The 72,089-nt window shown below is 37.4% G+C and overlaps 4 long non-coding RNA genes across 6 annotated transcripts; all 4 read right to left on the minus strand.

Moving 5' to 3' along the window:
* Positions 1 to 4,349: 4,349 nt before the first annotated feature.
* On the minus strand, positions 4,350 to 11,393 carry LOC148118182 (uncharacterized). The gene is made up of 3 exons (XR_015736400.1): positions 10,908 to 11,393; positions 7,426 to 7,556; positions 4,350 to 4,432 (listed from the first exon to the last, which is right to left on the minus strand). It is a non-coding gene; the product is annotated as an uncharacterized LOC148118182 (long non-coding RNA).
* A 704-nt stretch (positions 11,394 to 12,097) lies between these two features.
* LOC125397751 (uncharacterized) lies at positions 12,098 to 37,115 on the minus strand. Its single transcript, XR_015736343.1, has 11 exons — positions 35,394 to 37,115; positions 33,389 to 33,454; positions 32,924 to 33,060; positions 32,343 to 32,428; positions 31,151 to 31,260; positions 29,580 to 30,317; positions 25,448 to 27,165; positions 20,661 to 20,739; positions 20,377 to 20,492; positions 14,848 to 14,964; positions 12,098 to 12,352 (listed from the first exon to the last, which is right to left on the minus strand). It is a non-coding gene; the product is annotated as an uncharacterized LOC125397751 (long non-coding RNA).
* Positions 37,116 to 38,591: 1,476 nt separating this feature from the next.
* Positions 38,592 to 41,143, minus strand: LOC148118183 (uncharacterized). 2 transcript variants are annotated; one of them, XR_015736350.1, is made up of 4 exons: positions 41,015 to 41,143; positions 40,440 to 40,567; positions 39,824 to 39,950; positions 38,592 to 39,401 (listed from the first exon to the last, which is right to left on the minus strand). It is a non-coding gene; the product is annotated as an uncharacterized LOC148118183 (long non-coding RNA). The 2 variants fall into 2 exon arrangements; XR_015736349.1 differs by having other exon boundaries at positions 38,592 to 39,950.
* A 3,341-nt stretch (positions 41,144 to 44,484) lies between these two features.
* On the minus strand, positions 44,485 to 58,314 carry LOC125397739 (uncharacterized). 2 transcript variants are annotated; one of them, XR_015736352.1, is made up of 14 exons: positions 58,201 to 58,314; positions 56,306 to 56,400; positions 55,543 to 55,610; positions 54,659 to 54,751; positions 53,495 to 53,576; positions 52,775 to 52,851; positions 52,571 to 52,700; positions 52,131 to 52,156; positions 49,352 to 49,650; positions 49,095 to 49,182; positions 45,952 to 46,067; positions 45,701 to 45,775; positions 45,379 to 45,532; positions 44,485 to 44,642 (listed from the first exon to the last, which is right to left on the minus strand). It is a non-coding gene; the product is annotated as an uncharacterized LOC125397739 (long non-coding RNA). The 2 variants fall into 2 exon arrangements; XR_015736351.1 differs by having other exon boundaries at positions 52,131 to 52,700.
* Positions 58,315 to 72,089: the final 13,775 nt, after the last annotated feature.

Below are 72,089 nucleotides of genomic sequence, written 5' to 3' on the forward strand. Positions count from 1 at the left end.
TACTTAAAATGTCCTACTTCAGGAAAAAGTTTGCTGGATACCAAGAGTCAGCAGGCTGAAGATGTGTGCCCCCAACACTACAGAAGAAGTTTGAGTGACTGTCCAGGCAGCAAAGATGTCTCTGTCAATTCTCGAGTTACAGTGCACTTCCAGTTTACGTTGGTAACACTTTATCCTTCTGGAGTCTTTGATATAATTAAAAATAAATACAGTTATAGTTTTCCTTAGGTTTGGTTAAAAAAATAAAGTAAATATAAATATTGTAACTATAATTCTTGCTTGATACCTGTTTTGTTATATGTAATATATTATGTCAAAGTTAAATACTTCCTTTTCATTTAGACAAAAAAGGGAAATGGTGTAAGAAGTCCTTTTGTATATGTACTGCTTTAATTAGTTAATGAATAAAGTTGTTTTGGTCAGTGGCTTAGCAGAATAGAACGAGGCATAAAAACTAAAATTAATTCTGGGAGAAGGAAGGCATAGTCAGTGAGAAGTCATGTAGCCACTGGGGGAGATAGACACGTCCTCTGGAGCCTGTAGAAAATTTGACAGTAGGCCACGACCTCTTTGTGATGCACAGATTAAAGGAAATTGGTTAGTTTAGGATAGAACAGCAAGCTAAAAATAAGCTAAAGCTATTGACTAAACAATATTACAAATAATATAGTTTCTGTGTGATTATTCTGAGTCAGGGTGGTCAGAAAATGAACTAGTAACCTCTCCCAACAGTATCCCAGCATATAAATGAGCATGTCTAGGAATGTTGTATGATCCTAATTGTGCATTACTAGTTAAGGATAATTAGTGCCATGATCTAAGATTCAAAGAGAAAACAAATATTTCAGTATTGTTTATTTCTGAGTGTCATTTATTTCAGTTGATCAAACAATCCTGACCTCACGTTATTTCTTTGCCAGAGATCTCCTAAGAAATGAAAACAGCAAGACAACAAAACAGAAGAGCAAATACAGGGAACAAACGATAATTGTGTAAAAAATATGTAATCTTGAAATTTGTGGGCAAATCAATGGATCTAGAAAACATCATACTGAGTGAGGTAGCCCAGACCCAGAGAGACAAACATAGTATTTACTCACTCATAAGTGGCTTTTAGACATAAAGCAAAAAATAAAGCCTACAATACACAATCCAGACAATATAGACAACAAAGAAGACTCTAAGAGAGACATATATGGATCTAATCTACATGGGAAGTAGAAAAAGACAAAATCTCCTGAGTAAATTGGGAGCATGGGGGATCATGGGAGAGGGGAGGAGGGAAGAAGGACAGGAAAGGCAGGGAATGAAAAAATATAGTTCACAGTTCAATTATGTTAAGGTGGAACTCAGTTTCCCAGGAATCCTCAGAAATTATGTTAACAGTCTCTCAGACCCTTTGCAAAACCTCTCCTTCTCAAGACCAAACACTAAAAATGATAGGATTTCCAATGTGCAGTGCTCCAGGCAGTGATTTACACTGGTAGTAGAATGGTATGTACTGTCTCATTATAGGATACCAGGTAAACATGGTTGAGAGTACTCCGAAATATAGAAAGATTATAGCACAGATATTTCATGGGAGGGAAATTTATATTACCTAAACAAGTTGTGAATTAAAATCCTCCCAGATAAAATGATAAGGACCCAGCAATTCCACTCTTGGGAATATACCCATGAGATGCCCTATTATACTACAAAAGCATTTGTTCAACTATGTTCATAGCAGCACTATTTGTAATAGCCAGAACCTGGAAACAACCTAGGTGCCCCTCAACAGAAGAATGGTTAAAGAAGGTGTGGAACATATATACATTACAGTTTTACTCAGCGGTAAAAAACAATGACATCTTGAATTTTGCATGCAAATGGATGGAAATAGAAAACGCTTTACTGAGTGAGGTAACCCAAACCCAAAAAGAGGAATATGGTATGTACTCACTCATAAGTGGACTCTAACCATAATTAAAGGTCTTTGAGCCTATAATTCGTGATCCTAGAGAAGCTAAATAAGAAGGTGAACCTAAAGAAAATCATGTAGTTATCTTCCTGGATATTGGAAGTAGACAAGATTGCCAGGCAAAACTTGGGTGCACGGGGTGGGAGTGGGGGGTGGATGTAAGGGGAGATGGGTAGAGAGAAGGGAGAAGGGGAGGATTCGGGAAAGCTTGGGGGAATGGGATGGGTGGGATGGAAGAAGAGTGGATATGGGAGCAAGGACGTAAATATCTTAATTAAGGGGGCCATTTTAGGGTTTGCAAGAGACTTGATTCTAGAGGGGTTCCTAGGTTCAAGGAGAGGTCCCCAGATTGTTCTTTGGGCAGCAGAGGAAAGAGTACCTGAACTGGCCCTGTCCCATAGCCACACTGATGAATATCTTGCATATCACCATAGAACCTTCATCTGACGATGATTGGAGATAGAGACAGAGACCCACATTAGAGCACTGGACATAGCTCCCAAGGTCCAAATGAGGAGCAGAAGGAGGGAGAACATGAGCAAGGAAGTCAGGACCACGAAGGGTGCATCTATCCCCTGAGACACGGGGACTGATCTAATGGGAGCTCACCAAGGCCAGCTGAACTGGGACTGATTGAGCATGTGATCAAAATGGACACTCTGAATGTGGCTAGCAACGAAGGCTGACTGAAAGGCTGGGGACAATGGCACTGGGTTTTGATTCTACTGCATGTACTGACTTTGTGGGAGCCTGGTTTGTTTGGATGGTCACCTTTATAGTCCTGGATGGAGGGGGGAAGACCTTGGACGTCCCACTGGGCAGGGAACCCTGATTGCTCTTAGGACTAGAAAGGGAGGGGGAGGTGGGGAGGGGGAGAGAAAAGGGAGGCGGGGAGGAGGTGGAAATTTTTTATAAATAAATAAATAAATTTAAAAAAAGAAAAATAAATAAATAAAATGATAAGGATTTGAGCTCAGTCACAGAATATTATTAGATATAAAAGGAAAAATTTAAAAGACTTAGCTGCAAAACTGTGAAAAATTCTAAATAAGGTCCAACCGAGAAGCAGAAGGAAGAACTTGAGCAGGGAGGGCAAGATCGGAGGGAACCTTCATCCGACAATGGATGGCGATGCAGACGGAGACCCACATTGGAGCACCGGACTGAGCCCTCCAAGGTCCAAAGGAGGAGCAGAAGGAGGAAGAACACGAAAAAGCAAATCAGAAAGGCAAGGGGAGCGATAACCCACTGATACAAGGCGACTGATCTAATGAGAGTTCACCAAGGCCAGTTGACTGGGACTGAAGGAGCGCTTGATCCAACCAGATTCTCTGGAGGAGGCTGGATTCTCTGAATGTGGCTGGCCCGAAGTCTTTCTAAAAAGTCATTGACAATGACTCTGGGACTTGTTTCCTCTGCATATTCTGGATTTTTGGGGATCCAGTCTGATTGGATACTCACCTTCCTGGTCCTGGAGGGAGCAGGGAAGAACTTGAACTACCCACAGGGCAGGAAACCCTGACTGCTCTTAGGGATGGAGAGGGAGGAGGAGAGGGAGTGGGGGGAGTGGGAGGGTGTTGGGAGGAGGGGTGAAAATGGAAACTTTTATATTTTAATAAACTTTGAAAAAAAAGAAAAAGGATTTACAGGAGAAATAGCTCAGGTAGCATAACACTTACACAGGTTTTGTTTGGGTTTGTTGGCAAGATTTCATTGCATATCTCATTGTAAAATTTTTCTCTATCATTCCTCTAGGAAAGAAAGATGGATAGAATATATTCATGGATGTGTGCATAAAACATTCCATTTCATTTTTAAACTTTAAGCTGTTTTTTTTTTTCAACACATCTCAAGAATCATTCATCTGAGATACTTTTAGTCAGGGACTTTTGGCAGATATTTGCATTGTTAATGATATGGCTAGCGTGGTGGTTACAGATTCAAGTTCTGTGGAGTCAGCTAGAAATCCCAGAGGACTTGAAATTAACTGTGTGGTATATTTTAATATATGAATGCTTCTAAATAAGTTTTCAAAGTTTTTCATCTTGACGAATTTCTTAATGTGATTCATTGATGGAACGTAGAAAGTCTCGATTTTGGGTTTACCAGGAATCTTTTAAACTCCTGTATTGACATTTGATGAATATCTGACCCATAACTTTTAACCTCTTTCATCCTGAATCAGTCTCATCTTCATAATGATAATATTAATGTCTCTATTAACTATGGAATGATTCATGAAATGTGGCCAAGACGAGCTGACCATGTAAGAGGGGCTCTTAGCGTGCATTTTATAATGACTTTTATAATGAACATCTAGAAAATAAAGATAGAATATGGAGATGGAAAATGAACTGAGAACTATAAGATCATGACACAAATTTGTTACCTATTTGGCTTGAAAAGGAGCTGTCATGAATGGAGGCATCAGACAGCATGGAGTTATTTCTTCCCAATCAGAAACTTTCCTTCCTGGACAGAGTGAGAAAACATGTAGAGATAGAGATTCATCAGACTTAGGAAACTCATAAAATTACAAGATGTAGGGAGTAATGCTGCTTTCATTGGTATTCACCCATGATTGGTTGGAACTTTTGGTGATGCAGGATGCCTTAATGGATCCATGCTCATGTGAGTAACCTCAATACACACCCTGGATCACCATACTAGAGTTTGGTAGCATTGTTATTGTGGTTTATCATTTGTACTTTATGTCTGGCTTGAAAATATCTTTGTTCACATCTGACCAGGAAACATAATGAAATTCAGAAGCACATTCAAATATAAAACTATCATTAACCAATGTATTCTATTACATATTCATTATCATAATTGGTATCCTAGTCATCGAAGGCTTCTCTACCTCTAAATATGAACTGTAGCAAATAAAACAGTTTCTTAACTGTTTAGATTTTATTGAACTATATATATATATATATATATAAACAATTTTTAAAAAAGGAAAAAAAATGAGCCTCCTGTAAGATAACCCTCTTTAAAATGATATGCAGGTAGGAGTAAAATGGTCTACTAGCAAAAAGCATGTACACTAAGAAATGAATAAATATTCTCCATCTCCTTTCGTAATGAATCATAAGATTAGCGATTGAAATAATTTTAAAAAAACCTACTCAAGCCTAATGCTAATGAATGCTTCTATCCTTTGAAAGTATGCAGTGTACCTTCTGGCAACATAAAGTATATTTAATAAGAAAGAACTATCTACTTGCACAAAAACCTAATTTCTCCATGTTTTTTGAAAAAAGTATTTGGCATTTTAGCCATTCCAACATGTAATAAAGTATAAATAATAAATTTACCATTATTAATTAATGTTTTAGGTGGGAGTATATGTGAACTCAAGATGGGTCATTGAACTAATTCCTGGAGGATTAATTGGTGGCATGCCTAAATGGGGAGCTTTTTTCTTCATGTATTGATTGCTTTTAAATTACTATCATATATGAACATATTTTAGGATGCTTCTACAGTGATAGGCATGAACAAAACTTTGAAATGTTCAGACCACTTACAACGGCAAAATTGATAAAATATTTGGACACAAAGTCCTATTCCTATAAGAAACATTTATGAAATTTACATCTGTTGAAAAATGGAAAATCAGATTTTTCAAATGGAGTCACTGAGAATATTAACCACCATCTAGGCCTGGCTCCACACCCAGGAGTAGTGGGCAAACATAGAATTAAATTCATGTTTATGATTTTTTTATAGTTTTTGTGTATGTGTTGTCATGACAGTTATTTTTTGTTAAGTTTTCTGTGTTTTTTTTTCATTTTTTTCTTTGAGAGAAAGAGGGAGAGAGAGAGAGAGAGAGAGAGAGAGAGAGAGAGAGAGCAGAAATGTACAGTATACATGAACAAGTAGGATTCCATACATGGAATAGCTACTGAGAAGGAAGAGAGAAAATCAGCAGTAGCTGAGGATGCATGCTGGAGTGCAAACCTTGTAAGGAACTGGACAAAAGGAAACAAATTCTGCTCTACACTGGAAATATGAAACAGTACTGTAAATTTAATTATTTCTAAAGTTGCCTTGTTCACTCTGTTTTGTGAAGTCTAAGGAATGAAGATCTAATAGACCACCTTGTCTTCTGTCATAAAAGAAGGCAATGCATCCTGTCTTGGAAACATAAATAACTCTGGTGGTTATAGATAAAAACAGTGAGCAAAAATCTTCTCTAAGATTTAGAATGCTGAGTAAAATAGAATGCATTACCGTTCCTTCAAAAGCTGATGAAAACACAAATCTACTTTTTTATGGTTTGGATCAATGATTTGCTGGATTCTAATGTCTATGTAAGATGTTCAGAGCTTGTTCTCAGTCAAAATTACTGTAGTGACATATTTATAACAATGATACATCTGAAAACCCTCTGTCAGTGTCTCTGGGGAGGGCTTCTCTAGAGTTGTGGCAGTTCACACATCCCATGCTATCAATCAGATTTAAATGTGATCTAACTAGGAGCTTAATCTCAAGCAAGATGAATGTAAACACACATCCCTTACAATATGGTGTCTGAAAACCATCTGTAAATGGGTCTCCTAGTGGGTCTCCTAGAGCTATAGTAGTTCATGCATTTCATTCTTATCAATGAGCTCTAACTACCATATAATTGGGAGCTTAATACTGTATAAGTAGACAGGTTTGTATATACAGTAACAAGGGATGTTCTGAAGAGTATGGAATGTGAACAAGATCTGTGGAATGATCAGACAGTCCATTCTATTGTGTGACTTCTTGATTCTCCTTTTCGTTTTCTCAAATGCAGAATCTTTATCCTTCTTTGTGCATCCTGGTCCTTGAATTGTCATGACTTCTGTCTTTCAGATACCCCAGGATTTTCCAAATGTTTGAAACAAGCTCTAAATAGTTAATTGTTTAAATCTGATAAAATGGTGGTGTCTTCCTGCTCATGCACTTTATTTGTAAGCATTTGTAAAATTAAGTGTGATGTGGAAGGAGAAAAGAGAAAAGGAGTTCTAATGGAGGGAATTGTGTTCCTGATCAGGAAAATCACTGAGCTGGATTTGGTGTGGTGAATAAACATGAAGGCCAAACTATCAAAATATCCAATTAGCCTCTCAGGTAGAATGATATTTTAATGTTCATCTGAAAAGAGATTCCACTAAATAAAATCTTCTTTAAACAATACTGAGATGTTATCTGGCAATATTAAGGTGGGAGATAGAAAGAGTTTCACAGATATTTAGTTCCCCATTGTTGAATTCCATTTAAACATGATATGTTGGTTTAAACTCCATTGCTGACAGTCCTAGGAATCTACATGGTAAATCTATGATTTTCAGTAATTTTATCAGTTTTCCTCAAGTGTCAACATCTTCCCCATTTTATTCATTACCAGAATATCTCATTGCACTGAATGCCAGATATGAAACATTTTTTCACAAAGAAGCAAGTGTCTTGATGGTTCAGACCCTCACATGTATTATCCATCATCCCGCCTGTGACTGTGTGACTGGCTTCTTGGTCCAGTAAGAGATGCGGACTTCCCTGCTTCCTTCCCCTCTTTGTGCTAGTGTGACCACATAAATGCTTCTACGGAGCATATAGCCTGTGATTGACATTACATAACTGTTTTTAATCTGAGCATATCTTTTAGCTATAATCAGATTCATATGAACCATACAACCACAAGTGTGCCATGACACCTACAGGCAGGTAACAGTTATTGCACCTGCTCCAGTTCAAACACCAACCACAGGTAAGATTTATAATTTTAAAATATAAATTATAAGTTTATAATTTAAAAGGGCAAGATGATGGACAAATTATGAATGCAAGAGTTCAATATCAGTTTTACTTATATCATGTATGTTGTTATGTAAGATTTATATGATTCCCTCCTACATCTCTCTATTAAATCTGAAGATTAGCTTTATCCTTCCTTTTTTTCTCCTTAAAAGCTTGATTTGATAATAGGGCCAAGAATGAGGCATTTTTAGAAAGGATACAGTCTTCATAGACTGATAACGACAAACTAAAAGAGAAAATCAGCTCTTTGGAAAAGGATACAACCAAGTTGACAAACAAAACCCAGTCAAATGAGGCACTTTTAGAAATTACACACTCCTTATCTATAAATCTATATTTAGTTGATAATGATAAAATAAAAGAGAAATTCAGCATTTGGGAGAAGAATACCACCAATTTGAAAATCTAAACCCAGACAATGAAAGAGGGTGCTGAGATATTGTCTGAGAGAATTTATATTGTTGAAGGTATTAACTGGATTCTGTCAAAGAGTTATAATTGATTGACTGATAGTATGTCTCTCCAGGAAGGCAATATGCATGCTATAAAAAATTATGTCCAAAGATGAGACATTATTTTTACTGGACAGACTTCTAACCTGGGAATCCTCAATGAGGGCATTAGAACAGAACACTGGACAGGACATCCAGACTCTACAAAAGACAGCGGTAAAAAAAAAAAAATTGAAAAGATTGACAAATTTATCAAATTTGATGAGCAAAGACTAAAGGTATAAAGACAAAATTTAGCCTCATCAGTATGTACTAAACTCCAGGATAGTTTACCCAGAGTTTTACCTGCTTTTCTGATGATATCATCAGAAAGAACATCTGGCACCAAATACCCTAAGGTAGTCAAAGAATATACATGAGAGTCCATACGTATGACTGATCTAAGGGATATTAAACAAACAATTGTATCTTATGGAATACATTCATACTTCATTGGGGAAATGGTCAAAATATGGGCTTCATGCAACAAAGCACTGCCATAATAAAGGATTCAGTTAATCTTAGCAGTCCTAGAAAATGGATCTCAGTTACTTTGGAAGTGTTAGTATAGAGAAGAAGCAAAAATTTTCAAGCCACAAGAAAAAGCATAAGGACCTGAGACTTCCAAAAATCAAATTCTGGGCGAGAGACTTACTCTGATCTTCAGGATCAGGCTCTTTACAATGAACACATGCCCCTATGTACCACAGGAGCTTTAAATGCTTGGAAATGGATTCAGGAACTAAAAATAGAATTGAATCATAAATATGTATACCCTGAAGTGGGTGATATGCTCTATAAGTACCAGTGTCATTTTGTGAAGCAATCTTTGTGGGTAGGAAACCCACCTTGAGGGAGGTTTAAAGGGGGAAGGGGAGAAGCAGGGAGCGGAGCAGAGAAAAATGTACAGCTTAATAAAAATCAATAAAAATATGCATATCTAATCACATATAACTTTGGTAACTTTATTAAATAAACAATTTGGAGAAAATATTTCATTATCTATCCCAATTAGGTGAGAAGAATAGGTAGTACCTAACTCACTTTCTATTCTAACTTGCATTACCAAAACTATCTCTTAATGTATCTGAACCATATATATATATATATTATATATATATTATATATATTATATATATAATTTACAACTTTTTAGTAAATGTCTTTTCTGAATCTTGTGAGAAGGGAAAAAATAACTATAACTATCTCAACCTCATTTACCTCATAGAACAAAGAAGGAAGGAATATTAACTGAGTAAGCAGGAAGTGCAAATTTTCTTACCTGTTTTCTTCCTCCAATAAAGAGAAAGCTACCCTAATTATTTTCTTAGTTATACCCTTATGAAAATTTATCACAGTAATAACAACTTCACTTTCATATGTTAAAAATGTCACCTCTGCACATAGCATGTATGAATAGTATCAGCAAAAAGCTGTCTTGTGTTATGGACATTTGTCATTTCCTAACTTTTTTTGTGGTCTCTTGGATAGACACACCTCTGGGACACTCTCTTTTCTGCCTTTCAATATCGCTCATTTTGTGATCAATAAAAATGTAATGCTCCTTTCTTTTCCTTGTATTATTTTTTAATGTGTCCATATAACTGGATCTGACAGATAAGCAAATAAATTAATATAGAAAAGGTTGTATAGTTGAATTTCAATTTATTTTAATAAATATGGGTTGCTTTACGATTAGAGACTAAAACAGCCCCATGGGTCAGCCTTACAGACCAGGCAGTGGTTACACACACCATTAATCAAGTAACCACACTAGTTGCCATAAAAGGGGGAAAGGGGGAAGTGTACCTTTAATCACAGTGGTCTTTAATACCAGCCCCAGAAAGGATTATAAAATGGGACCAGACAGCTCTCTGACACAGTTTCATTCTGAGATTCATGGAGGCAGGATCCCCATTTCAAACAGAAGTCAATGTAAAAGTCAATGGCTGGTTATTTTGCATCTCAGATCCTTAGATTAAACCCCAGTTTCTTTCTCTGAGCTCTTCTTAATCATTCTTTAAGGATGCAAAGTTTGAAAAGAGGTTTTTCTGAGTAATGGTTAATGTGATAAAGAACTGTTGAGTAAATATATGAAAATTTCAAAAATTAAATCAGATAAAATTTACAAAATAATAAAAGGTCACATGTCAATTTTTGATTGATTGTGCTTGAAAACTGTAATCCCTGTGATGTGTGTGTGTCTGTAGGAGCTGATATGATTTAAGGGTGCATGTCTTTGAGTACCTAAAGATGATCACACTCAGACTACTCTATGGCTACTGTCCAAACTCTCTCAAAAATTCCATTATCATTAGTGAAAGCAGGTATTTCTTAGGACGCCACGTTTCATAGGAAAATTATAAAAGCTCAGCAACATACAATCCTAAGACAAAATATTAATGTGAGTTTATATATAAATTAAAAATTAAGCTTAAAATAATTTAATTATATTCAAAAATTGAAATATTAGGAATTTCAGAATACAGAAACAATTATTAGAATAATGTAGTGAATATATAGAGAATTATTTCAAACTTACCATACATCAGCATCCATTTAACTATAGCTTAACTTTTTATAAAACAAGAGTGTAAGTATCCCTGACTCTATACTGGATAGAAAAGTTCTTCCCATGGGAATATAGACAAACCCCTTACCTTGCTTCATCTCAAATACTGGAGTTTCCAGACCGGCTAGAATAAACAAGTGTATTAGACACACATTAGAAATATGTACCTGAAAAGAGAATTAGATTAGAACATACAGTATGCGTGGTTCTTGATGAAAGCAGAATGGAAACAATGGGGATGCTACATTTATAGCTCTCTGCTCTCAGACAGTCATTTGGTACAAGAAAAGAGAAACTTTTCAGAGTCCCATTAATACCTGAAAGCAAATGAATGATGTGCTTCATGCAGATTGGAGTCTCGCTGCACATACAAACCACTCTTAAGAAAGGATTCAATGCCCAGCAGTAGGTGGCACACATACAGGGCACTAAATGGCAATTTTGGAAATTCGTTGTCTTGTAATGATTGTCAGCAATTTATTATCCTCATATGTCCTTTGCCTATATGTAAAGGTTTATGGTTATGGGTGTTGTAAAGAGACGCTTGTTTGTTTCCTGGTTGCCCAGCCCCAAAATAATCACACAGAAACTTTATTATTTAAATCACTGCTTGGACCATTAGTTTCTTATTGGCTAACTCTTACATATTAATTTAACCCATCTCCATTAATCTGTGAAACACCACAAGGTCATAGTCTAACAGCAAAGTTTCAGTGTGTCTGTTTCCAACAGTAGCTCCATGGTTCTAACTCAGCCTCCATTCTCTCAGCATTCAGTTTAGTTTTCCCCTGCCTACCTCTGTTCCATCCTATCAGGCCAAGCCAGTTTCTTTATTAACCAATGGTATTCACAGCATACAGAGGGGAAAGCCACATCATTTATGTATTTGTGGCATTTATATTTGCATGAACATATGTGTATTTCCATTTATGTGCTTTTCCTGCTTTCTTTGGTTATATTTCTTATATTTGTTTCTTTTGTCCTCTTCTGGTATTTTCATTTTTTATTATTATTGTATTATACTATTATTATCATTACTATTATTATTACATGCCTGGGTATATTCAATTAAGAGGAAGAAAGAAATGAAGAGCACGTGTGCGAGAGAGAAATAGAGAGCAAGAGACAGAGAGATGGATAGACAGAAAGTGTATAGATTTGGGCAGGTGACAATGTGGGAAATATCTTAAAGGTGTTGGAGGACAGGGAACCATAGTCATTATCTATTGTATGAAACAAAATCTATCTTTAATGAAAAGACCATATGCAAATAAAACAGTGTCAGCAAATATTTCAGCATTCAGCTATGAGCTCTCAGAGTTTCATATTGTCATATAAGAGACTTACTTAAAGAAAATTATCTACACAGTAGACCCATGAAGGGTGTGTAAAGAGCAGCAGGTCTCCTTCTTGGTTAGATACTGATGGCTGAGATGAATCACATGCATTGCAGATAAAGCCAAAATCCAAAGCTGAATGACGATGATGTATCTTAAAGGGGATACAGCGGCTTAGGAAGCAGGAAGACATTTCCTGCACAGAAAAAAGGAGCAGGTGACTCAGTCAGCATGTGGGAAATCTTAGCAAGTACCTGGCTATGCTGGATGTCAATTGGCTCTGCCTCCCTGCAGGTTTCAGGAGCAATCCGCCTTCATTGACTAGTAGGTTATAGTCAGGTCCTGGCTAGAACCAGGATCCAGCTGAGAGCTGGACTCTAGCCAGGAGCCTGACTGACAAAACCCCTCTGTGAAGGGACTGATATTATCTCCATTTGCCTCGGATTGGCTAAGAGAATGGATTTGAGCCAATCACAAGGCAGATCTCAAAGCTACCAATGGAAATCAAGGGCCTGCTGTAACTATGGAGATTTCATCTGAGCTGCTGTTTCATGTATCTCTCCCCCTCCCTGTTGTTACCACAGAAACAGGGAAACTGAAACTAGAAAGACAGAAAAAATGTAATTTAACATGAAATGTGGTTGCAATTGATAACAGAGGAAATCAATCAGAGTTGTCTGGAGCATGAGCATGTACCTAGATCCGTGGTAATAGATCCTGGCTTCCTATAAGAAAGCCTGCATTTCTGTGTGAGCCCCTCTGAATGTGACTCTGAAGAGGCAAGGGTAGTTTGCTACTGAATATTTGTTATCTGCGTGTGTCAATATTTATTACTGTTATGAATGTACACATGAGCCATCACATGATATTGGAACTATTAGAGTGACCTAGAAAAGGTGATTAGATTAAAGAAAAAAATGGTGAGTTCTACTCCTGGTCAAGCAATGTACCCTATCAGTATGAAAGATCTTGAAGTGTCAGAATAGTAAAGAAATAATTTAAGATGTATTATGAAAAAAAACTTCAAAATATCTCTGCATGTATATGTGTATATGTGTGCTTGTCCCCAAGTTTGTGTGTCCAAAATACACCCCATTCAAGATATCTCTTTCTTTATTGTCTCCATTCATCCCATCCAAAACTCACTAAACCTGTATCCTCATATTCCCATACCTCCATTCCCCACCAATCCCAGTTTACTCAAGAGATCTCTTCTATTTCACCTTTCCATGGAATGTCCCTGTATCTCTTTGGCCCCTCGTTATTTAGCTTCTCTGAGTCTATGGATACCCTGGTTATCCTTTAATTACACCTAATATCCACTTACGAGTGAGAACTTATTGTGAGGTAGGAAGTTGCCTTGAATGCATTGGCAAAGGAGACAATGTCCAAATATGACCAGAGTAGCATACAAACTGAGATTAACAATTAATAGGTGTGTCCTCCTGAAAATGAAAATCTTCTGTAAGGCAAAGAATACTATCAGTGTGCTTACTAGGGTCCCTGATGGAATTCAGGCACACGCATGATAAAGTTCAACCTTCCAAGCTCTTCTCTGCCATGACATTTAGCATCTCCACTGAAGAGGCCAAACTACCACAATAATCATTTGCTATGTTTCTAAATAGACAATTTTAGAAGCCTTTTCAAACATTTAAATTCAGGAGATTCTTTGGCGAATAAGTGAATGAAACACACTTGGTCCAGGAAACATCCTCCAAGAAGCAAATGCTTAATTAACATAATAATTGCTTCAAATCAGAGAAAATGCTGTGTTCCAATACATAGGAAAGACCATGGCAAAAGAATGAGCAATGCAAGGTTCATCTCTTCATTTATTACTTAAGTCATCTATAGTTGAAAATGAAGTAAGGAAGTCGTAATATATCCTGATTCTTGATATAACTTGAGGTCTGACTAAAGTGAGCATTCCAGTAACTGGTCACAGGTACAGACAGACTACTAGAGCTATTTTCTAATGTTAAATCTTCTGTCACAAATATATGATTCCATCATCAGCTAGCAACTTTTCTTAACAATGAATAACAGTTATTAATAAAATATGAAATAATGAATTCATCACTTGTTTTGATTATATTTTTTTTGGATGGGAAAATTGCCAGACAAGATTTTGTTGTGTAGCCTTGGCTGTTCTGGAACTCATTCTGTACATAAGACTGGCCTTCAAATCATAGATCTGCATACCTCTGTCTCCCAAGTGCTGGAATTAAAGGTATGAGACTTCACAGCCCAGCCATAATAAATTTTTAGCCTTTCATTTACTATATAATTATATAATCTATCAGTAAGTATAATACCTTGATTAAATGATAGAAAATACAGTAAAGTATATGTTCTCTAATATAAACCCCTCTCCGTGAAAAGTTTTCCATCACCATGTCTTCCTCCTCCCCACAGTGCATACTTTGTACTGACCTCATGGTTTGATGGTTTGAAGTTCTTTAGAACTTATACATGATCCACAGCATATACCTATCTGAGCCCGAAAAGTCTGACTGCAGGTTGTCACAATAATGGAGTCTCTGAAAGGACTTGCTGGAATGTTTATAAGCAAGCCCAAGTATGAATTCATAAAATTCAAACTGAGTCTGTCCTCTCCCAAACAGATCATCACATGGAAAAAACAAACAAAACACCAGAACAAGTGGTATAAACCCTTTTTAGAATTACCTGATTTATCAGAGATCCCATGCATTTCCATTGTAGTAGAAGCTGTTGCCCCTCCATTCAGCATACCTGACTATTTTGTAAGTCCAGGTTCTGCACATCAACCTCTTCCCAGGATTCCTTTTCACAGAAGAGAGGAATAACATATTACTATGGTAGCATAATTATTCACAACAAAGATAATTGTAAACAGAGATTGCATATCAGTTCCCGGCTGCCCAGAACTGAAATTATTACACAAAACTACATCAATTGCAATAGTGCTTGGCCAATGATTTTAGCATATTCTTTTTTAATTAATTAATTTATTTATTTATTAAAAATTTCCACCTCCTCCCCGCCTCCCTTTTCCTTACCCTCCCCGCCTCCCTTTTCCCTACCCTCCCCTCCTCCCTTTTACCTACCCCTCTCCACCTCCCCCTCCCTCAATAGTCCTAAGAGCAGTCAGAGTTCCCTGTCCCATGGGAAGTCCAGGGTCCTCCCTCCTCCATCCAGGTATATTAGGTGAGCATCTAAACAAACCAGGCTCCCACAAAGTCAGTCCATGCAGTAGAATCAAAACTCAGTGCCATTGTCCTTGGCTTCTCAGTCAGCCCTTATTGACAGCCACATTCAGAGGGTCCATTTGATCACATGCTCCATCACTATCAGTCCAGCTGGCCTTGATGAGCTCCCATTAGATCAGCTCCACCGTCTCAGTGGGTGGATGCACCCCTCGTGGTCCTGACTTCCTAGCTCATGTTCTCCCTCCTTCTGCTCATCATTTGGACTTTGGGAGCTCAGTCCAGTGCTCCAATGTGGGTCTCTGTCTCTATCTCCATCCATTACCAGATGAAGGTTCTATGGGATTTTAGCATATTCTTAGATGTAGCTCTTACATCTTAAATTAACCCGCTCATTTCTATTATTTTGTATTTTCCCACAAGGCTCATGGTTACCATTAAGGTTCCAGGCCATTTGTCTCCTTTGGGAGCTACATAACATCTCTCTGAATCCCCCTTCTCTCTCTCTCTCTCTCTCTCTCTCTCTCTCTCTCTCTCTCTCTCTCTCTCTCTCCCCTCACACACACACACACACTCTTCTATCTATCTATCTATCTATCTATCTATCTATCTATCTATCTATCTATCTATCTATCTATATCAGAATCACTGCCTCGCTATATTGTGTCCTGATATTGACCCAAAGCAGCTTCTTTATTAACCAATGATAATAAAACTTATTCACAGTATAGAGAGGGGAATCCCACATTACCTCCCTTTTTCTGTCTAAATAAAAAGGAATGTTTTAAGTTTAACATAGTAAAATTACTTATAAGAAAACAGGTATCATAAAAGAATTATACTTACAATATTTATAATTACTTTTTCTTTAATTATAATTAAGGAAAACTATAACAATCTTTTCTTCAACTTCATCAAAGACTCCAGAAGGATATAATACTATCTAAGTAAACAGGAAGTATATTGCAAACAACTACCAAATGTCTAGAAATGGCATAGAGACATCTCAATGCCTCGGCAGTCACTCAAAGTTTTTCTGTAACATTGGCACACCCAGCTTCAGCCTACAGCCCCTTAGCATCTTACAGACTTTTCCATGAAGTAGTAAATTTAGGGCAGTCCCACCTATATTGACAGTTTGTCAGTTGTTTCCTTCTGTGTCCAGCAGATTGTCTGGCAGACTATTTCATGAAGCAAAAACCCTGAAAGACTGTCTCATCTTCTTTAGGAAATTTCAGAACTCATTTTTCTGTGGGTTCTGCATTGCAGTGCATACAGCATAACATCAAACAGTCCAGACAAGAGCGCGCTCTTGCCCAAATGGCTAACAAACTCTATAAGGAACCTCTAAAATGCCCGTAAACCTCTTTTAGTAGATTGAAGCTGCCAAGAGCAGATGTGTCTCATTGTCATAAAAAGTCATAAAATTTTAAAATATATTAAATTCCATATTCTCTATATCTTTGAAAGAGTTGAAAATATTTATCCATCTGAAATATGTCTCTGCACATCTCCAAAATCTAACTAAAATGACTACAAGCTTGACTATTATAAGTGACTGTCTATTAACCTGTATTTCTTAATCACACAGTACATTTTTAAATTTTTAAATGAGTAGCACAAACACAACACCTTAATCAAGAGTAGAGATATACATATAACAAAATTGACCTTATATTTGTATTAATTGACCAAAATCCATGCTAACATAAACTATTCATGTCTGTAGCATACCCGCACTTAAATGAAAAAAAATATAAACAAGGTTTGGGAATTTGGGCATTGTGCTCTCGATTACTTCCTACTGATGAGGAGCACTGTAAATCAGGTGTTTCATGTCTTATTCTATATGTTTAATCTATCTCAGCCTTCAGTCTTGAAGCTGTTGTGATTGTTGGAATAGATAGGCCATTATTTAAGGGGAACTTGTTTGATCAAACTATATTATCCAGTAAGATATCTACAGCTTTTCATCCTCTGTAAATCAAAAGCAGAACCTTTTCTTTTTCCAAAGCAGCATATCCTTAGACCCAAATTCTAAAGTCAAGATACCTTTATGGTATATATGTTGCTTTAGCTTAGCAACCCATACAATGAAATATCTCTTTTACTTCGCTAATTCACAGTCAAAAAATTCAAAGAAAACACAATAGTATACATAATCCAGACTCTCTGTGTATTTTCTCTATTCCCTTAATCTATGACTGTCTGTACTGCCTCTTTAAATACTTTGTTTAATTTTTTTAAATGATTTACTTCTATTTACAACTCTCTTTCTTCTCTCTCCTATGACTATGTTCAGTTTTAATCACACTGTGTCTCATTTAGAATCCTTTATGGCTAAATCTGTCCTATTGTGTATCTGAAATCCTTTTCTGAGAAAGAACATCTTAAAATGGTAAATTGCCACAGCCGTGGATACTGGCCCTGACTCTAGGCCTTTTAACATGGCAGAGGTAATTCATAGCTGGCTCTGGAACCACCTGGAGGGGACTGCACTTACCACCTCAACTCAGGTAACCATTTGGCTCATGCTGTCAGCAAGTAACTGACAGCAAGCTGTCTTCAAACCACATACAAGTAATCGACTTCCTGAAAGAGCCAGAGTTCTTAAAATTCACTTAAAATTGATTAAAATTAAATTAAATTCGTTAAAATGTCATCCTCGTGGAAAGTGAGATCAACATTTGAGCTTATGCAGTGAGTTTCACAGCTTATGCAGGTCATGTGGAGGAGAACAGAAACCCCTGTTTAGTTAACGTAAGACCCCAGGAAACTTGTTACTTCCTCTGAACCGATAATGAAAGGTTTCAAAAATGGCATGATAAAAAGATGTGACCCTGCTATGCTCACCTCCTCTTCTGCACCTATTTACCTAATTGTCAGCTACATGTGTATTTTCATCTAGTTATGACTCAATGATTCCTGGTGTGTTATCAATCTGTCAATCCATTATCTTTGAGGCTTGTGAGTTTCCTCCTCTGAGGTCTGTAAATGATGAAATATGCTCATTGTTGTTTGTGCTCTGTTAAATTGTTCCTAATGTGTGTCACCTGACAATTATCCTGACCTTGAAATCTTACCCTCTTAAAATACTCCATAAGAAAGAAAACACGAAGAAAATAAAATTTACATAAGACCATGGTCTCAATCCTTTGGTCTCAACCCTTTTAGAATACAAACCATTCTTTCACTAGGGTCACCTAAGACCACAGGGGAAACACAGAGATTGACATTATAATAACTGTACTTATAAGAATTACAGTTATGTCGTGGTAACACAAATAGTTTTATGACTGGGGATCACCACAGCATAAGGAACTGTATTAAGGTGTTGCTGCATTAGGAAAGTGGAGAACTTACATAATGTGTATATATTCACAGGATGATTTGTAAGAAATGATTCATGATTTCAAGGAGGAACTCAAAATAATTTAACTTCATTAAATTACATGACTTGATTCACTTAAGTGGCAGGTGAATATAGGTGTTCATTGGTACATGTTAGATGCAGATGAAGATTACAAGTCAGCCCTAAAAAAAATACAAGCAATATTATATGAACTAAATTTCTTATATGTACTATATTTATATACACGTGTGTGTGTGTGTGTGTGTGTGTGTGTGTGTGTGTGTGTGTGTGTGTGTGTGTGAATGTAGGCATATGTATGCAATAAAACTAGTGAAGAATAGATCAGGAATTTGAAAGAGAGTGTGAATTTATAATTAGAAGGGTATGCCATCATTTCTTTAAAATAACTTATTCAACTCAAAGATAAAATATTGTGTGTTTGTAAAAATCCATCCTCCATAATATAATATAAAATACCAATGCCTATAATCACTGCCTATGCTAATGTTTTCAACTCTCTTTTTTGTGTGTATGCATATGTGCATACATGTATTGTGCTGTGTGTCTGTGCCTGTGTGTTTATGAACATGCAGTTTGGTATGAGATTTGAACCAACGTGTACATGTATATAACAAACAGAATACAAACACTATTACTGTTTCCTTGGTACCTTCCTTTCTTAAAAATATTTTACTCAATATAAACATAAATATTGTATTAAAAAAGACACCTTCCATACCTCAAGGTAAAAATCTTCCCTCTTTCCTAATCACACTATTCTGTGCTAATTTGATAACTCTGTCGTATCTTTTTCTGTTTTCCTCTGTGTGGTGGGGCATTCACATGTTTGTGCACAAACATGTGTGCATATGTGTTCATGTGTGTATGTGTGATTGTGTTTCTGCATGTGTGTACATGTAGTATATTATTTTGTTTCTTTTTATTTTTGAGAGTATAAATTAACTAAAACATTTCTCCCTTCTCCTTGCTCTTTCAAACCCTCTCATATACCTCAATATATTCTCCTTCATATTTATGAACTCATATTTTACCGATTCTTGCTGGATGCATATATTTATACAAATACATATTTATTCTTAAATATAACCTGATAAATCTGTTAACAATACCTGCACATATGTTTTCAAAGCAGGCCTTTTGGTACTAGATAAAAAAAAATGTGTGCTCTTCCATGAGAATGGCATATAACTTTCCCACATTCCCGCAGAAGAATATAGTGCTTTGTGTAAGATTGAGTTCTTCTGGGCTTTCCTTTGTTCATTGTGTATGTTCATCTGTGTTATCAGTATTCAGGTGACTGTGTATTCTATGTAAACCTCCAGTCACCTTCTACCACATCTCTGAAACTTTATGAGGTAGAAAGTAAAAGAAACAAGTGACTGACACTTCCCTGAACATTTGCTGACCATTATCCTCAGGGAAAATAGTGGAGCAAATGAGCAGTGGGTGTTTCTATAGCATGAAATATTAACTACTTCTAGGTGGAAATAACATAGTGTGCTTTCTACAGAATTAATAAGATATGCAAAAAAATGTTTGGATTAAAAACATGGTCAGAAAACATGCCAGTACACAGAAATATAAAAATTTGATTGAGTTTTGCAAACAAGAAATGAATAATAAATAAATGGCAGAAAGCCCCTCAAATTACAGTACCATCAGCTAGGTATGTGGTCTTGTCTTCAACAAAAGCTTCTCAGGAGAAGGCAGAGAAGGACCTCCTCAGTGCCTTAGACTAAAATCATCTTGAACAGGATGATGTGATCATGTATCTGCATTATAGAAGGAAAAATAAAATGTTTAAGAACAACTTGTGAGCCATTGTACAACATGTATACTTAAGCCGCAAATAATTTTTATATGACTATTAACGTCAAAATAATAATTAAAAAGTACCAAATTCCTAGAATAGATGTATGAATAATAAATCCAATGTTTACCAGTGATGTACAGTTTGGATGAAGTAGGCATCCAGTTCCCCTTGTGTGTCATTCCTTTGTCACAATGATCAAAATGACTCTAAAATTTGTACAGAACCAAAATACATCAAGTATCGATTAAATTATCCTCAAAATAAAACAAAATCAGAAACTTCCAAACATATTTCCTATTTTAAAAACCTAGTGCATTGTGACAACAGTCACACACAGACATACCCTCACATAAACATAATATTATTTGAGATAAAGTAATTCTCAAAATTATCATTTACTAGTTATTACTGAGCTCATCCTAGAAACGCCAAAGGCATATTAGGCAAAATTTTTCTCAAAATTTCTATGATAAGTGGATAACACCTGAGAATTGGATTTTCATTCACTTAATATTGTTCATAAGTGTGTGTATTTCATATATATGTGTGTGTGTGTGCGTGCGTGTGTATGTGTGTGTGCATGCATGTGCGTGTGTTTGTGTGAATGGACAATGAAAACAAAGCCATGAACTTCAAATTGAACAAGGATCAATATATGATAGAATTATGAGAGAAGACATGAAATGGGAGAAATCATGCCATTATATTAGAACTTCCAGAATTTAAAAAATACACAAGTCAAGAATGAACATACCAAAACTGAAATGTAGCTATAATTTAAAAAATAATCAAAGATTGTATAGCCTACAAATTAATCGTTGAAGTACTATTTAAAACAATTATTTCTAAGATGTGCAGCCACAGAAGTCCCAGAAGGAAGATATAAATGTTCTCTAAGTTCACTCTGGTGCACGGGGCTACCTTGGTGTGTTTCCAAATGCTCCTCCTATCCTGACACATTTTTCCTATGGATACAGGAAATAGAGGAGGTATAAGACTAGAACTGATATTGAATAATTAACTGATAAATGCGCGTGAGAAAATCAAGAGCATAATAATGGCAGCTTGAGTTTCATGGTATCTTTATACATGCAAGTGTCCATAGCAAAGCTCAAAAGACTGAAATCTTTCTATTGTTTGAAGTAAAACAACAAATACAGGAGATGGCACAAGTATTTCAAAAGATTTAAAAAAAATAAGAAATTTGGTTTTAACAATAAAATCACAAACAACAATTTCAATACAAGACGGTCATTCCCAAAAGAATAAAAACAAATTTATACAGATGTATTAGAATATATTTGCATATATATACACACCCATATATATATATTATATATATAAACATATATCCATACATACATGCATGTAACAACAATATAAAAGGAGACCATAAAGAGTAAAGAGAACGAGAAGGGATATATAGGATTTTTTTTTGTGGGGGGGAAATGAAAGGAATAATCTTTTAAAATATGTTTAAAAATTTTAAATTGGGCTTAGGAATACTTTTCTGCAGGTTGTCTTTACTTAGAGAGACATAAAGGAAGGTCCAATCATGTGGGACATGGCATCCATAAAATTAAAAATAAATATACTTAATTTATACTTGGTGAACAAATGAGTGTTGAGGGGTTACAGATGGAATTCAGACACTTGCATCACCCAAAAACTCAGCACAACATGGTTATGACATGGAACGGGGCAGAGCTGGAATTTCCCTCCATGACTCCACTTCATAGCCCCTGATACTGTAATCATTACTTACTATTTCTATACATGAGGCAAAATGAAGAAGTCTTTCCAAACTAATAAGTTCATGAGCGTCGTTAACATTTGAGTGAATGGAGTGGCCCACATCCAGCAAATATCCGACCAAAAGAGGAATTGTTTGTATTAAGATGAAATTGATTGATGACAGAGGAAATGCACTAATCTGGGTCATATGAGGAAAGAACTTGGGACTAAATAAACACATTCAAGTTTCATCTCCTCACTCTTGCTTAACTTCATCTCACTTAGAGAATCAAGGAATGAGTAAAACAGAGTGTCTGGTACTTGATGTCACGTGAAGACGGGATGAAGTCACAATGCACAATAAAGTAAATAGGAAATAGGCTGAAAAAACCTACTGGTATTATTTTCTAATATAAAGGTTATGCCAAAAATATAGGATTCAACAATCAACTCCTCATTTTTGAGTAACAATGAAATACAGCTACTAAATTATAGAATTATAATTTCTTACAACTTTATTTCTTACATTTATAAATATTTAATCGACAGGTATAACACCATGATTAAACGATGAAAAATGAGAAAAAGTTCAATAAAATACATATTCTCCCATTCTAATCCAACTCAGTGAATTTTTTTTCACTTTCCTATCACTCTGTTCACCGTTCCCCACATCCTCTGAGCAGATACCATGTTTTGAAACCAAAATGGTTTCTTAGATGTCCACAGCGTCCTCTAGCCCTTCTAAGCTATAACAGTTCCCCCAGAGTTTGTTATAGAGATGGGATCAATTCCTGGAGGGTTAATTGGCAGCATGCCTAGCTGGGGATTTTTCCTTCACATATCGATTGCTTTTAAATTACTATTATATATGAACATATTTTAGGATGGTTCTACAGCAATAGGCATGAACAAAACCTCCAAATGTTCAAACCACTTACAACCAATATTGATAAAATGTTTGGACACAAAGTCCTATTCCTATCAGAAACATTTATGAAATTTACATCTGTTGAGAAGTGAAAAATCAGATTTTTAAAATAGAGTCACTGAGAATATTAACCACCATCTAGGCCTGGCTCCATGCTCAGGAGTAGTGGGCAAACATAGAATGGAATTCATGTTTATGACTGTTTTGTTGTTCGTTTTGTGTGTGTTTTATTGTATCTTTTATTGTTTTGTAAGGTTTTCTATTTGTTTTCATTTTCATTTTTTTTTTCTTGAGAGAGAGACAGAGAGATGGAGAGAGAGACAAAGAGAGAGAGAGAAAGCAAAAATGTACAGTATACATGAACAAGTAGGATTTCATACGTGGAATAGCAACTGAGAAGGAAAAGAAAATCAGCAGTAGCTGATGATGCATGCTGGAGTGCAAACCTTGTAAGGAACTGGACAAAAGGAAACAAATTCTGCTCTACACTGGAAATATGAAACAGCACTGTAAATTTAATTGTTTCTAAAGTTGCCTTATTCACTCTGCTTTGTGAAGTCTAAGGAATGAAGATCTAATAAACCACCTTGTCTTCTGTCATAAAAGAAGGCAATGCATCCTGTTGGAAACATAAATAACTATGGTGGTTATAGATAAAAACAGTGAACAAAAATCTTTTCCTCAAGATTTAAAATGCTGAGGTATAATAGGGTGCATTACTGTTCCTCCAAAAGCTAATGAAGACACAAATCTTTTTATGGTTTGGATCAATGATCTGTTGGATTCTCATGTCTATGTAAGATGTTCATAGCTTGTTCTAAGATAGTATTACTGTAGTGACATATTTATAACAATGTTACATCTGAAAACTCTATTGTCTCCTGGGTGGGCTTCTCTAGAGTTGTGGCAGTTCACACATCCCATGCTGTTAATCATATTTAAGTCTGATCTTACTAGGAGCATATTCTCAAGAAGGATGGATGCAAACACACATATCTTACAATATGGTGTCTGAAAACCATCTGTAAATGGGATTCCAAGTGGGTTGCTATAGGGTTGTAGAAGTTCATGCATTTCATTCTTATCAATGAGCTCTAACTTCCATATAATTTGGAGCTTGTCACTGCATGCTCTGTGCAGTAGGGCAGGTTTGTGTGTACAGTAACAAGGGATGTTCTGCAGAGGAAGGAGTGTGAACAAGGTGTGTGGCATGATCAGACTGTCCATTCTACTGTGTGATACTACTTTTTCCTGCTCAAATGCAAAATCTTTATCCTTCTTTGTCCATCCTGGGTCATGAATAGGTATGGCTTCTATGTTTCACATACTCCAGGATTTTCCAAATGTATGAAACAAGCTCTAACTTGTTAATTCCCTAAATCTGTTAAAATGCTGGTGTTTTCCTGCTCATGCACTTTATTTGTAAGCAGTCGTAAAATGAAGGTGTGATGTGGACGGAGAAAAGAGAAAAGGAATTCTAAAGAGATGTGAGATTTCCCTCTGTATGTGTTGAATACCATTGGTTAATAAAGAAACTGTCCAGGACCTGCTCAGGGGATAGGCAGGGAAATGCTGGGAGGAAGAAGGCTGAGTAAGAGAGAAGCCATGTAGCCTGCCTTAGACTCTGGGAATTTTACATGGTAAGCCACAGCCACATGGCACAGATTAAAGGAGATGGGTTAAATTAATATGTAAGAGTTAGCCATTAAGAAGCTAGAGCTAATAGGCTAAGCAGTGATTTAATTAGTATAGGTTCTGTGTGATTATTAAAGTTCTGGGTGTCCAGAAAGAACAAGTGGCCTGCTGCTACACTAAAGAGGTGAGTTATGTTTCTGATCAAGAAAATCAGTGAGGTAGATTTGGTATGATGAATAATCATGAAGGCAACACTATCAAAATATCCAATTAGCATCTCAATAGAATGTTATTTTATGTTCCACTAAATAAAATCCACTTTAAACAATACTGAGATGTTATCTTAGTTCCTGGCAATATCAAGGTGGGAGAGAGAGAGAGAGAGCCTTTCACAGATATTTAGTTCCCCATTGTTGAATGCCATTTAAACATTGGTTTAAACACCACTGCTGACAGTGCTAGGAATCTACATAATAAATCTATAATTTTCAGTAATTATCAGTTTTCCTCAAGTGTCAACATCTTCTCCATTTTAATCATTACCAGAATCTCACTGCACTGAATGCTAGATATGAAACATTTTTCCACAAAAAAGGTATCTTGATGATTCATACCTTCACCTGTATTATCCATCATCCCACAAAAAAAAGAAAAAACTTGCTTCACGGTCCAGCTGAGGAGAGTAATGAAGGCTCAGCGACTCTGTATCCCGTTCCAAGTCATCCTGTTGTTTATTTCCTTTCCTGGCTGCTCAGGAAAAATTAACATGTGAATATCTGCAGTTATAAAAAAAATAGGTTATTATTTAACTTACAAAATCATTCCTTTGGGTCTATTTGATAATAAAATATATAAAATATAAAAGGGAAGAAAAATACAAATCTGTACACCTGTTGACAATGAACTGGACAGAATATGAGATAATAAACAATTAAAATATCCAGCATGTAGAGAATACAACATATTGTGTAAGGAAGCAGCACCTGTGCAGAGCCTTAAAGGACAACACTTCTGCATGTTAAATAGAAACCAGGAATATTTACCCTTCCCACCTCCATCTCACATTGTCCTGGAAGGTTTCCTCAAAGCAGTTTGTGGGGAAAATAAATACTACACAGATCTTATTCTTAGATGTCTGGTGCCAATGACTGTCCTGCGCTACTGTCTCGCCAGCAAGAACAACGCAGGGCATGTAGGATCCTTCTGCAGAATAGCTTTTTAATGCATCTTGAGAGCAAGAGCATAAGCCAACATGGTGGAGACCCAGAGCGAGGTGAACCCAGCCCTTATATAGGAAACAGTCCCCGCCTCGGACGTGTCACTCTCAGATTGGTCAGCTACCCATCATCCCAGATGACGCCTCGGGAGAGGCAGGGACTACAGCGTTGGAAATTTACCAACACATGTGCGTTATCCTGTTCACCGGGTGGTGGAACCGGATGTCAGTGCCATCTTGCAATGGCGAATGTGGTTGCGGTCCTCTACATCTCCCCCCCCCCTTTTTTTTTTACTTCATTGCAGAAAGGCAATTCCCTCAGAAGGCAAAGATAGAGGTCGCACTTCCCAAAGTGGAAACATTATAATGGGCTTGCACGGAATCTGCCCCTAGGTTCATGACACCTGGAACTTATCCGGCCTGCCCTCTGCCATCTTTCTGGGAAAGGGAATATACGGCAGGAAACCCTTATGCAGGGCGACATATCTCTCAGAGAGGGCCATTCTCTGTGCGATGCTCTTTAGCTCGACAACCTTCAGGGCTAGCTAAGTCAAGCACTCCACCCTGTGCAATGGACAGAGGTGTCCTAGGGGTGCAGGAGCTGGTTGGCATAAACCTTACTGCTTCACCATAGATAACCACACATCAGTAGAGGTTCCCTGTTCCAGGGCAGCCAGCGCTTGTGCAATAACCACACTTTGTCCCTATAACTTTGGGATTTGAGTCAGCAGACCATCCAGAGGAGAAACACTGATCCACAGCATAGGGCTGTTCCAAACATTCCCGCCCCCACCCAATCTTAAAGTAGGAGATGAAGGACACAACCCAGGACTGGAATCCTTCGGCTAAGCTTATAAATAGAAGGTAGGGGAGCCCCAGAGTCTTATTGGTTGTAAAATAAAAAAACGAGGAAACACTGCCACTCTATGGCTGACTGGTGTCGGTTTCAGGAAGGCTGAAAGTATCCCCCATCGCTGCTCCTTCGTAACCGTTGTCATCCATCCGCAAAATGGTAGGAGGAACAGAAGCCAAATCTTCAGGCGAGTCCGCGTGTCGTGGGTCACCCCTCACCGTTCGGGTCAGTCTTTCTGGCACCCAGAATGGATTTTCCTGGTCCTGCGGGAACACACAAACAGCTCCCCTGGATCTCAATAGGATGGGATCCGGGCCTTTCCATTCATTAGAAAACACATCTTTCCATATAACCAAATCCTTGGGCCGCTGCGGATCCGAACTGCATTCTGGCCATTATCATCCAGATTTAAAAAATTTATAGTGAACAGAGCCATGGCAATGGCTACTCTTGGTGTCGGGGGTAATTCCTTCAATATTCCCCCTTTTTGTTTAAGTAGATAAGATTTGAGTGTGCGATGTGCTCGCTCTACAATACCTTGCCCCTGGGGGTTATAAGGCAGGCCTGTAATGTGTGTGACTTGCATCTGTGCACAAAATTGTTTAAACTTTTGAGAAGTATAGGCAGGACCATTATCTGTCTTTAAAGATGTGGGCTTGCCCCAGGCACTCCATGCCTCAAGACAATGTTGAATGACATAAGAGTTTTTTTTCTCCTGTAAGTGGTGTGGCATGAATAACGCCAGAGCATGTGTCAGTTGACACATGCACATACTGAAGTTTTCCAAAGGCAGTGATATGAGTCACATCCATCTGCCATATTTGCAAAGGCGCAATCCCTCTGGGGTTTACGCCAGTGTGTCTGACAGGGAGAAACTGGCAACAATTGTGACATTGGGTTACAATATCACGAGCCTCCTTTCTGGTAAGAGAAAAACGTTTACGCAGGGTTTCAGCTGTAACATGAAAATTATCATGAAAGGTTTTAGCGGTCTGTAACGGGGAGGCAAGAGCTACCGCAGCAAGCTGCGTAGCACGATCAGCCAGATCATTACCTAAACTCATGGGGCCCGGGAGCCCCGAATGTGCTCTTATGTGTGTGATAAAAAATGGAGCTCTCCTATTTAGTAAACAGTCCTGTATCCTCTGGAAAAGAGCTGCCACTGTACTAGTAGGTTTTATAATTCCAGCGGTCTCTAATAATTTAACAGCATTAACCACATAGGCAGAATCAGAAACAATATTAAGAGGACAATGAAATTTTTGAAGAACCTCTAAAACCACCATACATTCCACCACCTGGGGTGAGGTGGCAGAAAAGTTCTTTGTATATATTTTAGAATCCACAACATAGGCTCCCACACCATTTTTGGAGCCATCTGTATACACCATCACCCCGTCTTTTAGCGGGACAGAAGACGTAACTCGGGGAAACACAATGGGATGACATGCAGCAAACTGCAGCAGAGGGTGTTTGGGATAATGATTATCAATTTTTCCTGAAAAGGTGGTAACCAAAATTGCCCAATCGTCAGAGGTGGCGGCCAAAGTTTGTATCTGAAAGGAGGTATAGGGAACTATCATAACCGCTGGATGCTTACCAAAATGACTAACAGACATTTTAAGGCCTTTAAGGGCAATTTGAGCTATAGTAGCTGGATACCAATCAATACTTTTGTTAGGAGAAGCATGCGGATGGATCCACAGTAACGGTCCATCCTGCCATAACACAGCAGTGGGTAGCTTTCTTGTTTTTAACACACATAGAACAAATGGTTGAGTTTCATCAATACGGCACAGCTGTGCCTCCTTAATGGATTCCTCCACTAGTAATAAGGCTGCTTCTGCTGCCGGCGTCAAGGCCCGAGGGGAGGTAATATGAGTATCCCCTTCCAAGATATCAAACAATGGCTTCAAATCAGCAGAGGGGATTATTAAAAACGGTCGCAGCCAATTAATATCTCCTAACAACTTTTGGAAATCATTTAATGTTCGCAAATCGTCCCTATAAATTTTTATTTTTTGTGGTAGAATCTTTTCAGGAAGAATAACAGAACCTAAGAATTGGCCAGTGTCTGTAATCTGGACCTTCTCAGCAGCTATTTGAAGACCCCATAGCTGTAAACTCTTAATGAGCAATGGGTAGGCTTCCCTTAGGACCTGTGGATGGGCCCTTTGGGATGACCTCATGGCCCTACCGCTGGTTAATTCTGCCTCCTCCTCTGTATCTAGTTCTTCTACCTCTTCTCCTGAGCCAGAACTTTCATGCTCACTTTCATGGTCACTTTCAATTTGCAGAGCTTCAAGCTCCTGCAGAGGATATAAACTACTGTCCTTTCCTTTTTTCTTATTGTTGGTTCCAGAAATCTTTCGACCTTGTAAGTCAGTCCTCTCCCCCATTCTTATTTTCTTAAAACCACTGGAGGGTCCTTTTTCCTTATTTGAGACTGTGCGCGCACCTAACCTCTCACTGTACTCAGTTTCTGAAATGCTATCCTGGATTTCCTCCGTTGCAGCAACCGCCTGGCAGGATTCGTCTTTTAAGCCGTCTTTGGCGAAAAATAAGAGGACTACTAAAAGAGGTAGCAAGGCCCCTACGAAACCTTCCCAATGCGGAAACAAGTCAAGCTCAAAACCGAAAAATCCAGGAAAAGCCATATCTCTCTGAGTATACAGACCTGCAGTTCTGAATCCTCCTTGTGTCCAAGGGGTCTCTGGCGGTGCGAGCAGTTGTCAGGGTCCCTCAGCGTCCCGAGGGATTCGGCACCAGATGTCCCGCGCTACTGTCTCGCCAGCAAGAACAACGCAGGGCATGTAGGATCCTTCTGCAGAATAGCTTTTTAATGCATCTTGAGAGCAAGAGCATAAGCCAACATGGTGGAGACCCAGAGCGAGGCGAACCCAGCCCTTATATAGGAAACAGTCCCCGCCTCGGACGTGTCACTCTCAGATTGGTCAGCTACCCATCATCCCAGATGACGCCTCGGGAGAGGCAGGGACTACAGCGTTGGAAATTTACCAACACATGTGCGTTATCCTGTTCACCGGGTGGTGGAAACGGATGTCAGCGCCATCTTGCAATGGCGAATGTGGTTGCGGTCCTCTACAAATGACAAACAGGATTTCCACATTTTTCAGAAAGGGCATAGCTTTGTGTAAAGTAAAGCAAACAGATATCAAGAAGATGCACTGAGATCTAATGATTGCAGCAAAATGCAGAACACAACAAAATAAAGAGTTCAATCTAGTTATTTACATGAGTAATCAATAATCAGAAATGGAATTGGGCAGCAAGAGGTTTTACAATACCACAAACTCAGGGAAATATTCTCCACCAGTGTCAGCACTCAGGATGCAGAGAGGATGTTTGGCTCTGCTGCTTGAGTTGGAACCTCATTGTGCAGCACAGTCAGACTCTGTATAAGAAATTAATGATGTAAGTTAAAGGACAAAATATGAATAAATAGATGTGAGTGTTCTTAAGGCTATAAACATGTATACTATAGGGCTAGAAACAACAAATGGATTCAGCAGGTTATATTTATACAACAATATTTTTTGTGTGCATATGCATAACAATAATAAGCAATGAAGAGGTAATGAATTTGAAAGTGGAGTAAGGAGTAAATAGTAAGAGTTAGAGAGACAGTGATGTGAAAATTATGCAAATATACAAGTCTTGTATTAATGCTCATATATCTAAATTAAAAAAATAGAGCAAAGGGACTTAGAAATACCATTCAGTAGAGGAGTAGGACAAGACAGGAGAATTGGGATGAAAATGACCCAAGATCATATAAATGTACGAAAATTTTATATTGATTATGAAAGGTTACTCCAATAAGAAGAAAAGACTCAACAAATCAGGTCATGCACAGAGCTAGAATTTTATGCATTTAAATGGAGGTAATACCTAGAACTATAAAGGGTTTAGTACTTCCACAAAAGCTAAAAAGGAAAAGATAAAAATTGATAACACTTCACAGAATATTTATTGGACACTATCTTCAGCGAAATTGCTGGACAAAATGAACAGTAGGTGTTTTTATAGCAAGAAACATAAACTATGTCTTGTTGGGGGAAAAAGTATGTGATTTCTAAAGAAATAATAAACTATACATAAAATTTAGATTTAAAGATATAGCCAGCAAACATGGTACTACATCAAAATATAAAAATATAATTGAATTTTACAATCAAGAAATTAGTAATTGAAAACAAAAGGGAAAAATAGCAAGATTTACAATACCACCGGATATGTGTGATGAATTTCTCTTCTGTGAAACCTTCCTCAAAGTTGGGGAGAGGCACTTCCTCCACGCCTGCATCTGAGGTTATCATGAGCAGGTATGTGAGACCCTACAACAGGATCATAAAATAAAAAGTGAAATATTTAGAAAAAAAGTAAAACATATACACTTAAACAGAAAATCACTTTTATAGGACTAATAAGATCTACATGAGGTTTAGATAGTTTCAGATTCCTAGACAAGCAATTTTAATATTATAATGAATGCAGTATTCACAAGCAATGTATACATAAGGTACAGTGGGCACACAGATCTCCATATGTGGCATTCTTATCTCATAATGATAAAAAAATTATTCTAAAATTTATACAGAACAAAAAGAAATTCAGGATCGATGAAATTGTCATCCAGAATTTAAGAACAAGATAAAAGCATTCCTCTCACACTTCCCATTTGCAAAACTTACCAGATTATGACACAACACACACACACACACACACACACACACACACACACACACTTATAAAAACACAATATTTGAGACAAATTAAGGGTTCAAAAATACCATTTTTTGATATTATTTTACTCATGAATTCCCAAAATGTATACTAGTTAAAATGTTTCTCAATTATTCTGTCATAATTGGATAACACAGAAAATTGTTTTTTTTTCACTTCCATAATACTTATAGTTGACTCTTTATTTATGTAATTAGGAGAGTTTGTGTGGGTATGTGGGGGGATGTGTGTACTAGCAATGATAAACTGGGCAGTGGTGGCATACACCTTTAATCCCAGCACTTGGGAGGCAGAAGCACAGGACAGTCTCTGAGTTTGAGGTCAGTCTGGGCTACAGAGCTAGTTCCAGAACAACTAAGGCTGTTACACAGATAAATCCTGTCTCAAAAAAGAACAAACAATTAAACAGAGATCACAGATTTAAAAGTTAACAATGAGAGTTATATGGTAGGCTCTGGAAAGAAGAAAGAAAATGGGAAATGATGCAATTTCATTATAAGTTTGAATTTTGTAATATACTTAAACAAAAAAGCAGATCCTATACCAAATGTAGGTCTAGTTTTAAAAATATACAAAAATAATATATCTTGAATTTAATCTCTGAAGCATTAATAAAAGAAATACTTTCTAAGTTTTACAGCAATAAATTTTATTGAAAAAAAGATAAAAGTACTTTATGCCCTTTCTGATGGATGAGGCTTCATTGGTGCTCCCACAGGCTCCTTCCTTGGCACAAAATGCTGGAGAAATAAAAGTTTCCTAAGGAAAAATAAAAGGAGATCTGAAACCAAATAGTTAACTAAAGAATATACTTATGAAAATTTGAGGTGCACTGGTGCCATCTAGAGTTTCACATGAACTTTAGACGATTGTCAGCACCAATGCTCAAAAACAAACCTTTTTTGTTTTACTTTTGTTGTTTTTTATTAAAATTATTTATTTATTAAAAATTTCCACCTCCTCCCATTTCCCTTTCACTCCCTCCTTCTCCAGTCCTAAGAGAAGTAAGGGTGCCCTGTCCTGTGGGAAGTCCAAGGCCCTCCCCCTTTCACCCAGGTCTAGGAAGGTATGCATCCAAACCGACAAGGCTCCCAAAAAGCCACTACATGCAATATAACCAAAATCCAGTGCCATTATCATTTGCTTCTCAGTTAGCCCTCATTGTCAGCCACATTCAGAGAGTCCAGTCTGATCACATGCTCATTCAGTCCCAGTCCATCTGGCCTTGGTGAGCTCCCAATAGATCAGTTGTACCTTCTCAGTGGGTGGACACACTCCTCGCAGTCCTGAATTCCTTTCTCATGTTCTCCCTCCTTCTGCTCTTCCTCTGGACTTTTGGAGCTCAGTCCAGTGCTCCGATGTGGTTCTCCATCCATCGCCAGATGAAGGTTCTACGGTAATATGCAAGATATTCATCAGTGTGGCTATGAGATAAGGCCAGTTCAGGCAACCTCTCCTCTGCTGCCCAAGAACCTAGCTGGGGACATCTTCTTGGACACCTGGGAACTGTTCTATAGCCAAGTCTCTTGCCAACCCTAAAATAGCTCCCTTAATTAAGATATCTTCTTCCCTGCTACAATATCCACTCTTCCTCCACCTCAACCATCCCATTCTCCCAAGCTCTCCCCAATACTCCCCTTCTCACTTATCTCTCCCCCCTCCCCTTTCCCACACTCCACCTCCACCCCTGTGCTCTCCACTTTTGTCTGGCGATCTTACCTACTTCCAATATCCAGGAGGATGAATGTATGTTTTTCTTTGGGTTCACCGTCTTACTCAGCGTCTCTAGGATCACGAATTATAGGCTCAATGTCCTTTATTTATGACTAGAATCCACTTACGCGTGAGTACATACCATATTCATCTTTTAGAGTCTGGGTTATCTCATTCATTAAAGTGTTTTCTATTTCTAACCATTTGCATGCAAAATTCAAGATGTCGTTGTTTAAACAAATCCTTTCTTTCATATGAGGTAAAGTAAAGAATACTAAAGAAAATGTTACTCATTCCGACGATTTTAAATAAAAAAGATATCTTATTTTAACAAGGGAAGCACACACACAAATGATTATTATATACTTGATGATCAATCTAGAAAAAAACACAAAGAGTAAAATTAGATAGACCTGGCAGAGTGCATTTAATTAGAAATATATACGTACATACATATAGTTATGTGTATGTAACATCAAATAATGCTTCAAAGTGTTATGAATTTCAAGAAAAGCAAGAAGGAATGTAGAGGACAATTTGGAGGAAGAAAGCATAGGAGCGAAGTATGTAATTTTATTATAATCTCAAAATTTAAAGAAATAATTTTTTAAAATTAAAAACAAAATTAAACTGCACCTTGACATGCTTTCCTGATATTTATCTTTCCTTAGAGAGTCAGAATAAAGGTGCATTCATCCAGGACACGAATAAAGTTAAGAGAAAATTGATCTAAACTTCTACTTGGTGACACAGTGAGCTTATTGGGGTTACATATGGAATTTAGGCAAATGTATCACCAAAAAGCTCAACCCAGCAAGGACAATGACTTGGAACAACTGCAGAGATAGATCTTATCTGCCATGGTAACCAGCAGCTCAACTGAATGGACTCTACTACCACAATCATTACAATTCAAACTAGTAAGTTCATGCACTTCTTTATGAGTGTAAGTGAATGCAGTTCCCAGAGTCCAGAAAACATGCTCCCCAAACCAAATGCTTTAATTCACAGGAAATGGATTCACAACAGAGGAAATGTAATGAACAAAACTAAGGAAAGACTATGGCGGCAGATCAAGCACATCCAAGGCTCATCTATTCAGTTACTACTTAAGTAATCACCAGTTGAGAATAAGGCAAGGAAATGGTAAAGGGGCATAATTCTTGGTATAATTTGAGGTCTGAATGAGGTGAGCAATCCAGTAAGATCGTCTCCTGTATGATAGTGTTTTCTTAAGTCACAAATATATGATACAATCATTAACTACTCATTTTTGAATAATAGTGAATAACAGCCATTAATAAAAAATAACATGGCAAACTATTTTTATGTTTTTGTTCATACTGTGTTTTGGGGGGAAGATTTTGTGACAGGATTTCTCTATTTAATTTTAGTTGCTCTGGAACTCATTTGGTGGACCAGGATGGCCTCAAATTCAGAGATCTGCCTGCTTCTACCTCCCAAGTGTTGTGACTAAAGGCATGATCCCCATTGCCCTGCCATAATAAATCCATAGCACTTCAATTATTATATAATTAAACACTTTATCAGTAAGTATAATAGCATTATTAAATTATTTAAAATCCAATAAAACCTATGTTCTCTAATACAGATTCCTATTTGTGAAAAGTTTTCTATCACTATGTCTTCCATCTCCCCACAGGGCATGCTTTGTACTGACATCATGGTTTGATGCTACAGCATTTCTTTAGAACTTCCATGTGACCCACAGCATACACCACTCTAAGACATAAAAGTCAGACTACAGGTTGTTATAATAATGGAATCTCTGAAAGGACCTGCTGGGATGTTTTTAATCGTGCCCATGTATGAGTACATAAGACTAACCAAATTAACCATTATTAACTTTCTCACTAACATATCATCCCTAATTAAAAAAATACACTAGAACTAATGGACTAAATTATTTATAGAATGATATGAGTCATAAGAGAGCTCAGGGTTGGCATTGTGGCTGCAGTAGAAGCTGTTGCGTCTCTATCAGACATACCTGACTGCTGTAGAAAGTCCAGGCTCTGCACATCATCCTCTGCCCACATTCCTTTACAGAGAAGAGAGGGAAATAGTATTAATCTGAAAGCATAATTGCCCACAATAAGGATAGGCGTGATTGTCTTACTTATATTCCGTTATCACAGATGCCCTCTGTGAAGCTCCTGAAGCTTTAACACTTTCTAGAAGTCCTTTACCACAGAATTAGGCTTGGTTTCAGTATCTTTCCTTAGGAACTTGGCCTCAACACAAATCTTACCAACTTTTCTTGTAGTATACAAGATAGATGTCTTCCTCTGCTTATGCATTCTCCCATATCATCTAAGATGTAATACCACCATGTAGACAATGCAAAGAATTTTCAACCTTTCAAAGAACTTGCTGAACACAGGTTCAGCAAAGCCACTAAACGTCCATGACAGTCTCACTGCACTTGCCCTGTACACGGTACTCTCAACCTCATCACCTGGGCATGACACATACTTCTCTCACACTTAGTCCCCACAGAAGTGCTTACTCCACCTCTAATCCTTTAGGTTCTGAGTCCCCTGGGGAATCCACTCTTGATGGACAAACATCCCTAATGGCTCACATGAGCCAGTCCATCAGAGAATGGTATCCTTTATACTATAACAGTTTAGGCATTCTGTGCCTCAAGGAGGAATCAATAGCTACAAATCTTAGTTGCTAGGCTTCCAAAGCCCTAAGACTGATTTTATGTGCCCCCTTGGAGTACATGTAAACAAGTCATCCTGTGAGAGAGTCTCATTTCTTATCTATAACACCAGAATTGTGAAAGTTGAATTATCCTCGATTGCCATTGTCTCACATATCTGATCCTAAATGCTACTATGACCAAAGGTCGTTTCACAGATTTTTCATTGTATCAAAGACAGTACTCACATAGTAGATTTTTTTATTTTTATAGATCATGTGCTTCCTATTTGCTACATGACTCTTCCCAAAGGTTTCAGTTTTGGTGATCCCTGATACTGTTCTATATTACTGCTATAATTTGTGGCCTTTTTACATATGCTCACAAAATAAAATCCTATACCTCCATTTCTCTGCTTTTATCCAATTAGCTCACTATGTCAAATGTCAATACAAAATCACTGCCTTGTATTCCTTTCTTGCTACAATTTAGAGCTTACACCCGCAGATTCCCTCCTACCAACTCACACTGGCCTATATCTCTCATGCATGTTGCCTCTGAAGCTGTCCACTGAGAGTTATGCACCAGATGGGCCATCCCTAGAGCTGACTCCATGTACCCACTAAACCATAACGCCTAACACAGCATACAAAGTTGAAAAAGACCACTATAGTGTAATTTCACCTATAGATAACTCCAGGCAGTGTGGCTTCAACTTAGAGATGTGTCATTACATCCTTGTACAACCCATAACTGGGCAACTACCCCCAAACACTCTGTAGAGTCAATCAATCATGGAGACATCCTATGAAAAGTGTGCTCTCTCATGAAACTTTGCTTCAGTTATTTGTGTTATTTCCCCATATCGTGAACAACATCGTTGATTTCCAAAACTCTTCTGCAGGCTTGGTTTATGATTACAACAACCATAAGTGGGACAAGCACTCCTTTGTGTGGGGAGAAATGTAAAATACGCTTACCACTCCTACTATATATGTTCAAAAGGTCAAACCTATTTACATTCCACCAAGATAAGCATGAGAAAACAATAATGTTTTGTGCTTACTTACACCACATAGATGACATGCTCATTACTGCAGTGTGCCCTCTCTACCAAATGCTGCGGGAGAACATCTTTCCCTAGCAGTAATAATTGCTATCCTATAATGGCATAGATAGAATTTTCCCTATTTTCCACACCTTATATACTCTAATCCCTCACTGAGTCCCTGTTAACATAGGACAGAGTGGCATAAAGAGGGGTGAAGGATAAGCTGTATAATCAGCTTACAGGCTTCTGATTCTACCTGCTCTCTTATGTGTAGCAAAGTGTAAATGTGTCTCCTGGGTGGGTTTCTCCAAAGTTGTGGCAATTCACACATACAGTGCTATCAGTGAGATCTAACAGTGATATAACCAAGAGCTTATCGCTGTGTCCTCTGTGCCCATGGCATCACAGCAGGGCAGGTTTATGTATCATTTAATATCTCTAAACCTTCTTATTGACCCCATTTACGCCATCACTCTGTGATGTGGGTGACAGCACATGTGTTTCTGTACGTCATCTGCAGATGTTAGAAGTCCATACAATAGTCATCATGATATATAATAAGGTACCCACAAATAAGAAGAAATATGAGGAATGAAATCATATGATTTTTATAAGACTTAAGTAATGTCCTATGACAGTGAAGTGAACACATTCGTTTCTGCTATTGTGAAAGATGTCTGGATGACCATAGAGGAAAGATGGGACTTCTGAGTTCCAAATGCACAAAATAGAAGCAACTAATATTTATTACACAACGCACAGCAGTGAGAAATTTGGTCTGACTCCTTACACCTGACACCCAAGAACATAGAACCAGGTTGTGTCATTCAAAATAGGAATGTGGTCTGAAGAAATATTGTATCTTTTGGTCAAACATGGTTGTTTTATGGCTATCTTTGGAGGGTAGGGTATACTTCAAAGGCTTAACAAGAAATGTAGCTTCAAATGCTGCTGTGCTAGCTTGTGGGAAACCATTCCCTTTGGTGGGATGCCATGCTCAGCCTTAATGCTGTGGGAGGGGCTTGGTCTTGCCACCACTTAATGTGCAAGACTTTGTTGACTCCCCATTGAGCCCTCTCCATTGGGAGGAGTGGATGTGTGGTGAGTTTGGGGAGAGACGAGGAGACTCAGGAGAAGAGGTGGGAGTCAGATTTTTGTTGAAATGTAAAATGACATTTAAAAAATAAATTTAAAAAAATTAATTAATTAAAAAATGCTGCTGTGCAGAGCAATGAGTATAAAGATAGGGATGTGTGGGAATGTAGGACAGTGCTTTCTACTAAGTGATTCTGTGTGTCCCAGCTCAACTGTAAATTTTATCCTCCTTTGTCAATCCTAGATAATTACAAGTGTGAGGCTTTTGGCTTTTCTCGTGCATTTGGATTCACCCATTTGTGTGGAAGAAACTCCAAATTTTTAACTGCTTAAATCTGTCAAGTTACTTTTGTCTTCATGTTTATGCCATTTATTTGTAAGCAATGGTAAGCTGAATGACTGATGTGGAAGAAAAAAGGGAAAAAACATTCTGTGGGGGTGAGAGACTTCCTCAGCAGGGGCATCTAGATTTGGCATGGTGGATAATCATAAAGACTATATTCATTTTCACTTCCAACACATCTAATCAGCAACTCAGACATAAAATGATTTCATGTACCTCTGAAAGTAGATTCCACTAAATAAAATAGACCTAGAACAATGACAGTAAGAGGTTATTTTATAGTTCCTTGCCACGTTAAGGTGTGAGAGACAGTGTGCGTTTCACAGCTAATTTAGCTTTGCATTTGTGAACTCCATACGAACATAATGCGTTGGTGTCAACACCACTGCTGACAGTTTGTGATATCTACATAGTAAACTTTATGATGTCCACTCACTTTAACAATTTTACCCAAGTGTCAACATTTTCTGCATTTTACACCTTACAAAGATATCACAAGGGATACTTAAGGCTAGTAATGTAACCTTTCCATTAAAAACAACTGTTTTCAATGTTCAAACAATACTCATATATACCACTGGTTACTAATAAGGATTTGTTTTTTGGTCAAGACCGAGGAAAATAATTTAAACTTACTTCATCTGTGTCATCTTCTAAGCTCATAGGGTTGTTGCTATGTATCACTTCCTGACCACTCAGGAAAACGTCCGTTGTGGATAATGGCAGTTATTTAAGGAACCGAGGCAACGACTTAACAAATAACTGAGAAACAATGCACAAATAAAATGACATTTTCAATATCATTCTTTGTTTCTAGTTGGTATCAAACTCACCAAAACCCTGAAAAAGCAGGTCCACATGCCTAGAGGATATAAATAAGGCAAGTTAATAATCAAAATAAAAACTTCTAAAATATACAATATGTTATATATGGAGGTAACATATGTGCTAGTTAAAGAACAGCACTTCTACAGGCTTGAATAGTAACTAATAATAAGCACCTATTGTCTCCATTTCTCATTGTCGTGAGGGGCTTCTTCAATACAGTTAGTGAAGAAAATAACAAGTATACATTTCCATCCCATAGATGTCTGGTGTTTAAGGCAAATAAGATAATCTACAATTTTTATGTACTGAAAAGCACTAAGCAGTTTAAAAAAAATATTCTTAGGTATAATAATGTCCGCATACTGGGAAGATAAAATATAAATCTAATCTAACTATTTACATAAGTAATTAAGAATAAAAAAAACAGTTTTTGAAAGGCAACTGATTTTATAATACCATGAGCTAAGAGTAGTGGTCTCCAGTGAGAGCTTCTCAGGATGGGAAGAGGAAGCACAGATTTATGGCTTGAGCTACTACCTCACCGAGCAGCAGTCAGGCTCAGCATCAGAAATATGCAACATTCCTAAAATGAAAAAACACGGGGATAAATTAGTATAAGAATACTTAAAGCTACAAATATGCATTGAAGATAATTAATAACATCAATTTATTTTTAATGTCATGATTCATAGCCTTTTTTTTCCTTTTTATTTTTCCATTCAATTATTTACACTTTCTTCCCTTCTCCCAATCCCCTCCCACTCCTCCACCCTCTCCTCCCTCCCCCTCCCTGCTAGAGAGAGGGCAGGGGACCCTACCCTGTGAGAGTCCAAGGCCCTCCACTCTACATCCAGGCCTAGGGAGCTTGTATCCATATAGACTAGGGTCCCCAATAGCCAGAACATGGCCTAAAAACAAGACCCAGTGCCTTTATCAATGGCTTCTCAGTCAGCTCCCATTGTCAGCCACAATCAGAGAGTCCAGTTTGATCACATGCTCATTCAGACCCCGTCAAGCTGGATTTGATGAACTCCCATTAGAACAAGCACACTGCCTCAGCTGGTGGACCAACCCCTCGCAGTCCTGACTTCCATGCTCGTCTTCTCCCTCCTTCTGCCTTTCAAGTGGGTCTTGGGAGTTCAGCCCGTTGCTCTGATGAGGATCTCTATCTCTATCTCCATCCATTGCCGGCCGAAGATTCTATGGTGATATTCGAGATAATCATCAGCGTGATAGTGGGGCAAGGACAGTTCAGGCACCCTCTCATCTGCTGTGCAAGGACCTAGCTGTGGAAATCCCCATGGACACCTGGGATCCCCTCTAGAGTCAAGTCTCTTGTCAGCCCTAAAATGGATCACTCTAATGTCTTGGGCATATATCCACGAGATGCCCAATCATACTACAAAAGCATTTGTTCGACTATGTTCATAGCAGCATTATTTGGAATAGCCAGAACCTGGAAACAACATAGATGACCCTCAATCGAAGAATGGATAAAGAAAGTGTGGAATATACACGCATTAGAGTACTACTCAGCGGTAAAAAGCAATGACATCTTGAATTTTGCATGCAAATGGATGGAAATAGAAAACACTATCCTGAGTGAGATAACCCAGACCCAAAAAGATGAATATGGTATGTACTCACTCATAAGTGGACTTTAGCCATAAACCAAGGTCATTAAGCCTATAGTTCACAAGCCCAGAGAAGCCAAATAACAAGGTGAACCCAAAGAAAGGCATATACGGATCCTCCTGGAAATTGAAAGCAAACAAGATTGCAAGGCAAAAATTGTGAGCATGGGTGTGGGGGCAGAGGTGGGAGTGAGGTTGGGGAAAAGGGGAGAGGGAGAGAGGGAAGGGAGAATGGAGAAGGGAAGGACTGGCAACAGCTTGGGGGAGTGGGAGGGTGGAGATGGAGGAAGGGCAGATATAGAAGCAGGGAAGAAGATAACTACATTAAGCAATTCATAGTCTTAAATCAGTAATTATCAAAGCTATTAGAGAATATGAGTAGCCCCATCCAAAGACAAGTATCTTACTTTTCATTCTAAGGACAAACTTATCTAAACTTCCCAAAGAACTGCCATTATATAGTCAACATTAACACAATATCAGATAAAGAAAAGTAGAAATGGAAGTGTGGAACTGTAGATCTGTTTCAAAACTTATGACAAATTAGTTTCACTGACGACATTTGGAAATAGTATATAGTTAAACTAGATAAGTGAAATAAAACTTTGTACCAAAGTAAGCACTTATATAGCATTTGTGTATATGATTATGGCTATGTGGGGATACAGCAATATATGCACAGGTGTACAGACGCTAGGTCAATATTGGATTTTTCATTAATCCAATTCTGCTTTTTTTGAGACAGTACCTATCACTGATCCTAGAGTTCAGAAGACTATCAGGCTGTCACATCAATTCTGGGATAACAGCAGCACACAATCATGCTCTGTTTGTCTATCTGTTTGTTTCTGTAAGTGCTAAGGAACCAACATGGTATCTTCCATGAAAAAGATAATAAAAGTCGGCAATCTTCCTAGTTTAAAACACTTACATTTAATGCCAATGAATCTCAAACACTTCTGAAATTTGAAGTAGACAAAGTAATTTGCAAAATTATGAGAACAATTTGAAACACTATGAAAATTGAATTCCTGACTCAACAGCGAACATAACAGATTAAAATTGGTCATATACCAACATATACATAAATTAGAGAATTGAACAGCAATAACTTATGAGTTAATTTTATAGAACTAATGAAAAATGATTAATAACATGAGGCAGAAATTATTGAAAGAAAAAACACATCATAATAAACATAAAATATGCATTTTGTAAAATGAATGATACACTCAAACAGGTAGGATGCCACAGATACTGGACTCTGGAGGAATGATGTTTGCCAGAGAGGTAAAGTGAAGGAAGGAAACTGAGAACAAAGGAAGGCAGTACGCACATGCGCCCTATGTGTTGGGGTACATTGCTACATGCCTCTTCAAGGACTTCCTCCACTACCTAAATTCCTCATTGTAATCACTGTCACGGATCAGGAATACCAACAATGTGATAACACAGAAAACAACTACCACTGTACAAAAAGAGTCAAAATATCAAGAGAAGCTTAAAAAAATCAACAATAGACCCTGACATAACTTACTGAAAAAGACAGCACAATCAGTAGAATGAAGTCTTTTCAGATTACATTGGATAAGTCCACTGAACTGATCAGGAAGCATAAAATATTCTACCATTCTAAATTTAAAGGAGTACTATAAGAACTATATAAGTAATACTCTTAATAGACATTTCTCCAAAGCAGTACTATGAGAATTGAAGAAGTAAAATTTCAAAACTAAATAGAAACACTGAGGACAGTAAAAACTGACAAAAGAATCATTATATTTATATATATATATATTTATAATATATATTTGCATATTTTTATAATACACACATATTATACTTGTTAATATATGTATATATGTTTAATAAAATTATATACAATTTGGAAGATAATTTGCCCACCAGAAGCCATGGATATCTATCCAAAACTCCAGAGCAGTCAAGATAATACTACTTTCGAGTCATTGGTAAAGGGAGTCCAGCAAAACAGCACTTTATAGTCTATTGCACTTTGTTGCTTCCAAGAACGGGCAGCAAGGTTCCTATTGCTGAAATCACTGCATCTTAGATTTGGGTCTCTGAGAATTTGAACTGAAACCTCATAAAATCCTGGTCCCCGAGGACTAGCTTTCATTTTCATAGTCCAAGAAGTGGTTGTAAAAGCTGTTAGGGAGTCAAGTCATCAATTATCCAACACAGTTATGATGCACTTGAATGGCCATGACTTGCTTGGCAAAATATCACTAATGGTGCCCTCGTGCCCTGATATATATTCAATAACTAATACCTACATATTTGAACTTAAGGCCTGGGTAACAAGAGATATATGATGTCCCAAGCTATCATATAAGCCAGAGTTAGCCATAAGCCAGCTAACTTTATAAGGGTAGTGACTCCTTGAAACATAGAGAAATTTAGAGAACCACTTTCATAACTCATTATAAACTAACGTAACTATGAAGTCTTATTTTTATATGCACAGGTTAATGTAGGAATAGTAGATGGATCAGCAGGTTGTATTTGCACAAAAGTACATATATGTGTTTGTGCACATGTGTGTGTATACATGTTTGCATGTAGCAATAGTAATAATGAAGAGCAGTGGCTCTCAACCTTCCTAAGATTCTGGCACCTTAATTCATTTGCTCATGTTGTGGGGACCAACCCCTGCTATAAAATCATTTTGATTGCTACTTCATAAATGCAATTTTGATGATGTTCTGATTAATAATGTAAATACCTGTGTTTTCCAATGGTCTTAGGCAGCCCCTGTGAAAGGATCATTTGATCCTCAAATGGGTCATAACCCAGAGGTTGAGACCGGTTGATGAAGAGGTCATGAGTATGAGAATGGAAAGCTGAATACACAGAATGCATTGGAGAGACAGAGATGAAAAATTATGTATTACTTACCCTACTCTCTTATAAAATTCTCAATTTTCTTAGACAAAAATATGGTAAGGAGACCTCAAATGTAGGGTTTCAGCAGAAGAAAGAGTAGAATAAGATAGGAGAATTAAGATAAAAATGACTAAAATTGTTTATGTAAATGCATAAAAATTATTTATTAAGAAAGCTAAATAAATGAAAACAAAGCACTGCAAATTGATCATATACAGATCTGACATTTAATGGATTTGAATTAAAAAATATATATGTAGAACTCTGAAATGGCTCAGTACTTTCCCAATGGTTATAAAAGAGAAGATTCTGTATGGTTATGGGCCAAGGCCGGTTCAGGTACCCTCTCCTCTGTCCAGAGAACAATCTGGCGCTCTCTCCTTGGACCTGGGATCCCCTTTATAATCAAGTCTCTTGTAAACCCTAAAATGGCTCCCTTAGTTGAGATATATACTTCCCTGATCCCATATCCATCCTTCCTCCCCCCCCCCGCATCCCAATCCCCATTCCTCCCCTACTCCCTTCTCTCTAACCCTCTCCCCTTCCAACAACCCCCCCACCCCACCCCATGCACCCAAGGTTGCCTGGCACTCTTGTCCACTTCCAATCTCCAGGAGGATAACTATATGATTTTCTTCAGGTTCACCTTCTTATTTAGCTTCTCTAGGCAGAACCTTCATCTGGCGATGGATGGAGATAGAGACAGAGACCCACATTGGAACACTGGACTTAACTCCCTAGGTCCAAACGAGAAGCAGAAGGAAAGAGAACGTGAGCAAAGAAGGCAAGACCAGAGGGAGCCTTCATCCAACGATGGATGGCGATACAGATGGAGATCCACATTGGAGCACCGGACTGAGCCCCCCAAGGTCCAAATGAGGAGCAGAAGGAGGGAGAACATGAACAAGAAAGGCAGGACCGTGAGGAGTGCGTTCACCCACTGATACAAGGGGACCGATCTAATGAGAGTTCACCAAGGCCAGTTGGACTGGGACTGAACGAGCACGTGATCCAACCAGATTCTCTGAATGTCGCTGGCATGGGGTCTTTCTGAAAAGCCATTGACAATGACACTGGGACTTGTTTCCTCTGCATATACTGGATTTTTGGGATCCAGTCTGTTTGGATGCTCACCTTCCTGGACCTGGAGGGAGGGGGGAGGAACTTGAACTTCCCACAGGGCAGGAAACCCTGACTGCTCTTAGGGATGGAGAGGAAGGAGGAGAGGGAGTGGTGGGAATGAGAAGGTATTGGGAGGAGGGGCGAAAATGGAAACTTTTATAAATTAATAAACTTTTATAAATAAAAAAAGATAAAAAGTTGTATGTATAAACATAAGTGTGTATATGTATGTTTTGTGCATAAATGTATATAGGCGGATACACGTTGCCTAAAATTTTAAGCTTACTTTTGGTATTTGGTTCAAGCTAAGTGAACCTGATGTTGGAGTGAGTGATTTAATCAAGGACGTACCTCACAGCAGTTCCAGCGACAGGATCTCTTGTTAACACTGAGGACAGGCTAGCATGGTAGTCCTGGTGCTTGAAGAATAAAATCTCATTGAGATCCTGCTGATTTTGAGGGCTGCCACACTTCTCCGAGGACAGTGGCTTGGAGTGCTCTGCCCCTTAATAGAAAATATCACTCAGCAAGCTGCTCTCTCCAATAATTTTTATAGCAAAGCATAACACTTTTCCAGCAAGGTCAGAAATGTCAGTAAAAAGGTCCAAATGGACTTGCCTACTTTTCTCAATTTTTAAAAAAAAAGAGAAAATTCAGGTGGATTCTACTTTACCGAACATTGACTGGATGGTGATCTCAGGCAAATTATTCAAGAAAGAAAACAGTAGGTCAACATTCTGCCTATTACCTATGACAAGAAAGACATAAGTTCTAGTGAGAAAGAAATATCAGAAAATGCAAAAATATATGCAGGTTTTAAAATATATGGCCAGCAAATCTGAAAATACATGAGTATAAAATTTAGCTGAATTTACACATAAAAAAATTAACAATGGAAAATGAAAGGCAGAAAATACTTCTTACAATACCACCATCTTGGTGTGTGGTTTGTATCTTCAGTGAAAGATACACAGGAGACAGGCGAGAAGTCCCTCCTCTGTGCCTGAGTCTGAGATTATCATGAGCAGCATGGTGAGACCCTGCATCAACATAAAATAAAAAATCACATGTTTAGAAATAATAATTGTAAAGTATGTATACTTAAGCAGTAAATCATTTTCATATGATTGGTGAGATCACTATAACGTTTAGAGAATCCCAAATTCCTAGACAAGAAATCTTAGCATTATTATGAGTTAAACCTGAACAAGGAATACATCTTTTCTGATGCTAAACCCTATTTTTCTCAGTTGGTCCTTATCTTTGAAAACTATTTTTATTCAGTATCAATATATCAATATTGAGTTTTGGAAAATCCATCCAACATTTCCTAATCAAAAATTTCCTCTTTTAATCCTACTATCATCATATCATCATTTTATTGCATTTTCATGTATTCTCTCTCTTTTTTATACCAATTCCATTTGTATGTGTGTGCATGACTATGGGACAACTTACTAGAAAATGAACAGCCTCCCACTCAATGTCCCTAAAGGAATCTGACTACCTCGTGTCTTAGAAGGCAATCAAGTGTTAATATACCCTCAGAGGTGGAACTTCATTAGGTCTTCCTTCGGCCATGGTGGGACACTGGTTGGATATTGTACAAGCCTTGTTTGTGTATGAAGTCTTAGCTTTTGAGAGTTCATCTGTTCAGCATTTCTTCCACCAACACAAATAATGTTATGATGCAGACGTCTACTTCCTCTGGCTCATTTGAGACCGTGTATCTCAGTTCAGTTAACAGCAAACATCTAAGTAGTATACCTGGCTGGCTGACAACATCCAGTGATCAGACTATCATTTCTCATGTCCTGGAAATGATTGCCCAAACCATTACACCTGTCTTTTTATATGTATATTGAATAAAAATGAAACTCGGGCATTCATATCTGTAATGCAAGCACTTTTCTGACTGAGCCACCTCCCCAGATCTACACTGACATAAAAATGAGAAATACTATACTGACTATTATATAAAAAGTAAAATGCTGGTCACTCTATGGAAATCTCCAACCTTTTCCCACAACATCTCTGCTACTCCCCTCTAAGATCCTCCTATGTTCCCGCTTTACTGTTCTGAACGCTAGACTGAAATCTAAGGAAAGGGAGAAGTGTTTGTGTTGTTCCCCCGTTAGTCCCAATATATACATACATACATATATATATATATATATATATATATATATATATATATACACACACACACAATAAAACAAGAGCAACACAACTCACTCTACCATACATTAAACCTGTGGACCAATATTTTGTCAAAACTTCCACCTAGCTTCATTCACTTCTACAGTGAAGTCCATTTCAGAACACAATTGTGGTCTTAAAGTGAAAATGAGAGTCTCCTATTTCATTCAGCTTTGTATTTGGTCAGCACCTCACGACCACGGTATGCAAATATAAACAGTGCAGCTCACCATGCTGCATAAATTCTAGAGAAACTTCCTTAATTTACCAACTTTCCTCAAAGGTCATAATTTTCAAAAGCTTAGCCCTTACCAGGATATTGGTGGCCTGATGGTATAAACCATTATTCAAATAGTTTATTATTATATTTATGGTTAGTAAAACAGACTTAAACACGAGCAATGGAGAAAATTTATGTTCGATATAGTTAGATATGCTAAACCTAGCAAAAAAAAAGAGCTAGTAAAGTCATAAACCCTGCAAGAAAACCTACTCTTGTCAATTTTCTAAACCAGTATAATTTCTAATTGCATTTTCAATAGCTATTCTTAGACCAACTGATAAGTGTAACTCTCACCCTCAGCAAAGAAGTTTCATTTTGTGACAGATTGAAACTATTACAGAAGTACACAACTGGTCAAAAGAAACAGAGCAACTAACAGTGAGGTGACAAATCTTAGTTGCGAAATCAAAAAAAAAAAAAGTCATTCTGAACCCAAGATGAACTCAAGACATAGAGAACATTGCAGAAGGGGGTCAGAATGACTCACATCCAGTGAAATGGGCTGTCTGCTATGAGAAACAATCTTCTACATAAAGTCTGGAAACCATTCCCATGAAATGTCAGCAATAAGGATACCAAAAGCAAATCAGCATCATCACTACACAAGGTAATATTCCAATGTGTACTATAAAAAAAAGATTAAAAGGTGAGTTCAAGGCCAGCCTGGTCTACCAGAGTTAGTTCTAGGACAGGCACCAAAGCTACTGAGAAACCCTGTCTCTAAAAACAAAAACAACAACCACAAAAAAAGATAGATTATTAAATCTACTCTGAAAAGAAAAAGAGTAAGATATATATCTGAAAAAGAAAAGGTAGATAATCAAATCTACTTAAAAAAACAACTACTAGTTTTAAATATTTTACTTTGTATTGGACTTTTGTAAATTGCATAAATTGTATATTGACGCAGATTTGAGATAAATTTTGTTAAGACATAAAAAAATCACAAGGTCCCACACTTAAGAGCAACAAGGAATTAGCGAATGATAAAAGAGGGATAATTAGTCTTCTCCAGTGAGTGAACTGTTAATAGGTACTCTGATCACAGTGACTATTTGGGACCCTGTTGGGAGTCACCATATAATGCAAGAGTCAACATTCCGGGTGGATATCTTTCACCATCAAATAAAACCTCAAGTGTCAGGAACTGGTTATTTTTGTTGAGTTTTTGGCTAATGGGATACCAAAAACGCTTGTGCAAACATCATTAGCTTAACATGAACTTAACAGTTGCTAGCTAGATATCCATAATGACATGTATGTAGCAATAATAATTAAATGAAGAGGTCATGAACTGAGAGCTAGTTGGACAGACACTGAAAGAGCCAGTGATGTGTGTAAATTATCTGAATATAGTACTTATAGATGAACATTTCAAAAAAAATTTAGACGCTTCCTATATATATAGAAGGAATACAAAGGTAGCCACCATAAAATAGAGGAGGCAATATTCCAACTAGATATCTTATGAGTTTTGACCAACAGTGATCCTATAGATACTGCCAAGAAAGCTATTGCCAAGGATATTTGGTTATTCTCTAAACCTGAAGGTAGTGCCACAATTATGATGATAGATACTACTTACTTATGTCATCAAACATGGAGAAATTGAGCTGATGCCCAACTAGAAGCTTCATCCTTAATGTTCATGGAGCTGGAAGGTACTCTGCATGCTAGGGGAGGAACAAACAAACAACCATTATCACTCAGTGATAAACTTTGCAACCTACAATCCTGACATGCCTGCAAAATATACAGGTGTAATCGTGGCACCAATATTATTGGAGTAATCGCGCCCCTGCGATTGGACTTCTAGCCCACTCCATAGAACAAACCCCATACCTGACACTGTTAATATCTTACAAGAACCTCAGAATAGATAGATCATGGACCTTGGGGGAACCAATATTATCCTGCAAAAGGAACAAAACAGTAAAATGATTCCAAATGTAATATTGCTATACCCATAGAACATATAGATCAGTGCATTACTTAACTCTCATCAGAGGAGCTTCTTCTTGTAGTAGATAAGAAATGACCCAGAGACCCACAATGGGACAATAGACAGAGAGTGAGACTTTGGAGCACTTCATCCTGCATGAGATCTCTTCATCAGCCATCTCTTCTCCAGTCTTGTGGATCTAAGGTTAAGGAGAAGTGGAAAGACCTTAAGAGCAAAAAACAGGATGATGGCTCCAAGGAAAAAGTCTCTTCCACACACAACAGGAACAATAAACATTTGATCTTACAGAAACTGGTACAGTACACACAAGACTTCACAGGTTCAAAACAGGCAAAAATCTCAGCAGCAATCAGGGAAAATGGAAATAAAGTTCTACATGTAACAAAAGATATGTGCAGTTGATACATAGTGGCAAAAGCAAAAACATGTTTTTTGTCTTTTCCAATTAAGTATCACAGGGCAGTCTGCATTTTACAAAGTAATTACAGAAGACAAGATGGTCAGGGATGTTCTCCTTGAGGATTTTTGTGAGCTTTTTGTTTTATTTTGTTGTTGTTATTTGGTTTGATTGTTGTTTTGGTTTTGTTTTTTTTTCCTAATGGTTTTTGCTTGTTTTGATTTTCTTTTTGTTTTGCTTTTAGGGTTAGAAGATAGAAAAAGACCACAAAGTTTACTGGGTAGGTGAACTGGGAAGGATCTGGGAGAAGTTTGGGGAGGGAAAGGGATATGATGAAAATATATTCTATAAAAACACAAATGAAAATCCATTTAAAAAATTATATATGATAATACAGCCTAAACATGTCTATATAAGGAAAAGATTATATACTATGAAAAGGATAATGTGAAACAAATAGTAAGTTTAGTTTAAAATGCAGGAAATGTTCATGAAGAGAGCATCCTTAACAGAAGACTGGATAAATACTGTATGATTATATCTGGGTATACAGAGAAAAAACTTTGAGATTCCCTAAATGTCTTTATGATTTGAAGAAAAACACTTAAACAGAAGTTATGAAAAAGAAATTCCATATGCTTAAGTATCTATACAAAGTGAGCAGCTATTAAAATAACCCAGTATTTGAGCAATTTTAAAAATAAAGCAATGATACCCACTTCCATGAAAGTGGACATTTTTTTAGGAAATCTTTCTCAAATCTCTCATTAAAAAGTTTCTTCTCTCTCTTCCTCTCTAACACACACACACACACACACACACACACACACACACACACTTTATATGTATATATATACACATATATGTATGAACACACAAATATATGTGGGCATGAATATATATATATATATATATATTATATATATACGTATCAAGAAGAGAGACTCACAATTGGCCAATATGCACAGTGTGAAAGACTTTGGAACACTCCATCCTAAATTATATGGCTCTTAGAACTCCACTCAGGGCTTAAGTTATGAGGAAGAGGAGGGAGAAAGAATCTATGTGCCAGAGATAATGAATGAATAGTGTCTTCTCAAAATAACGGTAGTAATATACATATGAACTCACAGAAATTGTGGTAGCCTCCACAGGACAGGGCAAGCACAGGTTAAAAGCTTTACAAGGCCCCCGTGCTGAGAGGAGGAGACATGGTGCTAAGAGGAGTTCTGGACACAGAAGTAGGCTCCTATCACTAACCAAGGGGCTATCTTTGTTTGACAACCACTTGCAATGCAGTAATTGGTTATTTCCAATGGAGTTTTAATGGTATATGGGCTATACTTAGTCCATTCCAAGAAGTATATGAACAATCAAAATGAACTCAGTGGTATATTCTATGATGAGCACAAAATGAACTCAATGGTATTTTGTAGACATTTTTGTCTCATATTACTTTATTTGGACTTTTTTTATTTTATGGGCCCTTTGTTGATATATATGGTTTCTAACTTTGTATTTTTATGTATTTTGCAATCTCTCTCTCTCTCTCTCTCTCTCTCTCTCTCTCTTTCTCTCTCTCTGTGTGTGTGTGTGTTTCTTGTAAGTTTTTTCTTCTTTATTACGGTTTATTTTATTATTACTCTTGGTTGCTCATTTATTGTTTTCTAAAGGGAGAGAGAGGTAAGAGAAGCTAGGAATATAAGGAGGATTTGGGGAGGAGAAACCATGATCATAATATATTAAAAAATGTTTTTTAAGTAAAGAAATAAACTTCATGTGTAGTCAAAACAGTAAAAATTGGAACAAAGATACATAGCAAATAATACCAGTTAAGAAATTTTTAAAAATAACGTGCAGACTCCAAAAGTTCAGTGAACCAAAAACAGGGTTTAATTTAATATAACAATGTTTACCAATGAGAGATAGAGAATGGGGAGGCAATCCTGAGCATCAGAGTAGTTAGCCTGCACACACTGCTAGGGAGCAGGATACACTCAGTACCTTTTTCTCTTACCATCTTCTCTAGTCTACTGAAGGTTTCTCATTGTCACTTCAAGCATTATTAATTTCTAACATCGAAAAGCAACAACCACCATAAAATGGAAACTACAAGCACCAACAATAACAGAGAATCCCGAGCACACAACTCAATCCATGAAATAAGACATTTGAAAATCACACAGATGAGAGCAAACAACTACTCTGAATACATTAACTGCTTTAGCACTGTAAAGTTATAAGAGGAATGTCTTACCTACCTAAATAATTCCCTGAAGAGACGTGTCTCCAAAGTAGTTTTACAAAGACACAAAAAGAGAATAAAAACAAATCAATATTGTTTAGCCTTAGGGAAGCACAAATCTAAACAGTCTTGAGATAGAAAAAACAACTCTAGAGGCATACAGCTATGTGAAGTAAACTGGGGAAATACCTTTCAGAAGAGCAATTGAAGAATAAAGGTTGAAATATCAAGTCAGAGAACAATGTATTCTGAGGCTTTCTCATATGTTTTTTGTTTTGCTTTGTTTTAGAATTTCATGTGTGGGAACTGTACTCATATTGTATGTAGCCTTCCCTCTGTCTCTCAACTTCTTTGATGCACCCCCCCACTCTCAGAAAAACTCATGACCTCATCTCCAGGGTGAATACACTTAATAGCAAAACCTGATCTCGAATACTTAACCCATGCACCACTCACTTGTGTCTGTGCTGGGGAAGATAGATTGAAATTCACGAAGTATGTTTTCCTGAAGGCTCAGTTGGTCAGGTTCCCTTCAGGCTCCTATGAAGGTTTGGAGTTTATTTCCATGTTGAATTGTGATGATTCACTAGAAAAAAATCAGGAGAAATAGTTTGCTTTTATTTACAGTTCCAAATTACATTCCATCATTAGAGAACTCACAGTGTCAGGCAAGGGCGTGAGGCAACCGATCTCATCGAATCCATGGGAAAGAAGCAGAGAGCTTGTCCATTTGTTTTCTAGAGAGAGAAAGAAAAATGGTATGAAGTTGGGTGGGTTAAAAATGGAGAGAGAAAGAGTTTGGTAGAAGATGGGGGAAGGGAAACAATGATCAGAACATATTCAATCAAAAATTATTTTCAATATGAAAAGGAGTGAGTAATAAATTCATTTATACTAATGCTTAGTTTGCTTTCATTTTACACAATCTAGGGTCTCCTGCCTAGAGGATGTTCCTACCTACAATTAAGATGGTCCTTTGAATAACAACTAATATAACCAAGATAAGACCTCACAGATATTTTTCGAAGGGTTTGTCTCCCAAATGATTTCAGATTCAGTCAAGTCAACAATTAACACTGAACCATCACAATGAGAATATACAGTGTTCATATTTTAATGTAGAAAGTATTTTTAGAAAACACAATAATTTTCCTTTACAAACTTTTGATAAACAAAACACAGACTAAAGGCTTTCAACAAGGTTTTAAACAATGCCAGTGTCACCTAATAACAAAATGCCACACATACAACATAACATTACAGACAAATTTGAAATAAGAACACAGAAAGGAGACTGAAAGAACAGATCAATAGTTAAGAGCACCAACTGCTCTTCCAGAGAACCAAGGTTTGCTTCCCAACACCCACATTGTAACTCACAAATATCTATAACTCCAGGTCCAAGAGATGTCACACCATTTTCTGACCTCTGAAGACACCAGGCAGGTACTCAAAGACGTACCTGTCAACAAAATGTGCACAAACATAAAATTAAAAATAAATTTAAAAAAATACAAAGGAAAAATACTGTTCCAACAAAGATGTCCAAAGAGGAGCAAGAGTAAACATGGAAACAATGGGTACATGAGTCACAAATATTCAGTTAAGATATAGAAGATAGCCGGGCAATGGTGCTGCAAGCCTTTAATCCCAGGACTCAGGAGGCAGAGGCAGGCAGATCTCTGTGAGTTCGAGGCCAGCCTGGTCTACAAGAACGAGTTCCAGGATAGGCTTCAAAGCTACAGAGAAACCCTGTCTCAAAAAACCAAAAAAAAAAAGATAGTTAATGTGTTATACCACACACATATAAATTGATTTTAAAAATGAGCAGTTATCTTAATGGCAGAGGAAATATTTCACAAATCCAACACTGATTCACAATAAAACACTTCGCACATTATGTAGAAAATAGAATTTGTTAGGGCAAAATGGCATTAGAAAAAAAATCACACACATGACTATATCTTCAAAGGCTCACGTTTTCAGATAAAAAGATTAACAGGTGTGCACTCCCTGTATGTCTCTACCCAACATGTGTTTCAAGGCTACCCACATGTGACACACACACACTAAATAAAATATCAATAAGAAAAAAAAAACGGAAGACATGTTTTTCAATCTACCACTTAGGTCCTGAAGTGAAACTTTTTTTTTAACATTTAAGTGAAAGACATAGAATCATATGTTTTAATAAAAAGGTTTTGTTCGAGGTTAGAAATAAAACAAACTAAACGGGGGAAACTCCCCAGGCAATAAAGTGTTTGCTTCAACAGCATTGTAGAACTGCTCTCAGTACCTATAATCTATATATTAAAAAAGCATTATCAATGACAATAAAATATAAGCATATGCATTTATAATTTATAACATGCGAAGTCAAGACACCCATATCCCTGAAGCTCCTCAGCTGGTAAACCAGTCTCATCTATGAGATGTGGGTCCCAGTGAGACACTCTGTCAAAACAAACAAGTAAAAGCAACAAGGTGGCTATGTCTAGTGAAATGACTCAAAAGTTAGGAGCACTAGTTGCTTTTCCAGAATACCTAGTTTCAATTCCCAGGAATGATGCGGTATCTCAGGCATCAGTGACTCTCTTTTTAGGAGAAACAGTGCCCTCTTCTGGCCTCAGCAGGTACCTGGCACAAAAGAGTTGCATACACATATATTGGCAAAATAGCTGTTTACATAAAGTAAAATCTATTAAATTTAAAACAAAAACAAGGAGTCTGCCACTTGAAAAACAATACCTTAGGTTAATCTCTGATGTCTACTGGTACATGAACACATGTTGGTCATGAAGACTCACAGAAACACACAGACACGCGCAAAGAAAAAGGAACAAAACTTACTACTCCAAAGAAAATAAATGAGACAAAGATGCCAAGACTTAGCATTCCTACTGTACTTAGTACTGAAGCTTGCCATCAGGGTAATCCATGAGAAAAACAAATATTAGGTATGCTTATCTCTTCTATGTCTTCTCCACATCACAGTTGAGATAAACTGCATCTGTTTGCAAAGGACATATTATTCTGATCAAAGGAAAATCTGGGTGCTGGAAGATGGCTCAGCAGCTAAAAGCACTTCACACTCATGCAGCCAAACCAAGTTTCAGGCCTAGCACTCCCAGCAGGCAGCTTAAATCTAGATCTAATTCTATCTCCAGGAGATCAGGTCCCCTCTTCTGACCTTTGACTCAATGCACACCTGTGTTCACATCCTCACACATGAAATACAGAAACATGCACATAAATAAAAAGCAACCAAAAAGAGAGTAAGAGACCACATCCACAAACATAGTGTTAGAAATAAAAAAAATGAGTTCATTGAAAAACATCAGTGCACATGATAACATAAAATTTCAATTGGATTTCATACGTAAAAATTAAGAGCTGGAAAATGAAAGTCAGGTAGCAATTAGATTTACCGCTCCATCACCGAGGTATGGCCGTCTGTGTCCACAGCCCATGCCGTTGTAGGATAGGAGCAGCATTTCTGCAGAGTATGAGAAGAGCAGCAATTACACAGTGAGGCATTATTTTTTTTCTTGTTTTATATTGTTTTATGTTTACAGAAGCAATAGTAATAAACAAAATAACATAGAAAATAGAATATTTAGCAATAAAAATGTTCAATGAAAGGAAAGCAGAGAAAAGAGGAGAGTTGGACACAGAAAAGTAAGAGAAAATAAAGAAACTAAATGAATACTAATAGGCTATGTACACTTAAAGCTATATTTTGTGGAAAAAATAAAATAGGACTATACAAATTTTAAATTTACCCAGGTCCATTAATTATAAAGCTAAATATTGTTAATATAACAGCAATTTCCAGGGGAGTTCAAATTAAGTAAAGGTCCAATCCAAACCCTAGATACTTTACTGTTTTCACTGGAATGTATACTACAGTGCTTACATTTTTATGGAAATGCACACAGGTATCCTGTACATTTAGAACAATCCTGAAAACAAAAGAAATGTGAACTGCTTGACACATACTCTTTCTTTTCAAAACCTGTGACAAACAGGTAGTGGTTACAACATTTTGGTACTGTTTATGGTCAGATTTGTAGATTAGTGATATAAAATTCAGCACTCAAAATTAGTACTATTTTTCTAATCAACCAACATGTTGTCAGAGGATGCCCAGCAGACAGAAGAACTTATCCTGTGGAACTTCTGCGGACATACCTGATAGGATGGCACATACTTGCTAGCTGTGTCTCCTCATATCCTCCCCTGTATTACTTCACTTCTCCCATATTCTTCCTGGGATAAACTATAAACTAAAATGAATTATTAACACCTAAAATATCAGCAACAAAACAAACAAAAGTGATAACAGAAACAAAATATAGAGTGAAAAAGGAAAATACAGCTCAATCAAAGAATAATCTTTAAAGAATTGACATAATCTTTAAATAGCTGACATAGATGTATTTTCCTGAATATATAAAATATATTGGAACTCAGAAGTTAAAAGAGAAATATTCTAATAAAAAATAAGTATTTAAAAAGCCATTTCTCCATAGTAGTTATAGGAATATCCTATAAGCGTATTAAAAACTTCCAGTACTTTCCACTCTTAGCAATTACTTAATAACCATGAAATGCACTTTATAATACAAAAGGCATAGTATTAAATAATATAGTCAAAAATCAGAATCAATTGGAGAAACTCAGAATACTGTATAAGCTCATGTATGTGACACTGTGAAAAGGGGGAGGTGAGGAGGTGAGGAACGAATACAATTATCAGTAACTACAATGTGCTAGGGCTAACAGTCATGATGAATAGGTGAGATGCACACAATTTTTATGTGGCAGTGAAAATAATTTGCATGGTATGGTTTTGGAAAATCTACACAGTTTATAGCATAAAAGATAAGCCTACACTCTCTTTAAATTAAACAGTAAGTTGACTTTTCCTAAGGAGTAATATGGGAGGAACAATATAACTCTTTTATGATTCCATGAGAGATCCTGATTTCTGAATGTAGTGGAGAAAGGGGATCCAGGCAGCATAGGAAGTAAGTGAAGATTCCACCCCCAAAAGGGAGTTGCCTGAGAACACTGTATTTAGTTAATAATTATTGCCTCCTCAGTATGAACTTCTGATTCTGCAACCACTGCATGTATCTTTAGGTTGATATTTCAAGTAAATGAATACAGAGGTTATGTATAATTAAAGGAAATGGGTAGGCTATTCATATTCTACTGAATTTGATCAGACATGAGGTCACATTTTTACATAGTTGTGGATATAAATGCCCTTAGTGTAAAATTTTTCTTCTCTAATAGAATCTTCATCAAAAGAAACTGTTAATCTATACAGAAATGATGGATCTTAGGCTTTGGCAGAGAACAAACACAATTAGTATAGGTTCCCTTATAGCATCAGGAATTCAAACACAGTCTAAATGCTAGAATACAAGTTAGAAAAAAAAAGATCTAAATTAGTATATGATTTTTTTTCATCCTATGAAATCCAAAAGGAATACTTTAACTCAAATAGCATATTTTAGAAACCAAATTAAACAACGAGAATGGAGCTTTTCAAGGGAATACTGATTGTTTGACAAGTTGCATAACAGAAACATGCAAAAATAACAAGATACACACCAAACCCCAAAGCACAACCTTTGCTTTAGGACATGCAAAAATGGATCATTTAAATCACCAAATATTATTCTTAAGCAACATTAAAGAAAGGCATACCAATATCTGGCAATTCCTTTTGTTTGCAAAAAAATTTTTGAGAATAATCGAACAATAAAAACACAGTTTCTCACCGTATTGCTTGATAAGGGAAACAGAAGAGAAATATGAAAGAAGAAAAACGTCAAATTTCATGTTACGATTTCGAGGCACACGAAAAATCACGAAGATGTTCTGAGTACACCGCATAGTACAAAGCAAGGGATAGCAAACGGCAATGGAGAATCTGGACCTATGCTAAGAGTCCAGGGAAGAGTGCCCATGACGCAGTCCCTTTCCACCCACCCTATTACAGCGAATCCCTCTTCAGAATCTGGATGCCCACGACGGGTCGGGTCGCAGACCGCACCGCGGATCTCAAGGCTTACCTCCTGCCAAAGCTTTCATCCTGAAGAGAGGCCGACCTTGTTAGCTTGGGACCCTCCATTTTTTTCTCTGCGCAGCTGCAGGACCCTGCCCATCCTCAGCTTCCCAGCAGGCTGTTCGCAGCCTCCACCTAGTGGACACTGGGTGACAATGTAAGCTGTCAGACTGAATTTCTGATATGGAGAATTTACCTAAGCCCGAAAATATAAGCAAACTAATTAAAAAACAAAACAGAAAACAAAAACAAAAACCAACTGTTCTTGGTGGGTGGAGGACTGAAAAACGGCGAAAGGCGGACAGAAGCAATCATGTTCCACAAGCCTGCTAGCTCACGTTGTCAGCAGCAAGTCCATACAGCTCAGTCCCCACCTAAAGCCAACCCTCCAGGAACTAGCCTAGCAAACAGCTTTCTATTCCCTTCTCACACAGAGACATCTTTGATTAGAGGATATTTTAAGGAATAACCCCAATGATAAATAAATTTCAAAATTCATTAGCACAAGAAGCAAATCTGGGAGCTACATCCACATTTTCTTACCTGCTTCCTGTCACCTGTCTGGTCTCCTAACTTGGCCTTTCGTGGCTCTGCATGGTCACCAGAGTTGTTCTCTTGCAACTCTATTGACCTCTTTTCTCCTGACCTGATGCCACCCCCGTCCTTGCCTGACTCACTTGCCCTTCTTCAGCGCACCCTCACGTTTTTCTCATTCTACCTCGCTCTGATGCTATTCTCTGGGTTCCCATGAAGCTCTTCCCCACCCCTGCATTTTAGATTCAACTTTGATATATCCTTTCAAAAAGGAAATCCCAGACAACATAAAATCTGCGCTCACAGTTGCCCTCCTAAGTCCACACATGTAGCGGGAAAATGGGACATGGATTCTTCTTTATACTGGAGTCACACAGGAATTAATTACTGTCTTAAACTCCTCACCTATATTCTACCTGGTTTCCAATAAAAACAAAGCTTTGATTTAAGGGTTCGAGGTTGAAGACTAACATTTTGTCTTGCCACTTGTGGTCTCAAGTTAAGACAGCTTCTGATTTCCAGCTTAAATCTTTTGTCTGACTACCCTTTATCAAGCCCTGGTAAGCAGTCTCCCAATAAGGGTTCTTACAACATCTATATTTCTTCTGGTTTAACTGTCTCTCTTAAGTCCTTATTCAGTATCCAGATCTACTGACCTGTCTCTCTAGATAAATATTTTCACATCTTTATTAGTTCCACGTTTGGCCAGTATCTTTCGGTGCAATTTGCTTTTAAATCGTGTAACATTTTGGCCTGTTTGCAACATGTTGTGAACTTCACTATGTGCTCGTGAATGAATGGTTCCTGAAACGTCTATTAGATTCTATATACATTGATAGATCACGTCTATGGAAACTTGTAGATTATGTATCCAGGAAAGGGGGACATCACATAGAGGTTGATGGAACATAGGAAAAATCTGAATAATGCCCCTCTCACCATAGTTTTGCATGCGTTTATCTCCCTGCTTCACTTGACTTTTAAAATGGACAACTTTTGGCATGGCTTGTAATCTCAGTCCTTGGAAGGGAGAGGTAGAGAGGAAGATTCAAGGCTTTGCTCAGGACCCAGTGAGAGACTCTGTCTCAAAAGCAAGGTCTACATCTCCTGAGTAAGAACAATTGATGACGATATCCACATTCACACATGCACACACGTAGATAGATCCACACGGAGATAGATATAGTATGATGGATAGTCTTGGTTATCAATTTGAAATCATCTGGAATTAATTAAAACCCAAAATTAATGACAAGCCTGTTAAGAATTTCTGTTTAATCTGAAGTAGGAAGATCCACTTATAATACAGATCTTTAAAGTAGAAAGACACACCTTTAATACTGATCATTTGACTTGAGAAAAGTTACTTTTAATCTGGGCCACACTTTCTGCTGGAAGCTTATGTAAGGACATTGGAGGAGGAAGCTTTTGTTCTTTGACTGCTTCCTTTCACCTTGATAGCAAGTCCAATCCTTCATTGGCATTCAGGATTTCAGCCTATACTGAAGACCAGCCAAGACAGTCTCAGGAACTGAGCAACTACGGATTCATGGACATTCCATTCATAACCACCTGTTACTGGGTTAGCTGGACCAAAGCCTGTGAACCATTCTAATATATTAGATAGACAGGCAGACAGGCAGACAGACAGATGGATAGATAGATAGATAGATAGATAGATAGATAGATAGATAGATAGAGATATAGATAGATAGATGGAGAGAGATTTATTCTATAATTTCTGTTATTCCAGAGAGCCCTGACTAATACAGATAGACAGATATATAATAGGTTATGATATATAGATGATTGATATACCTATAGGTAGATGATAGAAAGATAGATCTGTCAATTAATGTGAATAATATGTTTTCAGAGAAGAATTCACTAGTGAAGTCTTTGCCTGGATATCCAAGGTTTATTAACAAAGAAGGGATAATGGGAAGAATGGGAGGGAGAGAGGAACGAGGGAGAGAGAGAAAAGATTTGAATAATGATAATACATTGCGTTATATATCTGAAGTTCCATGTATTTGAGAAAATGAGACAGGAAGATCAACCTAAGCCCAGGCATTTGATTCCAGCCTATATAGCACAGCTACATATTGAAAGTTTGCCTCAATAATGAATAAACACATATAAAATAAATCAAAGCAATGAATCCTCCTATACTCATAATTTATATACTATAATTATCAGTATTATGATAGATATATACGATTTTTTTCTTTACTGAGCTATTTAAGGCAGATTCCAGATATATTGGAGTTATATCATTTTATCACTACATATTTCATCATTCATCTCTAAATCAGTCATTTCCTCGCTTAAACACAAAGAGAAATTATGGCCTATGACTGAACAATTTTGATCTGATATCAGTAACTTTCCAAAAAATATCTTTTTATTGCTGTTGCTCTTGAATTGGAATTCAAAGGAGGTCACATATTGCTTCTTAAGTGGATGTGAAGCTTCTCCCCACATATCTTTTCATTTTATTTTAATTTTAAAAAAGAAAATAAACTATCATTTGTATTTTACATATTAATCCCAGTTCCCACTCCCTCCCATTTTCACTCCCCACCCACTCCTCAGAAAGAGTAAGGCGCATTGCTCTGGGAAAGGTCCAAGGCCCCCCTACCTTATCTTGGCTGAGCAAGGTATTCATACAAAAAGAATGAATTACCAAAAAAGTCAGTACAAGCAGTAGGGGTAAATGCTGGTGCCACTACCATTGGCACCGCAGTCTGCCCTAGCTATACAACTGTCACTCACATTCAGAGAGTCTACTTTTGTCCTATGTTGGTTCCTTCCCTGTCTGACTGGAATTGGTGAGCTCCCATTAGCTCAGGTAAGCTGTTTCATTGGTGTCCCATTACAACCTAAAAAAGGATATGCCACCCACATTTTAAGACAGAATCTCATGTAACTCAGGTTGACCTACAATTAAGGTTACCAACATATACAGCTCATTTCTAAGACTTTTTTTGGAGTCTCTTCATTACTCATTATCCCCTATTTCTCAATCCTCTTTGTTTCCAGACATCACTGATGTATTGCCTAAAAAGGAAGTTCCTTGGAATTGATTGACTGGGATAAGGTGATAGCTAAGTTGGTGACATCTTGCCATATAAGTATATGGAACTTAGTTCAATCTCCATAGTCCATGCAAAAAGCCAGGCACTGTGGCATACACTGGTAATCCTAGTACAAGAAAGGCAGAGAACCGAGGAGTGGAGGATTGCTGGTTATCCAGAATAGCTGAATTCTGAGCTCTATATTCAGAGATACTACCTCCTTAAGTAATGAGGAATGACTGAGAAAGACACCTTGCTTAGAAGTCTATCTCAAGCAAAAACATGTACTCATGGATACGTATCTTCATACATCAAAGCCAGTACCTATGAACACATACATACACAAAACTGATGTATACATTTATTAATACCTAGGATGACTATTACTCAGAGACACTGATATCAGATGTAGGGTTTTTATACCATGTCTGACCTCTGAGAATGGATTTTACCATATGACCTACAAATTCTGCTCAGCTTTTCTGTCCTGGATGTCTACAACATATAAATCATAAAAGCATACCCAATAGAAAAGGAAATAAAAAGCTCACGCACATTGGAGATCACATTGGAGCAGTCAAGCATCAATCTCCCACTAGCTTCTATTAGGAAAAATCAGAGGACCAGATGAACTTCCTGTGGAACCAGATAGAAGGGAATACAGAGACCAACAGCCAGATATTGTGCAGAGACAGAGTCTAAATTGGAGGTCTCCATTGGGAACCTCCCCTCAGAGTTTGGGCAACTCCAAGTTGAGGGACTGTAGGAATCAGAGGGGATAGAAAACATCAGGAGAACGGGGCCCACTGAATCAAGTAAGTAGGGCACCTATGGGTTCACGGAGACTGAAGAGGTAATCACAGGTCCTGTTTGAGTCCTACTCCATGCACATCTCGTGGGTGTTAGCTTCCCAGTTTTGTAGGATTCCTAACTGAGCGAGCAGGTATGTTTCTGCCTCTTTTGCATACCCATGGGAGTTATTTCCTCCTATCAGGTTGTCTTCTAAAAATTGTAATAAAGGCTTTTGCCTTGCATGCTTATAGTTTGTTCTGTCATATTTGGCCATTTTCTCTTGGAGGTTTGTTCTTTTTGATAGGAGACAGAGGCTGAATGTATCCAGGATAAAAGAGAAGTGAAATTGGAAATGGGAGGAGTAGAGAGGGGAACTATGGAAAAGAAAAAACAAAATTTAAAAAAGAAAGAAAATCAGATGGTAAGTGAGACGTGATTATAAGGCTTATCTGGGTTATCGTTCAACAACTTGAAGGTCACCTTGTTGAAACTACTGAGAGCTTCGATCATCCTCTGAATGTATCCTATGCCTGACCAACTTGAAGTCATGAAGCAAACAATCAATCTCCAAATCTGTCCAATGTCATTAGTTTTATGAACATATCTTGCATGGATGGATTAAACATGAACTGCTGGATTACCTCCCTTCCAAACATCTTTTTCCTTACCTTAAATCACAGTTCTTCTGCATTCTTTAAGTATTTGCGAGTGCTCTTGTCTGGGAAATCATATTTGAGACAGGATCTCCTATCGTCATACTTGCCCCACTTTGCTTTCTGTGGTTGTGATAAACAGAATGAGCAAAAGCAACTTGGGGGTGGGAAAGGGTTCATTTCATCCAGCAAATCATAGCCCATCATATAGGGAGTCCAAGTCAGTAGCTCAAAGAAAAAACTTAGACATAGGAATTAAACAGCTTGGAGAAATGCTACTTACTGAATGCTTTTCATGGCTTGCTCAACTTGCTTTTCCTTAAAACCACGGACTAATGATCTTAATGGTTGATGAAAAAAATATGGGTCAGAGACCTGCCTATGAGCCAATTTGAGGCAATTCCTTAATTGGCATTCCCTCTTCCCAGGTATCTCTGCTTTGTTTGTCAAGCTGACAAAAATATACAACCACCCAAATAATATCAAAATATTCAATCCTCTAGGGGTAGGGAAAATAGAGCAGTGGTTGAAGTGCTCGCTTGCTATGCAAACCCCAGTTCCAGAGTTCAGATACTCCGCACCCAATAAGAAGGAGGGCTTACCATGTTACTGCAATCCCAATGCTGGGTAAAAGGCAATGCCGAGTGGATCTCAGAGGCTCTCACATATCCAGTCAAAACAGCAAGCTCCAGGTTCAGCAAATCTCCTTTTCAAAATAAATAAGTTTAAGGGGCCATTACCAAAAGCACCCCATGTCAAATTCTGGGTTCCTCATCAGCCCATACAGCTGAACACCAAAATACACAATCATGTGCATGTGCATATATCACACATAAACAGAAAGGGGAGAGAAAAAGAGGTGGGAGAAATATGGGAGAGAGAAATAAAAGGATGGGGGAGGAAGAAGCATATGTAAAGAGGGAGAGAGAGAGATGAAGAAAATGAGGAAGAAAGGGAGGTAAGGAGAGAGAGAAAGAGAAGGAGTTGGAGGAGAAGGGAGAGAGAGAATCTTAAAGGTTAAATCAAATGAGAATTCCTATAACTGTAGACTTTACGAATAATTACAGAAAGTAGACTTTACGAATAATTACAGAAAGAGACTATTCTCTGTATAATAAGTTGACAATGGTATAATCATTTCATTTAATAAGTTTTAAAATGTCCTTTATTGACAAAGAGGGAATGATTCTCATCCAGAATTTTTAAATAACATGTACCCCAGTGGAACTCTTGAGATAAAGCCCGTGCCTGAATTCCTTTATTGTTACAAATACCAGTATGACTGCTTCACTTGGTTACTTGTTTGTATCAAGACTTCCCTCTGGAAACACATAACTAGTGTAGAGTGTGGATAATCTGAAGGAGGATGTATGAAGGAAGTAAAAAAAAGACATGATCTCCTGAGTAAAATGGGAGCAAGGGGACCATGGGGGAGAGCTGAAGGGGAGGGGAGAGGAAGGAAGAGGAGCAGAGAAAAATGTCTAGCACGCGGAAATCAATAAAAAAGATGTTGCTAAAAATAATAATGATTTGATATGCCTTGCAACATGAAAAACTATAAATCGATAAAATATAATAAATTATTGTTTGTAAGTTTACACATCAAGCACAGAGAGAAAGACAAAACATCTGAGACTCACTTTGCCCCAACTTCCGACAGCGTTCAGCCTGGGTGTGAAAAGGATATTGCTCAGCTCTCTAAATTAAGGTGACTCTAATGAGACTCTGGAGAAACTTCAGGGCTTAGTATTTCAGGGCCCCATTCAAGAAAAGAGATCACTGCTCAGCATCAGGATTCTGGAGGCTCCCAAAGGTTGTTGCAGTAGGCTGATACTAGAGCACAGCTGAAGCTGATGGAAGACTCACTTAGAAGTGTGAGAGGTGTTCACACTCAATCCTTAATAAAGCAACGCTTCCCACACACTTACATCTGCGTAAAGCAATGCTTCTTTTTCTCTGCCTTTACACTTCAAGTTTCACAGCATGGAAAACAGGTAACAGAAGAAACGTTGCCCATACAGTGAAAATTGTTCCTAGATAATACAATCCCATCAATTAATAGTAACTAGAAATATACAAAATAATTAAGTTAATTTCATACCGTGTTTTATAATTAGGCTCAATATTGTTGACATAGGAAAAAGTGCACCCCCCAATGACATGAAATTTCCATTTTCTGTTTCTCAATAAACATTCAACACACAGGTAAAATCTTTTAAATGAGACCAAACATTAGTAGGCTATGTTTATTTGAAACTGACAAAATAGAGCTAGATTTTAATTGGAAATAACTCACAAGACTGTTCTCCACCACTGGAAGATTGACCATTAGTTTCTATGCATTTAGCAGCTTAGTAGTTAAGTAAAGATGTGTTCAATATATTGATAATACCCAAAATACTTGAGAAGAAAACAATCCTGGAATTGCTGTTATAAATTGCAATGCAGTTGTTTTTTGTTTGTTCGTTTGTTTTGCTTTTGTTATTTCAAGTCTCCATTTCGGATCCTGCACCATTTGAAGAACAGGTTGCCTTCCTTTTTAAAGAAGGAGTGGTGCTTGTTAAGAAAGATATCCATAGGCCCAAGCATACCAAGCCGGCAGACAAGAATGTACCAGTGAAGGCCATTCAGGCTCTATGGTCTTGAAACAACATAAAGGGACAGTTTGTCTGGAGACATTTCTATTGGTACTTCAGAAATGAGGGCATCCAGTGGCTCTGAAACTACATCCACCTCGGAAGTTTGTGCTGCAGCTATCCTGAGTCTGACTGAGGCAGGCATTAAGGCAAGATACACAAGAGGGAAGGCAAACAGAGACTCCTACAGGAGTAGGCTGTGGTCCCTGGCGCTAACGAAAAATGCTGAGGCTGCGGATAACTCAGCAACTGAATTCCAGTTTGGAGGTGTCCTTGGACACGGACAAATGGTCAGCCACCTCAGTGAAGCTGGAGATTGTTTTGTGTTTAGAAAACTTAAAAATGCATTGCAGTGCATGGAATTAGCTGATAAATAAACGTTTTTATTTTTTTAAAAAAAGAAAACAAACTTTTTTTTCATTTTAAATACCACTCCCTCCCGTCCACTTTTCCTCCTCACCCCCCATTCACCTCCTAAGGCGAGGGCACTTTGCTTTGTCTCTCCTCTTAAATTCAAGGCTTCTTCTTCCTCTTTTTCTTGTTTTATACTTTTAAAACAGTTCATTTATTGGTTTGGGGAAGTCCAAAGTGATAGTTAAACTTTGTAAAACTATAAAACAAGAAGAAGAGGAAGAAGAAGCTTTGAATTTAAGGGGAGAGAAATATATTCAGAAAGAACACGACACTGGTAATTGGGTTATGAGAGAGTTTCAAGCTTATATGTGAGTGTAACTAGAGCCAAACTAGCTAAAATAGAAACCTAAATATAAAAATGATCTGAATTCCAAGGGAACATGAAGACATCTAAACAATAGTATATCATACTCAGTCTGATTCAACTTGCGATCTAGAGGTTAAGTAAAAATGAGAATGTAGTTACAGCAGAGATAAAGGAGGGTAACACATTTTTCATCCAGTATTACAGAAACTTTTGTGGGGTACAATATGACTATCCAAAATTGCAGTAAGTAACCATTCTACGAAACAAAAGCCTACATGTTTAAAATATTTAAACACTATTTTGCACTTATGTGAAATGCAATGATTTCTCACTAGTAAACATTTGAATAAAAATGTGATATTGAGCTGGGAGGTGGTTGTACACACCTTTAATCTCAGTACCTAGGAGGCAGAAGTAGGTGGATCTCTGAGTTCAAGGCCAGCCTGCTCTACGAGGAAAGAAGAAGAAGACGTAGATGAAGACGAAGACGAAGACGAAGACGAAGACGAAGACGAAGACGAAGACGAAGACGAAGACGAAGAAGAAGAAGAAGAAGAAGAAGAAGAAGAAGAAGAAAGAAGAAGAGAAAGAAGAAGAGAAAGAAGAAAAAGAAAGAAAGAAAGAAAGAAAGAAAGAAAGAAAGAAAGAAAGAAAGGTAAAATTGAAGAAAGTAACAGAAAGAAATTCATGTCTACAGAAAGGAATTTAGAAATGTCTGTAGCTACATGAATATACACATAAAATCGATTCTTATTATTAAAAATAAATTTACCAAATAATTTATTGTCTAGATAAAATTATTACAATGGGGTAAGAGATTACAAATAAAAATACGTAAATGTTTCACAAATATCAGGAAGGGAGAAGTAGTACACTGAGTAAAGCATTGACTATTACACTAGATGACTTGAGTTTGATTCCTTGGCACCCACATAAAGTCTCACCAGAAATGCATGTTTTTAATCTGAGCACTTATCCAGGTAGTTGGTAGGTGTACACAAGATAATTTCCTCAATTTTATAGAGGCAGCAATGAGTAAGAAGAGACTTTGTCCTAAAGAAGATGGAAGGCAAGGACAAACACCTGAGCTTGTCCTCCAGACTCCACATGTGTAGGAGTAGGAGAGAGAGAGAGAGAGAGAGAGAGAGAGAGAGAGAGAGAGAGAGAGAGAAAGAGAGAGAGAAACAGACAGAAACAGAGGGATAAAAAGACAGAGACAATGTAAAGATTACCTTCTATATGATGTCATTTACAAAGCTTTAAAACATAAAAGTAGAACTATGGAGAGTAAATCTGTGGTGGTCAGGAGATGTGGACAAGGACAGTACCATGACATTGTAGCAGAAAAGGATTTGGGGGTTGTAGAAAATTCTGTATTCTGAATTTGATGGTTATTACACAAATACATGCATGGGATAAAATTTTCCATTGTATTTTAAATTGCTGAAAGCAAAAGATATGTTATTCAGTTAATGTTTTTTTTAACTAATATCAGATCTCTGGTTTTAGCACCATCCTTCAGTCACACAAAGTGCTCTGATTGGGGGAAGTCCTAGACAATGCATCAGAACTGTGCTATCATGATTTCTAAAATGTGGCATCATTAAGGGTATCTTATGGTTCTGCTATGCTAAGCAGAATTCCAGGAATTAACACATTCCTTGCATGTTCAGTTCCCTGGGATTTTGATTAGGTATAAGTAATAAGAGGGGTAGTAAGATGGGGTCTTCTCATTTTAAGATGTCAACTGGAATCAAAACCTTTTATAGAAAATATATATCGTCGATTTTTTTTCCAAAGTCAAGATTTCTTTGTTTCACTGTTAAGGATTTCACAACACAGTGACCATTTAAAGAATTAACTAATTCTGTAGGTTATCATTATCCATCCTGGAATATATTTAAGGGTAATTCTAAACAGGAATTATTCTGCATTCTGTCTGTTTACCAGTAGTTTGTGACAAGGTGAGAAATCAATGTAGTCTATTGGCAATTCATGAATGTAGAGGATAGGAAAAAAATGAAAATCAGACAAAAGTGAAGTCCAAAAGGAACGATTTATGACATCACTGAATCTCATGTTTAAATTGATTAACATCATGTGTATTAGTAAAGGTGTCCTCTCAAGTTATCATTGCTTTAGGTTTTCTATTCATTTTTACAATCACAGAGAAAATTCTCATAATCTCTAAAATAATAGCAGAAAAGTATTTAACATAGTCTATTATCTCACAGGAAAATTTGGAGAGTCAGAGTCTCTCAAAGTAACCCAGGCTACCTTCAAACTCAGTGATCTCCCTGCCCCAAGTTAGTGAGTAGGTGGATTACAGACATAAGACACAATGTCCAGCTTGTCCTTGCCCAACTATCACACTGATGATTACCTCAAATATCACCATAGAATCCTCGTCCAGCGATGGATGGAGATAGAGACAGAGACCCTCATCAGAGCAACGGACTGAGCTCCCAAGGTCCAGCTGAAAGGCAGAAGAAGGGAGAAACTGAGCAAGGAAGTCAGGACCACGAGAGGTTTGTACACCAACTGAGGCAGTGTGCCTTTTCTAATGGGAGTTCACCAAATCCATCTGGACAGCGTCTGAATGAGCATGTGATCAAACTGGACTCTCTGATTGTGGCTGACAATGGGGGCTGACTGAGAAGCCATTGATAAAGGCACTGGGACTTGTTTTTATGGCATGTTCTGGCTTTTTGGGACCCTAGTCTATATGGATGCACAACTCCCTAGGCCTGGATGTAGGGGGGAGGGCCTTGGACTTCCCACAGGGCAGGAGTCCCTGCCCTCTCTCAAGCAGCCAGGGAGAGGGAGGAGGGGGTGGGGGGAGTGGGAGGGAATTGGGAGGAGGGAAGGAAGTGTAAATATTTGAATGGAAAAATAAAAAAATGCAAAAAAATTCGTCAAAAAAGTTCTACTGAATCATGCATACTATAGGAAGTAATTATTATCATATGTGATTCACTGGCAGGTGATTCTAATCCTCTGTGTCAAACTCAGAATTTAACTGAGAGATTCATAAGTAATATAGATGTATTTCAATACTTGGTCATACTTGTTTGTATGAAATACATACAAACAACATTACACAGATTGAGCAGATAATATTTAGAAATATGTATGTGTATATATGTAAATAGTATATATGCAATAACATTTATTTAAAGAAGAGCTCACACATTTTTGGAGAATGGGGTGGTGTATATGGGAGCATTTAGAAGAAGCAAAGGTAGGGAGAGATGTAAATAAATTATAATCTCAAAATTAAAAAAATAGTAAAAGAAAATTTGAGCGACCTCTGCCCATGCAGTCTAATAAAATGCATGGTGCATTCCTCCCACTTCCTACTTCTCATCTTCCAGAATTAGAGGAATATGCCGTCCCTTTTCCACAGGATCATGTCTACATACAGGTTGTTGTAAAAAAAGAATTTTAGGACATATTGAAAATAAATTTTCATTGCAATTTTTAAAGATGCTAAAAATAGGAATTTAAATTTCCTTTGAAACAAGAATTCTAAAACCAAAAAAGAAAACAACAAAAACCATAGCACCTTAGCTTCTTTGACATGTGGGCAGCTTCACAGTGCACCTTCTCTACCAGAGGACTTTCTTAAAGGGCATTGTTTCCCTCTGTGCTTACATTCCGCCTCATCTGCTCTGGCTTACTCTATCGTTTCAGGGAATCTGCCAATCAGTCACCTACAAAGAAGGTTTGCATGAGAAATATAACAGGTATGAATAAATGTAGTATTTAAGTAGCTGTTCATGTGAAGTGACTGAATAATACACATTATAAATCGAATAAGAACATTTCAGATATGAAAGTTTATCCTTATGTCCCATAAAATAATACTGCAAGAGGGTAACATAGAAAGAAATAAGAAAGTGTGGGTTTCCATGTGCTTACATGTAGATTTGAGGGTGCAATTCCATTGACCCAGAAATTAAACTCTAAGCTATGTTCTACAAAACAATATGTTCAAAGTGATAATAAATACGCAGGCATATGTATTTCAATATTGTTTGGGCAAAAGGAAGTAGATTTAAATTCAAACTAAGCCAAGTAAAATGGAAAACACAATATATGCTAAGAAGGTAAGAATAATGTAAAATTGTAACCTGTCACTTTAAATCCTTAAAATAATTCTAAAAATACCCAAATTTCTAATGCTTGCTTAATATTTAAACATTGACGATAAAAACAACAACGAAAACAACACAAAACAAAGAAACAAACCAACAAACAAAAGCTGCTGGGCACTAGGACAGGAAGAGTGAGCACCCATGCACGGGAGTTGAGAAGATGGTGTAGGAAGACAGTATTATAAGAGCACTTACTCCTTTTGAGTCTTTCAAGCTATTTACCTGCTGTATCTTTAGAGCCCCTCCCTGAGCACTCAGTACAAAACACGACACAGCATTTGTTTCTTTAATGAGAGAATTCTAACCACTCTCTGCCAGAAGGGAACAAATCTTAATGAATGCATGACTTATGCTATGGCTCAATATATCTAGCCGAAATGAACTCAATGATACTGACAGACTTTATATGAATTCTAAAACACCAACACCAATGCTATTACACACACTTATTCTGCACATATAGGTCAAAAGTATAGGTGATGGTTACAGAATACAGTATTCAAAAGCTGGACTGTGATTTTTTTACATTGTACAATTTTTATTACATATAATTTTAATTATATTGATTTTCCTTCAAAAATTTTCCTTCAAAAATCAACATAATGAATTGATTGATTACATATAGTTCTGAATACTTTATTAAAAAAATTCCAGGGTTATAGATGGACATAAATCCTACATGCCATTAAAAAAAATGGTGTAGGTATTTTTCAGATTGTATTTTTCCTTTTCAGTTAATTTTCTTTCTTTAAATTCAGAATACTAAAAAACAGACGAGCAAAGAACTATCTACAATGTACAATAAGAAAACCAGATCTAGACTTACTTGTCATAACTAATGTGGTCTTGATAAACAAAAACAAACAAACAAACAAAAAAAGAAGATTCCAACCTATAAATTTAAGTACATGAAAATTATGTGAACTAATGGGAAAAAAACATGCACAGATACTACTATTTTACGCAACTTTATGTGCTTGTGAATGAATGTAAACTTTCTAGATATTAAAATACACATCCGCGTTTTCTAGGAGGGAAAAGAGTTGAACTTCCATATGTTGTGTGGGAGTAGAATCTCTGCCGGAAAGCAGGGCTGGGTAGGAAGTTCCAGGTCCAGCCACAAACTCAGAAGGGAAGCGCCCAGCGGGACCCATGCACACAGGCTTCTTCTGGACTGCAGCCCAACAGGCAAAAGCTGAGCACCTAGCTGCCGTCCGGACAAATGAGAGCCAGATTAAAGTTGGCCATTGCCAGACACCGTCTGCTCCGCCGACACGTGACTTTCCCACTATCCCCTATTCCTGAGCTGGCCAGTGTCCCTACACC

This window comes from Myodes glareolus, chromosome 24 (genome assembly GCF_982192425.1).
Source record: "Myodes glareolus chromosome 24, mMyoGla1.1, whole genome shotgun sequence".
NCBI lineage: Eukaryota > Metazoa > Chordata > Mammalia > Rodentia > Cricetidae > Myodes > Myodes glareolus.